This window comes from Spermophilus citellus (assembly GCF_964194105.1).
Source record: "Spermophilus citellus genome assembly, chromosome: X".
Classification (NCBI taxonomy): Eukaryota; Metazoa; Chordata; class Mammalia; order Rodentia; family Sciuridae; genus Spermophilus; species Spermophilus citellus.
The window spans coordinates 47377664-47449752 of record NC_138190.1 but is presented as its reverse complement, the minus strand read 5'-3'; the positions used below and the strand labels follow the sequence as shown (position 1 = coordinate 47449752).

Here is a 72089-nt window from a genome sequence, read left to right as displayed (position 1 = left end):
CTGCAGAATTTGTTGTTGCCATTTTGTTGTAGGGACAGATGAGGCAAGGCACTGAAGATAGCAGGAAACAGCCAGGTTCAGAGGGCACAGCTTTTGCTATAATCAATCAAACCCCTGAACCCCAAGTTTAGGCAGTTTCAGAATTTTATTCCCAGCATGTAAGGAGAAGGGCTCAGAAGTTCACAGAAATTCAGAAATTCATATAAAGCAGCTTTTTTCTTTCACTGTTCTGGGCAAGCTAACCCTTCAAAGACAACTCCTGAGAAGGGGAGATTCTTCTCCCTTTTCTTTCCTCCCCCTGCCAGTTACCATGGAGCCCAATTGGTAACTTTTCTTAGAAATGTAGACATCTCTGTGAAGCCCCAGCTCAAGGCCAGAGGCCTTGTTTACACATTTCTACAAACTACTATACTGGAAAAACTAGTAAGGGGGTGTCCAGCACCTGGAGTGTGGTATCTTCCCGGCCAGTGGCCAAATTATATAGGGAAACACGAAAATTGGAAGTTTATCTATATTGAACTCTTTTCCAAAGACTCTTTTGTTGACAGTACTAAAATCAGCCATGGTAAAGATTTCTGGAGAAACCCAGTTAAGATTTTCTGTGGAGAAAGGGTGGTGCCTCTACAATTTGTTGTTTACTTAGTAATTTTACTGAATTAATTCTATAAAGCCAATATTTTATATCATGTGTTCCCCCTAAATTCTCTGTCCTATTAATTTAATTGTCAGCAAATATTTAGACATGGATTTCCTTAAATTATATAAACAACAATCTTCCATTTTTTTTCAAGTTGTTCCCAGTGTATATTGGTGCATGTTTTAAACTAAGGCAGTTTAAGTCTTGACATCCTGATTTAACTGATCTTCAAGGTGAGTGGGAGATGAGAATTTAGGGTCATCTCAGGTCTTTTCTAAGCATGTGCACAACTATAAGTGTGCATGTGGATTCCCAGAATATGTAAGAGATTTTCAAAGCCAACCATGGGCACCTCAGTCCCTAGATTTTCTTTTTAAAGTTTTTTTAATTAGCTTATTATTTATCCCAACTGTCATCCAATGTTTCAGGCAGCTTAGTATTCAACAACTGCCTGTGACTTTTTTTGGATGCATACCCAATAGGAAAAAGTATTCATAGTACTCCCACTTACCATCCCCGCCTTCCTCTCTCTGTTCCCCTTTCTCTAATCTACTGGTATTTTATTTATTTATTTATTTAAATTGGTGCTTTAAGATATAAATGAAGGTGGAATTCTATAATATATTCATATATGTGTGTAGCAAATATGGTCAATTTCATCCTGCAATTGCTCCTCTTTTCCATTCCTCCTCCCTCCCTCCTCCTTGAACCTCTTCCTCTATTCCATTGATATTTCTTCTATTTTCATGGAATTCCCCCTTTTTAAAAATTACATTATTTCTCTGTAGCTTCCACATATAAGAAAACATTTGACACTTGACTTTCTGAGTCTGTCTTGTTTCACTTAGCATATTTTCCAGTTCCATCCATTTACCAGCAAAAGGCCATACTTTTATTCTTATTTATGGCTGAGCAAACCTCCACTGTGTATATATGCCATATTTTCTTTATCCATTCATCTTTTGATAGGCAAATGGGCTGGTTCCTTAACTTGGCTATTGTGAATTGTGCTGCTATAAACATTGATATGTCTGTATTATTCTAGTATGCTGATTTAAGTTCTTGGGTATATAACAAGGACTGGGTCATATGGTGAATCCACTGCTAGTCCTTTTTTAAAAAAAAATATGTTCTAATTAGTTACACATGACAGCAGAATGCATTTTGACACATCATACATAAATGGAGTATAACTTCTTATTCTTCTAGTTGTATGTGATGCAGAGTTACAATGTTTGTGTAGCCATATATGCACATAGGGCAAAATGTCTGATTCATTCTTCTATGCTTCCTACTCCCATACCCGCTCACCTCCTTTCACTCCACTCTGTCTAATCCAAAGTAAATATCTATTCTTCCCTAGCTGTCCCTTATTATGAATTAGCATCCACATATCAGAGAACACATTTGATCTTTGGTTCTTTGGGATTGGCTTATTTTGCTTAGCATAATTTTCTCCAGCTTCATCCATTCACTGGCAAATGCTATAATTTCATTCTACTTTAAAGTAATATTCTACTGAGTAATATTCCATTGTGTATATATACCACATTTTCTTTATCTGTTCATCTGTTGTAGGGCACCTAGGTTGGTCCCATAGTTTAGCTATTGTGAATTGAGTTGCTATAAACATTGATGTGGCTGCATCATTGTAGTATGCTGATTTTAAGTCCCTTGGTTATACACTCAGGAGTGGGATATCCAAGTCAAATGGTGGTTCCATTCCATATTTTCTGAGGAATCTCTATACTACTTTCTGTAGTGGTTGCACCAATTTGCAGCCCCACTAGTAATATATGAGTGTACCTTTTTCCATCCTCACCAACATTCATTGCTGCTTGTATTCTTTTTTTAAAAGAGGGGAGAGAGAGAGAGAGAGAATTTTAATATTTATTTATTTATTTTTTTAGTTTTCAGCGGACACAACATCTTTTGTTTGTGTGTGGTGCTGAGGAGCGAACCCGGGCCGCACGCATGCCAGGTGAGCGCGCCACTGCTTGAGCTACATCCCCAGCCCCTGCTTGTATTCTTGATAATTGCCATTCTAATGAGAGTAAGATGAAATCTCAGTATAGTTTTAATTTGCATTTCTCTACTTGCTTGAGATGTTGAACATTTTTTTTCAGATGTTTGTTTATTGAATGTATTTCTTCTTCTGTGAAGTGTCTGTTCAGTTCCTTAGCCCATATATTGATTGAGTCATTTGGTGTTTTGGTGTTAAGGTTTTTGAGTTCTTTCTATATCCTGGATATTAATACTCTGTCTGAGGTGCATGTAGTAAAGATTTTCTCCCATTCTGTAGCCTCTCTCTTCATGTTATTGTTTCCTTTGCTGTGAAGTTTTTTTAGTTTGATTCCATTCCATGTCTTGATTCTTGATTTTACTTCTTGTGCTTTAGGGGTCTTATTAAAGAAGTCAGTTCCTAAACCAACATGGTGAAGATTTAGACCTACTTTTTCCTCTAGGTGCAGGATCTCTGTGCTAGTGCCTAAGTCCTTAATCCATTTTGAGTTGATTTTTATGCAGGGTGAGAGGCAGGGGTTCAATTTCATTTTGCTACATATGGATTTCCAGTTTTCCCAACACCATTTGTTGAATAGGCTATCTTTTCTCCAATGTATGTTTTTGACGCCTTTGTCTCATATGAGACACCTGTATTTATGTGGATTTGTCTCTGTATCTTCTATTCTGTACCATTTATCTATGTGTCTGTTTGTGTGCCAATGCCATGTTCTTTTTATTACTATGACTCTGTAGTATAGTTTATGATCTGGTATTGTGATGCCTCCTGCTTTACTCTTCTTGCTAAGGATTGCTTTGTCTATTCTGGGTCTCTTATTTTTCCAAATGAATTTCATGATTGCTTTTTCTCTATGAAGAATGTCATTGGGATTTTAATAGGGATTGAATTAAATCCATATGACACTTTTGGTAGTATGACCATTTTGACAATATTAATTCTGCTTATCTGAGAGCATGGGAGATCTTTCCATCATCTAAGGTCTTCTTCTATTTCTTTCTTTAGTGTTCTGTAGTTTTCATTGTAGAGGTCTTTTATAGATTGATTCCCAAATATTTTCTTGAGGCTATTGTGAATGGGATAGTTTTCCTACTGCATTCTGAAGTGGTTGTACTACTTTTCAGTCAGTCCCACCAACAATGTATGAGTGTAACTTTTTCCCGTCATATCCTCTCCAGCATTTATTATTATTTGCATCACTCTATTCTAACTGGAATGAGATAAAATCTCAATGTAGCTTCATTTGTATTTTCCTTATTGCTTGAGATGTTGAACATTTTAAAATATATTCTATGTGTTCTCTTAACAGCTACAGCAACTCATCCTTATCACCAAACAGTGGTGTTTACACAGATTGTGGCCCCATATGAAAAACAGGATGACCAACTGACCATGCCTTTCTCAGAGTTTAAGTGCTCTCATAGGAAAAGGAAAGCAAAACTTTGAAACGTACCTAAAGAAAATTAAAATTCCAAAACCTTGTCCCCCCTTCCTTGCAAACATTCCTTCCACATGAATGAAACCATCTCCCTTTGTTTGGAGAGGCAGCCTGATAGCAAGGTCAGTGCTACATCTTTCTTATCTTAGGAGAAGTTCTAATAAAAGACTTGCTTGTATATTCAATTGGCTAACATGTTTTCCTTTATACCATTACCAAGCCAAAGTTCCCAGGTCCAGAGAGTGTGGTGACACACATCTGTAATCCCAGAGACTCAGGAGGCAGAGGCAGGAGGAATGGATGTTTGAGGCCAAACTCAGTGATTTAGTGAGACCCTCAGTAACTTAGCGAGACCCTGTCTCAAAAGAATAAAAAAATAACTGGGGATGTAGCTCAGTGGTAAAACATAAAACACCCCTGGATTTAATCATCAGAAGAAAACAACAAAAAATCCCATATCCAGCATTAAAATAATAATTGTCTAGGAATGGAGTTTTCAAGGTATAGCATCACAATTTTCTTTCCTTCTGATATTGCCAAATTATGGTTTTTACTGTGATTGTTGGATTTTAAGTCTACATTAGAGCTGAGACTGGGAACATAGAAACAGGGTAGGCTAAAATGCCATGAAGTTTCTATCCACACTAACTGAATCATTTGAACAAATGCTTTCAGATTGCTTCAAGCTTTTGGTTAATTTCCACAGTTCTGAAAAAGTTGATTCAGACAATTGTTTGCTACTGTCTTCCTCTTTTCAGCACTCTTTGTTGACATCACTCTTGACATAGCTCCTATCCTATTAAAAGAACAACAAAAAACTCAAAAACCTGAATTTTGCATCTGGAAATTCTTCTACAGATATTCTAGTAAGATCTTTGTTGCGAGAATGTTTGTTGTTAGTGACAGGGGACAAAGAGATGTGAATGATGGGAACATGAGGTTAAGGGATTGAGACCTCTATAACCATGAGTCCCCCAAATAAACTTTTCCTCTCAAAAAAAATTCTATAAAAGCCCCATGTAACTTCAGCTCAGGGCCCAGAATTTAAGAGCATCTGGGTCTTCTAGGGTAGATAAATGGGAGATCTACAACCCTCCAAGTTGTGCTTGGTCTTTTGCTAAACATGATTTCCACAACATTTCTGGAGACCCCAGAGAGATTCCAACCATAGGGCTGGGGTTGTGGCTCAGAGGTAGAGTGCTCACCTAGAATGCATGAGGCACTGGGTTCAATCCTCAGCACCACATAATAATAAAATAAAGATATTGTGTCCACCTATAACTTAAAAAACAAATGTTTTTTTTTTTTTAAAGAGATTCCAACCATACTGGCCCTTTGAGCCAGTAAATACATAGCTTGGCTGGACCAGAGGAGCGGTGTGCCAAGGCAGACTAGAGAGTGTGCTATTGATGGTTTTCTGAGTTCCCTTCAGGTTGGTGCTCCTGTTCTCTGGAAAGGCTGAGCCCCAACTGGACTCAAAGGAGGGAAGGACTAATTCACCAGAAACCAGCTAATGGCTGCAGAATAAGGTCAGGTCCACGAGTCAGGCTTATCCTTGTGGATAGAAGGAGAGCTTGATAACCTCTCAGAGCAGCATAGTACACTCTATGGTAGTTTGGAGTGGAAACCACAGCTTTACAGGAAAAGTGGGGAGAAAAAGAGCTTAAGCACAGGCTGAGCTCCCAGGAAAGGGGGAGAGAAGTGGTTCGAGTGCACTCTAGGGCTGAGCTCCCAGAAAAGGGGTTAGACAAGGGAGGCAATGCTTAAATTCTTGAATGCATGTGTGACAGTGAAACTATTAGTGGTTCCATGGCTTTAGGTCTTTGGTTATTAAATCTGAGTGAGTCCTAACCTGTGGTTCTGTGGTGACTTAATATGGTATAATGGTGATTCACATCCTATAACAGGACCTCTTGCCAGACCCAGGGTTTACAGTAATGTGTCTTCAGCCAAGAAGTGCCTAAGCTCCCTTTGGGGATGTGGCCAGGTGGGTGTTCTGTTTGAACCCCTCCCCGCTTTTGTCTGTCTTGTGACACCAATACTGGGCAGAACATGAAGAAAAAAGCTGTTCTTGACTCTGGAATTCTGCTAAATTTCTTCCTAATGCTACAGAAGAGGAGAGAGAGAAGGGCCAACTAGACCAGGTCCTTGACCTTTTAAGGATGTTTCAGGTCTGTATTCTGCCTTGGGACAATACAGGCATTGCCCCAAACTGCAGGGATTAACTCTGTAAACTTCTGCAAATGCCTGATAAGAGATCCAGACAGACCCAGGCATACCAGGGGATGGCCTACTTCTGTAGTCAAGATCACACTCAGGAAAGCAGGATGAAAAGTACAAGAAAGCACCTGCTGCGGGTTAAGACTGTAGATTTAAAAATAAAAATTAGTCAAGAGAAAGACGATTCTGACAGGGGAAAATACACCAAAATTACCCAGATGGCCCTCTGGGCTTTATGTTAACGTACCAGAAAGAGGCCTAGGATAAAACAAACAAACAAACAAACAAAAAACTCAAAAGATGATAAAACACTGTTGTTTGAATAATTTAGACTCTAGAAGCATTCAGTATTCTGACTCAAACTTTAGACCTCCTCAAGACCAACACTTCCTGATTTCTGATTCCAGAAATGATGCCAACAATGAGTGGGGAGGAGAATCTGAGTTGGCCACAGTGACTTCCACTCTTCCACCTACCCTATATCCCTCACTACCTAAGCTAAGCAAAAAATGTGTGTGTGCAAGTTTGTCTGTTTTAAAGGTTCCCATCTGTCAGAACTGGTTTTGGTTGTCCTCCCTTATTTGTCTATTTTTCAGTAGGCTCTTGGAAAGATAGATCTTGGTTGAATGGGCCATCTATAGGTATAAGCCCGTCTATGAAAAAGATGTTTTGCTGTAACATAATCTGGCCTTTAAATGGTTTTCTGGATTATTATGCAATCTTGGTCTGTCAGAGATAAAGTATACGGAAGATATTCTGTATGTACAGACATTTAAGCAAAATAAGGAATCTGAACAGGCAGAAACTAAGTTGAAAGTGCCAAAAGGCACTGCTTATGGTAAGCAAGGATAGTAGAGCACCAGAAAAGGGGAGTTACAAAAGAGTTAAATCTTTTCAACTCAGTGCTGGCAGTCCCAGCACTGTTTCTCAGCCTGCCCCCGGGCAGCTGCAGATGATCTTGATGGGGCCTCCTCAAGGCCCAAAAGGAGACTCTGGGCACAATTGACAGTGGTAAACTCACTTAATGTTAATGACATTATGATAATGATAAGGGAGACAGGTCAGGCTCAAAATTGTTCTGTGCTGTAACCCCTTGAGTGAAACCTGGAAAAAGATTAAGGCACAGACAATATGCTATATTGTCTGATCCCTCTCCTGGGATGAAATTTATTATGTAAATTAAATACATAGATAATAACATTCATTAGTATTGTTTCAGAATATAAATTTAAGAAAGTGTCCAAAACTAAAAAAGATAAAGGAAAGGTAATAGTTCTTTTAAAAGTTTTTTTTTTTTTTTGTCAGCCCCACCAAAAGTAAGTAAAGGTAGAGGCTATAAAGCAAGGGTTCATAGAGAGGAGTGTCTAATAATTAACAAAAGAGACTGTCAGAGTCACAAGCTTTTGACTTAATTTGAGACCTGCTAATCTTCCTAACCTCCTACATGGGCAGAGTTGATCTGTGTTTGCTAGTATAATTTTCTAGCCCTAAGTGACAGAAATAAAGGGATCTCTACTAAACACAGAGGCAATACAAATAGAAAAGCATTTTACAAAAATCAGATGGCATTAGATATCTTAACTACAGCTCATGAGGACATCTGAGACATTACAAAAACTAAATGTTGTGTATGTATTTCTAACAACTCTGCTTATGTTTCTAAAAGCCCTGACTGGCCTCCACTCACAGATCAGTAACATGTGGATCCCACCTAAAGCTTTAATAAATTACCATCTTCATAGTTTTCAGAGACTATCTGATAATACTGATTGCTTTCATACTAATTGTTCACAAAAAAAATGCTTTGCTGTCTATTTATTGTTGTCTTAGTGTTATGGGTCAGGCTATATGGACAATGACCAAACAGACTCCATTTTACTCTGAGACTCCATATCATGTAAGAAATGCTTCTTCCATGAGAAAGCCCTGACTCTGTACCCGTTAATAGTTACCTAGCATAACATACTTGACAACAAAAAATGGCAATTCTTATACAATGTAAAATTGTTCTCTTTGGTTTCCATTTTTCTTGGGCAATGTACCTTGTCAGAGATTGATTTTCTAGACTTTAGTAACCATTCTCTAATGTGTATTGAACTAGGGTCATTTTGACCCCCTTCCCTTCTGCATGCTTGCTGCTATGCCAACCTGGAAAGTCCCATGGGAAATGCCAATGTACTAACTGCATTGTCTCACTAACTGTCCAATTCAGCTTCTGTACCTGCTTGCTTGCATCTATGTCAACCCAGGTGTGGTTTTTGCCTTTAAATATCCTAAAATGCTCAGGCTCTGGGCTGTTCCTCGCAGAAACAGTTATGAGTTCTGCGGGGAGCAGTCACTGGCAGGCCAGCTAAATAAAAACTCTTTTTTTTTTTATTGGATGTTCACAACATTACAAAGCTCATGACAAATCATATTTCATAGATTAGAATCAATTGGGTTATGAACTCCCATTTTTATCCCAAATACAGATTGCAGAATCACATCGGTTACACATCACATTTTTACATACTGCCATATTAGTGATTGTTGTATTCTGCTACCTTTCCTATCCTCTACTATCCCCCCTCCCCTCCCCTCCCATCTTCTCTCTACCCCATCTACTGTAATTCATTTCCCTCCATGTTTGTTATCCCCTTCCCCTGGTAAATTCTTATATGTTATTTTGTATAACTATGAGGGTCTCCCTCCATTTCCATGTGATTTCCCTTTTTTTTTCTCCCTTTCCCTCCCGCCTCATGTCTCTGTTTAATGCTAATCTTTTCTTCCTGCTCATCCTCCCTGTTTTGTTCTTAGTTGCTCTCATTATATCAAAGAAGACATTTGGTATTTGTTTTTTAGGGATTGGCTAGCTTCACTAAGCATAATCTGCTCTAGTGCCATCCATTTCCCTGCAAATTCCGTGATTTTGTCATTTTTTAGTGCTGCGTAATACTCCATGGTGTATAAATGCCACATTTTTTATCCATTCATCTATTGAAGGGCCTCTGGGTTGATTCCACAGTCTAGCAATTGTGAATTGTGCTGCTATGAACATCGATGTGGCAGTATCCCTGTAGTGTGCTCTTTTAAGGTCTTCAGGAAATAGTCCGAGTAGGGCAATAGCTGGGTCAAATGGTGGTTCCATTCCCAGCTTTCCCAGGAATCTGCATACTGCTTTCCAAATTGGCCACACCCGTTTGCAGTCCCACCAGCAGTGTACAAGAGTACCCTTTTCCCCACATCCTCGCCAGCACTTGTTGTTGTTTGACTTCATCATAGCTGCCAATCTTACTGGGGTGAGGTGGTATCTTAGAATGGTTTTGATTTGCATTTCCTTGACTGCTAGAGATGGTGAGCATTTTTTCATGTACTTGTTGATTGATTGTATGTCTTCCTCTGTGAAGTGTTTGTTCATGTCCTTGGCCCATTTGTTGATTGGATTGTTTGTTTTCTTATTGTCTAATTTTTTGATTTCTTTGTATACTCTGGATATTAGGGCTCTATCTGAAGTGTGAAGAGTAAAAATTTGTTCCCATGATGTAGGCTCCCTATTTACCTCTCTTATTGTTTCTCTTGCTGAGAAAAAACTTTTCAGTTTAAGAAAGTCCCATTTGTTGATTCGTGTTATTAACTCTTGTGCTATGGGTGTCCTATTAAGGAATTTTGAGCCTGTCCCCACAATCTGTTGATCGGAGCCAACTTTTTCTTCTATCAGACGGAGAGTCTGTGATTTGATATCTAGCTCCTTTATCTACTTTGAGTTGACTTTTGTGCGTGGCGAGAGGAGGGGATTCAGTTTCATTTTGTTGCATATGGATTTCCAGTTTTCCCAACACCATTTGTTGAAGATGCTATCCTTTCTCCATTGCATGTTTTTAGCTCCTTTATCAAATATAAGATAGTTGTAGCTTTGTGGATTAGTCTCTGTGTCCTCTATTCTGTACCATTGGTCCACCTGCCTGTTCTGGTACCAGTACCATGCTGTTTTTATTACTATTGCTCTGTAATATAGTTTGAAATCTGGTATCGCTATACCACCTGATTCACACTTCCTGCTTAGAATTGTTTTTGCTATTCTGGGTCTTTTATTTTTCCATATGAATTTCATGATTGCTTTATCTATTTCTACAAGAAATGCCATTGGGATTTTGATTGGCATTGCATTGAACCTATAGAGAACTTTTGGTAATATCGCCATTTTGATGATGTTAGTTCTGCCTATCCATGAACAGGGTATATTTTTCCATCTTCTAAGATCCTCTTCTATTTCTTTCTTTAGGGTTCTGTAGTTTTCATTGTATAGGTCTTTCACCTCTTTTGTTAGGTTGATTCCCAAGTATTTTATTTTTTTTGAGGATATTGTGAATGGAGTGTTTTTCCTCATTTCCATTTCAGAAGTTTTGTCGCTGATATACAGAAATGCCTTTGATTTATTTGTGTTGATTTTATATCCTGCCATTTTGCTGAATTCATTTATTAGTTCTAGTAGTTTTTTTGTAGACCCTTTTGGGTCTTCTAGGTATAGAATCATGTCATCCGCAAATAGTGATAATTTAAGTACTTCTTTTCCTTTTTTTATGCCTTTAATTTCTTTCATCTGTCTAATTGCTCTGGCCAGTGGTTCGAGAACTATATTGAATAGAAGTGGTGATAGGGGGCATCCCTGTCTTGTTCCAGATTTTAGAGGGAATGCCTTCAATTTTTCTCCATTCAGAATGATGCTAGCCTGAGGCTTGGCATAGATTGCTTTTACAATGTTGAGGTATGTTCCTGTTATCCCTAGTTTTTCGAGAGTTTTGAACATAAAGGGATGCTGTACTTTGTCGAATGCTTTTTCCGCATCTATCGAGATGATCATATGGTTCTTATTTTTAAGCCTATTGATGTGGTGAATAACATTTATTGATTTCCGTATATTGAACCATCCTTGCATCCCAGGGATGAATCCTACTTGATCATGGTGCACAATTTTTTTGATATGCCTTTGTATCCGATTCGCCAGAATTTTATTGAGGATTTTTGCATCTAGGTTCATTAGAGATATTGGTCTGTAGTTTTCTTTCTTTGAAGTGCCTTTGTCTGGTTTAGGAATCAGGGTGATGTTGGCCTCATAGAATGAATTTGGAAGAGCTCCCTCTTTTTCTATTTCGTGAAATACCTTGAAAAGTATTGGTATTAATTCTTCTTTAAAGGTTTTGTAGAACTCCGCTGTATACCCATCCGGTCCTGGGCTTTTCTTGGTTGGACGTTTTTTAATTGCTTCTTCTATTTCATCTATTGATATTGGTCTGTTTAAGTTGTGAGTTTCCTCCTGACTCAGTCTGGGCAAATCATATGACTTAAGGAATTTATCGATGTCTTCACTTTCTTCTATTTTATTGGAATATAGGTTTTCAAAATAATTTCTAATTGTTTTCTGTATTTCTGAAGCGTCTGTTGTAATATTGCCTTTTTCATCCCGTATGTTAGTGATTTGAGTTCTCTCTCTTCTTCTCTTCGTTAGTATGGCTAGGGGTCTGTCAATCTTATTTATTTTTTCAAAGAACCAAATTTTTGTTTTGTTGATTTTTTCAATAGTTTCTTTTGTTTCAATTTCATTGATTTCTGCTCTGATTTTAATTAGTTCTTGCCTTCTGCTACATTTGCTATTGTTTTGCTCTTCCTTTTCTAGGGCTTTGAGATGAAGTGTGAGCTCATTTATTTGTTGGTTTTTCCTTTTTTTGAGGAATGACCTCCAGGCGATGAATTTCCCTCTTAAAACTGCTTTCATTGTGTCCCATAGATTCCGATATGTTGTGTCTGTATTTTCATTTATCTCTAAGAATTTTTTGATTTCCTCCTTTATGTCTTCTGTAACCCATTGATCATTCAGTAACGTATTGTTCATTGTCCATGTGATGTAGGATTTTTCCTTCCTTCTTTTATCATTGATTTCCAGTTTCATTCCATTATGATCTGATAAAGTGCATGGTATTATCTCCACCCCTTTATATTTACTGAGGGTTGCCCTATGGCATAATATATGATCTATTTTTGAGGTTTCATGTGCTGCTGAGAAAAAAGTATATCCACTTGATGATGATTGATATATTCTATATATGTCAGTTAAGTCTAGGTTATTGATTGTGATATTGAGGTCAATAGTTTCTTTATTCAACTTTTGTTTGGAGGATCTGTCCAATGGTGAGAGAGGTGTGTTGAAGTCACCCATGATTATTGTGTTGTGGTCTATTGGATTCTTGAACTTGAGGAGAGTTTGTTTTATGAACGTCGCAGCGCCATTATTTGGTGCATAAATATTGATAATTGTTATGTCTTGTTGGTGAATGGTTCCTTTTAACAGTATATAATGTCCTTCCTTATCCCTTTTGATTAACTTAGTCTTGAAGTCGATTTTATTCGATATGAGGATGGCCACGCCTGCTTGCTTACGAGGACCGTGTGCTTGGTATATTTTTTCCCAACCTTTTACCTTGAGCCTGTGTATGTCTTTTCCAGTCAGATGTGTCTCCTGGAGGCAGCATATTGTTGGATTTGTTTTTTTAATCCATGTTACCAGCCTATGTCGCTTTATTGGAGAGTTTAAGCCATTAACGTTTAGAGTTACTATTGATATATGGTTTGTACTTCCTGCCATGTTTGATTATTTATCTCTTTTTTTCCCCCTTATTTATTTTGTTTCTCCATGATTAGCTTTCCCCCCGTCCTCTGTCTTTACCGAGGCACTTCCCGTTGATGGTTTTGGTTATTGTTTTCCATTTCTTCCTCATGTAGAGTTTTGCTCAAGACGCTTTGCAATGCTGGTTTTCTGGCTACAAATTCTTTTAGCTTTTGTTTATCATGAGAGATTTTTATTTCGTTGTCGTATCTGAAGCTTAATTTTGCTGGATACAGAATTCTTGGTTGGCATCCATTGTCTTTCAGTGTTTGAAATACGTTGTTCCAGGATCTTCTTGCTTTCAGCATCTGTGATGAAAAATCCGTTGTCAACCTTATTGGCTTACCCCTAAATGTAATCTGCCTCTTTTCTCTTGTAGCTTTTAATATTTTCTCTTTGTTCTGTATATTGGATAGCTTCATAACAATGTGTCTTGGCGTTGGTCTACTGTGATTTTGTGTGCTCGGTGTCCTGTATGCATCAACAATTTGTATATCTGTTTCCTTTTTTATTTCTGGAAAGTTTTCTGTAATTATTTCCTTCAGCAAGTTACTCATTCCCTTGGTATGAATCTCTATGTCTTCCTCTATCCCGATGACTCATAAGTTTGGTTTTTTTAAGTTATCCCAAATCTCTTGGATGTTTTTCTCGTGATTTTTTACCAGCCTATCTGAGTTGGCTAGACTCTTTTCAAGATGATATATTTTGTCTTCATTATCTGACGTTCTGGCTTCTACTTGCTCCACTCTGTTAGTGATACTCTCGATTGAGTTTTTAATTTGGTTTATCGTTTCCTTCATTTCTAGAATTATTGTTTGATTTTTTTTATAATCTCTAGCTCCTGATAAAGATGCTTAACTTCTTCTTTTATCTGTTTTTGTAATTCGTTTTCAATGTGATCTTTAAGGTTCCTTTCCATCTGTCTAAGGTGTTCCTTGAGTTCTTTATATGGCCATTTTTCTGTTGACTCCAGGTCCTCCTGTATACTTAGGCTGTCTTTCATTGTTTGTACTCCTTTTCTTCCTTGCTTTTTTATGCTCATGATACTTCTTGTTCTGTTTGACTGTTGAGTTACTGTTTACTCTTATAAGTTTATTTGATGCTTGGGAGGAGAGGTATTAGAAGGGATGGGAAGAAGTCACTAAAGAGAGTGAGTGTAGGCAGGTGGAGTTCAAGAGAGGGGGAATAAGAAAGTTGAAAAGAAATGAAAAGACAAAAGAAAAAAAGTGAGAAGAAAGAGAGAAATAACGAAAAAATAAAAATTTAAAACAAACGAAAAAAATTATACTGGTAATAAAAAATGGAAATTGAAGTTTAAAAATAATAGTAATGATAATAGAATAAAAAGAATTTAAAAAATGAAACCATTAATAAGAAAGTTAAAGAACAACAACAACGTCAACTACAAAACGTGAGAATAAAAAAAAATACTAATAATAATCATTAAAAGTAATAATAATAATAATAAATGCAGTCATAGAGCTCGATTAACTTCTCTTCCAGTAGGTGGAGCTATGCCCACTGGGCCAGGCTTCTCCTCTTGATAGGTGGGAGCCAATCACTGTGCCTCAGCTCTTCTTCCCAGACTGTGCGGGTCTCCAGTCCTGAATGCCTAGGTCCTTCTCTTGTGGTTCCTCAATCCAGGCCCCACTTGCCTGTGACGCTTACCACATTACTGGCTACACACCGGGTCTGCTGCTCCTGGGAGCCCTGTTTTCATGGATGCCTAGGCACACCCTTTCTGTTTGCCTCCCTTGGACCCTAAGTTTGTAGGGCTTGGGGCTGAGGACCCCCAGCGAATTTGTTTGCCCTCAGGTAGCAACTCCCCTGGTAGCTGGTGCGAGGGACCTCTGTTGTCAGCCCTGGTGGGAGCGATAGCCGGGAGTTCTGTGTCGCTAGTCTCACGTCACTCCTGATCCCCTGGGTCTGGCTATGGTGCTCTGTTTTTTTTTTTTTTTTTTTTTTAACCTCTGTGAGATCAGGTGGGCCGACTAGTTATTTCAGCGGGGTCGTTAGTGCTGAGTCACGAGAGGCAGGCGATCCGGGGCTTAAATGCAGCAGATACGTGCTCAGTGTGTGTTTTCTGAGGGGCCCAAAGTGTACGCCCTAGCTCCACGTCAGCTCAGCATTGCCTAGTGATCCTGAGCAAATAGGCTTTAGATAATTTACAGCTCCCTATGCCCGCGCTGTTGAAGAGGTCAGAGACTTGATCTCTCCATGCCTGCTGCCGTATTAGACCTCCTCAATGATATTCATGTTACCCTTACAGTTTCCTGGCATAAGCAAGATCTTGGGCTTATACAAACTGCTGCTTCTGTTTCTACTCCAGTTTTCTATAAATGAAACCCTGCTGCCTTCGCCTCCACCTCTGGGCTGCGCTCTTGGGCGCCGCGTTTGTCCGCGACCTTAGCAGCGCCGCCGCGGCCTCCGCTGCTCCTCGGCCCGGTGCCTAGCTCCCGGGGCCCAAGCGGCTGCTGCCGCGGCTCTCCAACCCCCTCCTCTGGAGCACGGGTCCCCTCGCAGGGGGATGCCGAACGACCCCAGAGCAGGCTCTGCCCCAAGGTGCAGCAGGGACCAGGCGACCGAGGCGCTTGAGGCCGTGGTCCAGCCTTCGGAGGACAGGGCTCGGCACGCAGCCCAGTTTCAACCTCTAGATGCGGCTGCTGGACAATGTAGACAGGGCCATCAAGACAGCATGCCGAAAGCAAATGGCGGCTCCCGCGGAGTGGATTTTCGGCCCTGAAACCCCAGCTCAGCCAACAATTTCAGTCCACTAACTCTCCCTATATAGACAATATTAAAAAAAAAAAAAAAAAAAGGCAGGGTGTACTGAGCTTTCTTTGCCTCAGGTACTTAGGATCCACTGCTGATTACCCATTCAGCTTCTCTGCGGGGAGCGAAGTGAAAGGGGAAGCAGATGGGTGCAGAGCGCCCGCGGCTCTGGCTCTGAGCAGGAAAGCGTCCGGGAGCCAAGCGTCTCTTTTTCAATCTCTTTGTTTTTTCTGCTGCTTGGCCGGGTGGTCCACTACAGACTAATGGTGTAAGGAGCTCTAACAAGCTGCGCAAAGTCTCGATTAAAGCCTCTGCTCTGAGCACCAGGCTCAGCACTTCAGCAACCCCCGTACGCAGCCCAGTTCGCTATTTCATAAAGGCTTGGTTAGATTCCCTTCACGTCGCCTCCTGAGCTGGGCGGGCGGGGGGCTGTTTGACGTGCGGGCGGGGACCCTTCTCACCGCACCGGGTCCGGTCGCCGGGGGCCGTTTGCAGAACCGGGCAGGCGGCGCCGGCAGCCGTTTGGCGGCGGCTGACTGCGGGACTGTACCTCTGCACCGCGTGGCCAAGATTCACTCGTCTGGGACAAACTGGGATAAACTTACTAATTCCCTGCAGGTCTCCTTTCAGCGGAATTTTGTAGAAGTTCCTCAGTTGGTGGAATCTGGGTGTATTAATGGGTCTTTCTGATCCCGTTAATGTAGAGATACTGAAAGTGCTGCTTCCTCGCCGGCCGCCATGTTGGGTCCCCTAAAAACTCTTCAATTTGGACAAAACTGGGATTTAATGCATTTTCTGAGCAACCTGTCCCACAACATTAGCATGATACCTGCCCTGTGTATTCTTCAACCATTCAACCACTAACTGCCTCCATGGGCCTCTGGACTGTCCTGATGCTGAATACCCTTAACTCTCCATGTCACACCTGAGGGGGAACAAGGACTTCAGGTCACTTTTCCCCAACTTCACTCTTTCTCAGCAGGACCCAGCAGAATGAGTTGGCACCCAAATATCCTAAAAGAACTTAGGGCCCTAAGTCCTGAGGGGAAAATATTAAGAGACAGATGGATAAAGATAGTGGGAACATAAGGTTAAGAAAATTCTATAAAATGGGCCCACAGTGCTGACTCCCCCCATATGCTTTCTTACCCAAGTAGCAATTTACCTGCAGCCCTGCCTTTCCTAAGTGGACAGAATATGTCACATTCCTCATCAAACTATCTGCTAATTACAGGAGACTAGATTCTGAAACTCTGGGAGACAAAAATATTTGTAAGGCTGAATTGGGAGGAAGACCTGGTTTTGTTGTTGTTGTTGTTTTTAAATATAAATGTATTCCTTTAAATATTAAGCTGTTTTATGTTCAAAATATCCAGTTAATATTTTACTCTAAGTGGCAGTGACCCCCAGCATTAAAAGTTCCTTCTCTCTCTCAAAAAAAAAAAAAAAAAAAAAAAAAAAAAAGCTGAACTGAGTAACATTAAAAGCCAATTGGATGATCTCATTTGTTCAATAAAAGCTTACGTTTCATGGCAGGCCACTAGGAAACTGCCTTCTTTTAGAGTAGCTGATCCTTGCCAAACAGGCCCCAGGTGATATATGGGAGGATGAAAGCCAGAAGTATGAGAACTTTGTGCCACCAGTATACCCTGAGGGCTTAGGCTCCAAAGCACTGTAAGATAACACTAAATAGCTAATGTTTTTGCTCTAGGCACAGGAGGTACCTTTCTTGTGTTAAATCTTTTAATCATTTTATTTCTTATTCTTTTTTATTTGTAACTCAATCTTCAACTACTGTAGGAGGTAGGTACTGTTATTGTTCCAGTTTTAAGATAATGAGGCTGAGATAAATAAGATTGACTTGCCAAGATCCTACATCTATTTCATCCTTAGGCAATCAGTTCCAGAGATCCTTTCTTAACATGTACCAGTATACTATTCATTCCAAATAGTATAGCAGAAATAACACAGGTATCGGATTTAGAAAGATATGGTTTAGAATTTCATTTTCTGGCAGTGTGTTCTTGGGCAAGCTCCTTTGCCTCTCAGGGCCTGTATTTCTTCATCTGTAAAATGGGAAATATTTAATACCTCCTACCTTATAGGATTCTTGTGGAAATAAAATGAGATCACATATTTGCTTATGAAATGTATCTCCTTATCTTCTTTCCTATTATATCACTGCTTCTGTTCAAATCACCCAGCAGAATACATTCAAGGAACTGTAACAGTGGTCCACTTTATGCTTTATGTGGTAGAATGCTTGCCTAGCATGTGTGAGGTATTGGGTTCAATCCCCAGAATCTCCTAAGCAAACAAAATAAATGTATTTGTGTCCATCTACAACAAAAAACATTTTTTATTTTATTTAATTAATTAATTTATTTATTTTTTGGTACTGGGGATTGAACTCAGGGGCACTTGACCACTGAGCCACATCCCCAGCCTTATTTTATATTTTATTTAGAGACAGGGTCTCACTGAGTTCCTTAGCATCTTACTTTTGCTGAGGCTGGCTTTGAATTTGTGATCCTCCTGTCTCAGCCTCCCGGGTCACTGGGATTACAGGTGTGTGCCACTGCACCCTACTTAAAACATTTTTTAAAAACCCTGCATTCTTGTATGTAGGTAGCAGAAACTATGGTCTATTAATGTATAGCTTAAGATGGGCATCAATACTAACATGAAACTGAATTACAGAAACCTCAGGAGGTCCAATAGCATCAACTGTATGCATCCAACCCTTATGACACCTGTGGTCTGAAACTCAAGGATAACTTCTTGATTTTATTTGCATTTCTTTGTTCCCACTTCCAGTCACTGGCCCAAGGAACAACATGGACTTTGGATGACTGTCCTCCATTTTCTCATTCAACCAGCTTTTCAAATAAAGTTACTTTCGTTTGCCTCAATAACTGGTCTCTCATCTTAATTGTTCTCTCCTACAGGGAGCAGCCAGACCCATTATTTGGCAACTACACTGTCTTTTGATTAATCACCACTCTTCTCTCAGTCTACAACCTAGTCACTTTTCTGACTCTTCTTGTTTGGAAGTGAGAAGTTTGTCCCTGGTTCCATAACAGGAGGAATGGGATAGAGGATATTGTTTTCTTAGTGAATCAGATGAGAGTCTTCTAATACACATGGCTCTGTGATATTACTTAAAATACTATAGAACTCTATTATTACTATACAATTATCATAAATGTTGTATGTATGTGTGTGCATTTGTTAAGGGGTTTATAAACCCTCACATGCAGATACACATATACACACCAAATACTGACACCTGTCTAACTTGTCAGATACATTGAAAAGTATCTAAGAGTAGAAAATGGGTATTAGAGACCCAGAAAAAAAATATTAATATATTATAGAAAAATGTTTCACTAAACTGCAGAGAAAGATAAAGAATTAGGCAGAATCCCATAGTATATCAGTAGTAGAGTTGGAATTTGAATGCATGATTCTATGGACCTTCATGTAGCACAAATGAGTTTGAGCAATGACAGAGAAACATATAATATACAAAGATATGAAAAAATGTGCTTTATGTGTATAATAAGAATTGTAATGCATTCCACTGTTGAGTATTAAAAAAATAAATTTAAAAAAAAGAGAAATGACAGAGAAATGCTTCGTTTCCTTAGAATTTCCAGTGGTGTTTACCTGTCCACTGCATGACTGACCATGAGGTTTTTCCATTCTTAAAAAAAAAAAAAATATATATATATATATATATATATATATATATATATATAATTTATTTATTTATTTTTTGGTGGACACAACATCTTTGTTTGTATGTGGTGCTGAGGATCGAACCCAGGCCACACGCATGCCAGGCGAGCGTGCTACCGCTTGAGCAACACCCCCAGCCCCAGGTTTTTCCATTCTTGCTGCTTGGAAAGGGCTGAAAGGATAATCCTTGGTGGAAGTACAAGATACTTGGGCAGAACATCCAGGAGTGTACTACTTCCAAGATCTGGGACAATTAGCATTTCTTCCTGTCAGGGCAAGCCCAACAGGACAGCACAGAACCAAAAGAAGAAGGCCTCAAACCAGAATGATAGGTAAGTGCTAGGCAATTAATCACAGAAAAATGCTGGTGCTTCTGTTTAGAGTAAGTCATGACTTACTTAAGGAGACTCAGAGTCAGTCCATCACACCCCCAATCCCAGTTCCTTTCTGACTGCTGCCTGGTAGGATAAAGCTTTCAACAGATACTCATTCTTTAGTCTGCCTGCTGACTACACTTCATAAGGAATTGCAGTACTAGTTGTGTTGCTGAGTTATCTGTGAAAACACTGTGGTAGTCAGCTTTTCATCACTTTGACACAATACCTGAGAAAAACAACTTGAAAGTGGAAACATTTATTTTGGCCCCCAGTTTCAGAGGTTTCAGTCCATGGTCATTGGCTGCACTGCTTCTGGGCTTGTGTAAGACAGTACATCATGGTGGAAGAGTGTGGAGGAGCAAAACTGCATACCTCATGGGAGCCAGGAAGTTGGGTGGGGGGTAGGGGTGGGAGAATGAATCCATGGACAAAATATATCTTTCAAAGATATGTTCCCAGTGACCTACATCCTTCAACTAGGCCTCACCTCCTAAAGTTTCCAACACTTCCCAAAGGTGCCAGCAACTGGGGATGAAGCCTTCAACACATGAGACAGACTATGGAGGATATTCCAGATCCAAACCAAAACACACACCCTTGCTTTTTGTAATCCTCCAAACATTACACATTCAAATGTTAATTTACTTCTAGGACCTTGCCTTGATAGCTCTCACTATTGTGTTTTTGGTTCTGATTTTAAAGACATAATTTTTTGAAACTATCTGATAAGAGCACAAGGATCAGGAACAAATTGAGATTGACAAAAAACTTAAGAAGGAAGAGATGAAGCAAGAGGTTACTCTTTTGAAAGAGCAGGCCCAGTTTCTACCTGTATCTGTCATGCCTAATAAAATAGTATGAGAACATGCCTAGTATTACTCATTCTTGAACCAAGTGTACCTAATAGAAACTTTTCTTGTCATAGAGGCACATGTTTGGATAAAGATTAAGGGTGAGGGCTGTGGTTGTGGCTCAGTGGTAGAGTGCTTACCTAGCACATGTGAGGCACTGGGTTCAATCCTTAGCACCACATAAAAATAAACAAATCAAATAAAGGTATTGTGTCCATCTACAACTAAAACAAAATATTTCAAAAAAGGAATAAGGGTAAAACAGACTAGTATTTAGTGCATACTATTACATACAATAGGAGGTACAGAACACTCATCCATTCATGAAACAAATATGAATTAAGAACCTACTACTCGCCAGGCACTACACTAGCCTGAAGATACAATAACAAGCAAACAGGCATAATTTCTGCACTCATGCAGCATACAGATAAGTGCAAGAAATCCATTTTAATCAAATAATCATACTAATGAATATGTAATTATATGGCAAGCATGAATCCCATTCTACAAATCCTATTCTACAAAATCATATTAGATATGTAAGAAATTTCATGTTTCTTGATTTTCCTTAAATTAAAAATAAGCCACATATTTTGTGTCAGAAATGTTAGGGGTAAAAACAATAGAAATAGGGGGATCTATAAAGTGATTAAGTTTCTCCATTCAACTTAAAGTGGTAAAATATGAGTCTAAGTAGACTATGAAAAGTTTATAATGTATAGTGTGATTCTAAGCATTCCCACCCATGCCCCATCCTGTCCGACTATAGGAAAATCAATAGAACACATTAGTGATTTTTTTGTTCGTGTGGTGCTGGGGATTGAACTCAGGGCCTTGTGTATGCAAGGCAAGCACTCTACCAACTGAGCTATATCCCCAGCCCAATATAACACATTAGTAAGGCACCTCAACCACATTTCACCCCCGACTTGCTAACCCAACACTGCACAGAATTGTAAAACATTTATTAAGCATTCCCATCCCCCACCCCAAACTCTGGTTCATAATGGTAAACCTGTATGATCAAATGTGCAAACCTGTGTGATTCTCTGATATCAAGAATTAGGGATATGATTGTTTCTTTTTAGACCTGGTAAATATAAAATGCCTTGAAAATGATCCTAATACAGACGTGTTTTGAGCATTTGAATCCATTACATAGGCAGTTGAAAGGCTTGGCATATATATGATGGAATTTAAAGCCTTTAAATTTGTCTAGATATTATAAAATGAAAAGAAAATAAGCCTCTTCTTTTTTGAAAAGGATATTGAGAAGAGCAGCCAAAGAGTTGGGGACATTTGTGCTATCAGGAAAGATAAAGGAGGAAAGAAAGTGTTCCAAATAAAAGTGAGTGGTTAATGGTGCTGGATATTGTTTTAATAGTCAAGTAAGATGAACAATGAAATGTGTTTATTGGATTTCATAACATGGATGTCTGAGTGGCACTGATGATCTTAACAAGAGCTGTTTTGTTGTAACAGAGAAGACAGAAGCAGATTGGAGTGTGTTGAGAAGTAAATGAGGGTGGAGAAAACAGAATAAAAAAATTTGGCTATTCAAAGAAGATAGATAGGATGTTACTTGAGGGAGTATGAGTAATCTAGAAGAGGAGGTTTTCTCTTTTTTTCCCCAAATAGGAAAGAGTTAGGTAGGCATTCCAGGGATGAAAAGAGCTTGTTTTACACCGAGGATTAAGCCTCTTTTTGTCTAGGCCCACAATGTAGAAACTTTATTCTATCATATGATCCCAACTATATAGCACTCTGTAAAAGGCAAAACTATGAAGACAGTAAAAAGAACAGTGACTGTCAAGGAATTGGATTGGAGGGAGAGAAGGAGGGATAAATAAATGGAACATGGGTGATTTTTAGAGCAGTCAAACTATTCTATATGATGCTAGTAGAAACATATCATTATTTGTCAAAGCTTATAGAATGTACAACATAAAATAAATTCTAATGTAAACTATGAACTTTAGTTAATAATAATGTATCAATGTGGATGTGTAACCGACATGATTCTGCAATCTGCATTTGGGGTAAAATTGGGAGTTCATAACCCACTTCAATCTAATGTATGAAATATGATATGTCAAGAGCTTTGTAATGTTGTGAACAACCAATAAAAAATAATAATAATGTATCAATATTGGCTCATTAATTATAACAAATGTACCATACTAATTCAAGATGTTATAATAGGGGAGAGGGGGTACAGGAATATATAGGCATATTGTACCTTCTGCTCATTTTTCTATAAACCTCAAACTGCTGAAAATAAAAAAAGTTTTTAAAAGTTTAAAATATCAGGTACAGTGGCAGACACCTGTAATCCCAGATATGCGGGAGGCTGAGGCATAAGGATCACAAGTTCAAAGCCAGCCTAAGCAACTTAGCAAGGCCTTGAGAAACTTAGTGAGACCCTGTCTCAAAAATAAAAACTATGTGATGGCTCAGTGATTAAGCACCCCTGGGTTCAATACCAGTTACGGAAAAAAAAATTGTTAAAAATTTTTATCAAAGGCCTTATGTATGGGTAGTCTCCTTCCTAAAATGTTTCTTTTTATTTGATTTATTCTGTCTCATCTGTAGCTCAAAATATTTGAAGATGACTTTCAGAAAGAGTGGCTTAACAAACAGGTAGTTCGACACTTTCTGAAAATTAATTCCATTATAATAACACATAAGAGTGGAATTCATTGTAATGTATTCATACATGCACATAATTTGATTGATTTCATTTCCCAGTACCTCCTTTTCCCTTCCCTCTTCCCTACCCTGATCTTCTTCCTCTACTTTACTGATTTCCCTGAGATATCATTTTTTATTCCATTTGATTCCACGTATGAGAGAAAACACATGACCCTTGACTTTCTGAGTCTGGACTATTTCACTTAGTATAATGTCATATTCCAGTTTCAATCCATTTACCTGCAAATGGCAATTTAATTTTTCTTTATGGCTGAGTAAAATGCCATTGTATATGTGTTTGTGCATCTCATTTTTATTATCCATTGACCTGATGATGGGTGCCTGATAATAAGATCTATTCACGAAAGACTTAGAACCACAACCTTGCACAAAAACCACTGAGACCTTACACAGAATATGCTTCTATCAGGATATCTGTCCAAAGGCTCGCTGTCTGTTCAACCTTGGACTGATGCCACCATTGTCATCGATCCTTGTAGTCAAGATTACAGTTTCAAGTATCCTGCTTAATTTGCTGTAAGAATTTTCCCTTATCTTATCCTCCTTGACTATACTTATATCTTCCTTTGACACATGCATTCCCATTGCAATGTTGTTATTCCTAAATAAACTTAATGAATTTTTAGGTGCAAGGACACTGATCCCATTCCAGTATATCGCTGCAATGGCTACAAAAAGGCATTATTCCCTTTCTGTAGTATCTATCCAATCAGTTACTCTACATTATAGTGAGGCAGCTTCAGTAAGCAATGGAATTGGAAAGAGATTAATTTGTGCCAGGAGACAAAGCATAGTAAGTGACTTGACAGAAATGTTTCCAGAAAAAGAGATCCATTAAAATTAACATTTTTATTTTTATAGATTTAAGATATTTATAATCTCTGAAGATATCCCACTCATAAATTCTAGCATCAACTATGCCTCTCTCCATTTATCAACTCAGTACATAGACTTAATAAGTATGAGCTTGTGACAAAATCTATGAATTTCCTACTCTAACATCCATTCTTCCCGTGCTCCTTAATGACAAAATATTATTTTATTTCGGGAAGCCATGCACCTAAATAAAAGTTGACATTTTTCAACATCCCCTAGCCACATGACTAGATTCTAACCAGTGAGATATGAATGGGAGTGTCATACATGAATTTCAGGAAGTCTTCTAAAACATGCTGGTTGAACTATAAATGTAATGGCTACAGGTTAAGTAGTTATCTTGGACCATGAGATGACATTTTTAGGATGACAAAACAAGATAGGTGACTGAGTCTCTGGCTACTATGGAAAAAAAGTCATATTTAAGTTATTCTCTTTTTGTGTTTTTCTGTTATCTGTAGTCAAACCTAATCCTAGACAATATGATATTGTACTGTTATCACATTAGGTTGCAGCATCAGATGAACATTGTTAATCAACTGTTAATTATTTGAAATGTTCCCATTGTTTAGTATTATTTGTTGTGCAGCATTAGTCATTGAAAAAAATCATCCCTCCACCTATAAACATGACTTGGGTATCTTAAAGGATATTTCCCCCCAAAAGTAATTATCATCATATTGAAGGGTTGGAAAAATGGTGTAAAGAACAAATTTGGGGCTTTTATTAATATGTATATATACAACAGCTTTGTCACTTTTTTCTTTGAATTTCAAAAGGTGCATAATGACACGTGAAATGCATTTTTTTTTCCATGCTAAGGATTGAATGGAAATCAATCTACCAATGGGCTACATCTTCAACCCCTTTCTATTTTATTTTAAGAGAGGGTCTTACTAAGTTGCCCAGACTAGCCTGGAACATGTGATCCTCTTGCCTCAGCCTCCCAAATTGCTGGGATTACAGGTATGCTCCACTGCACCTGGCTTTAAATTTTTGATGGTTAGATATGCAGTGCATTTTTTTTCTGCAAAATAATCTACTTTGTATATTGCCTCATGAATTATATCCCAGTAGAAAAGAAGCTCCCTAATGGTGCAGAGCTAAACCTAATACACCTTTGATTTCCTCAGTATATTCATTATTTATGGAAATAGAAGAAGCCATCAAAAGACTACCAACCAAGAAAATCCCAGGACTGGAAGGATAAACATCCAAATTTTACAAGACTTTTAAAGAAGAACTAATATCAATACTCTTCAATTTATTTTAGGAAATAGAAAAAGAGGGAGTACTTCCAAACTCATTCTATGAGGCCAATATCACCCTGATTCCAAAATCAGACAAAGACACTTCAAAGAAAGAAAACTTCAGACAAATATCTCTAATGAACATAGATGCAAAAATCCTCAATAAAATTCTGGCAAATCAAATATAAAAACATATCCAAAAAATTGTGCACCATGATCAAGTGGGATTCATCCCAGGGATGAAAGGTTGGTTCAACATCCGGAAATCAATAAATATAATTCATCACATCAATAGACTTAAAGATAAGAATCATATGATGATCAATAGACGCAGAAAAAGCATTTGACAAAATACAGCACCCATTCATGTTCAAAACACTAGAAAAACTAGGGACAACAGGAACATATTTCAACATCATAAAGGCTATCTATGCTAAGTCCCAGGCCAACATCATTCTAAATGGAGAAAAATTGAGGGCATTCCCTCTAAAATCTGGAACAAGAGAGGAATGCCCTAGCTCACCACTTCTATTCAACAAAGTTCTTGAAACACTGGCCAGAGCAATTAGACAATGAAAGAAATTAAAGGAATAAGTATAGGAAAAGAAGAACTTAAACTAGTACTATTTGCTGACGATATATGATTCTATACATAGAAGACTCAAAAAACTCCACCAGAAAACTTCTAGAACTAGGAAATGAATTCAGCAAAGAGGCAGGATATAAAATCAACACCCATAAATCAAAGGCATTTCTGTATATCAGTGACAAATCCTCTGAAGGTGAAATGAGGAAATGTACCTCATTTACAATATCCTCAAAAAAAAAAAAAGATACTTGGGAATCAACTTAACAAAAGAGGTGAAGGATCTATACAATGAAAACTACAGAATCCTAAAGAGAGAAATCAAAGAAGACCTTAGAAGATATAAAGATCTACCTTGCTCTTGGATAGGCAGAATTAATATTATCAAAATGACCATATTACCAAAAGGACTATTCAGATTTAATGCAATTCTGATCAAAATCCCAATGACATTCCTCATAGAAATAGAGAAAGCAATCATGAAATTCATCTAGAAAAATAAGAGACCCAGAATCGCTAAAGCAATTCTAAGCAGGAAGAGTAAAACAGGTGGTATCACTATACCAGACCTTAAACTAAACTACAGAGCAATAGTAACAAAAACAGCATGGTATTGGCACCAAAACAGACTGATAGACCAATGGTACAGAACAGAGGACACAGAGATTAACCCACAAAATTACAATTATCTCATATTAGACAAAGGTGCCAAAAACATGCACTGGAGAAAAGGTAGCATCTTCAACAAATGGTGCTGGGAAAACTGGAAATCCATATGCAACAAAATGAAATTGAACTCCTATCTCTCACCATGTACAAAAGTTAACTCAAAATGGATCAAGGAACTAGGAATTAAACCAGAGACCCTGCGTCTAATAGAAGAAAAAGTAGGCCCTAATCTTCATCATGTGGGATTAGGCCCCAACTTCCTTGATAAGACTCCTATAGCACAAGAATTAAAAGCAAGAATCAACAAATGGGATGGATTCAAACTAAATTTTTTTTCTCAGCAAATGGAATAATCTGTGAGGTGAACAGGGAGCCTACATCCTGGGAGCAAATTTTTACCCCTTACATATCAGATATAGCACTAATCTCTAGGATATATAAAGAACTCAACAAGCTAAGCACCAAAAAACAAAAAAAAAACAAAAAAACCCAAAAACCCTAATAATCTAATCAATAAATGGGCCAAGGACCTGAATAAACACTTCTCAGAAGAGGATATATAATCAATCAACAAATATATGAAAAAATGCTCATAATCTCTAGCAATCAGAGAAATGCAAATCGAAACTATTCTAAGATATCATCTCACTTCAGTCAGAATGGCAGCTATTATGAAGACAAGCAACAACAAGTGTTGGCGAGGATGCGGGGGAAAAGGTACACTCATACATTGCTGGTGGGACTGCAAATTGGTGCAGCCAATTTGGAAAGTAGTATGGAGGTTCCTTTGAAATCTGAGAATGGAACCACCATTTGACCCAGCTATTCCTCTTCTTGGACTATACCCAAAGGACTTAGAAACAGCATACTACAGGGACATAGCCACATCAATGTTTATAGCAGCACAATTCACAATAGTTAAACTGTGGAGTCAACCTAGATGTCCTTCAATGGATGAATGGATAAAAAAAAAATGTGGCAGTTATACACATTGGAATATTACTCAGCACTAAAAAAGAACAAAATCATGGCATTTGCAGGTATATGGATGGCGTTGGAGAAGATAATGCTAAGTGAAGTTAGCCAATCCCAAATAAACAAATGCTGAATGTTTTCTCTGATATAAGGGGGTGACTCATAGTGGAGTCGGGAGGGAGAGCATGGGAGGATTAGATTAATTCTAGATAGGGAAGAGGAGTGGGAGGGAAAGGGAGGGAGAAGGGGATTAGCATGGATGGTAGGAATGTGATAGTCATCATTATACAAAATACATGTACAAATATTTGAATTTGGAGCCAACATACCTTATATACAAACAGAGATATGAAAAATTGTGGTATATATGTGTATTAAAAATTGTAATGCAAAAGAGTACACATATAATGGCATAAGTTGGCGTGAACATATTTTATATACAGAGATATGAAAAATTGTGGTCTATATGTGTAATAAGGATTGTAATGCATTCCACTGTTATCGTGCATTTAATAAATAAATAAATAAATAAATACGTATTCATTATTTATTGCTGAATAAAAGTTACACTAAAACTTAAGGGCTTAAAACAATAAGTATTTATTATCTCACACTTTCTGTAGGTAAAGAAACTAATTATGGCTCAGCTGAATGTCTCTGCCTTCAGGTGTCTTATAAGCTGGAAATCATGATGTTGGCTGGGGCTGTAGTTTCATTTGAAAGCTATGCTAAGAAAGGATCTGCTTCCAAGCTCACTCATGTGGTTGTTGGAAGGACTCGACAACTTTGTGAGGTCCCAGTTTCTTCCTAGCTGTTGACCAGAAGTTACCCTCAGTTCTTCAGTATAAACATGTGAGAAAGAGAACAAGGCAGAAGTCAGTTTTTGTATCTTAATCTCAGAAGTAACATCCTGTCATTTTTGCCAAATTGTATTTGTTAAAAGAAAGTTGCTAGAACCATTCTAAACTTGAGGGGAGGAGGCCATGCAAATGCTTAATAGGGCTAGAGTAAACATTGGTGGTTTACATAAATTCTGTGTGTATCATATACTGTACTTTTAGTTTTCAATTTTTTTTCTATATACCAAAGATTATTTTGTGTATTCAAATAACCATTCTGTTGTAACAATTTCAAGCTGATAATTTTATTTGATGATTGTGTTGAATCCTTTTAATATGTGGTTTGCCAAATATTCATAAATTATGATCAGCCTGAAAATTTTAATTTGTTATGAAGTTATTTTGGGGTTTCAGGATAAAGACTTTATTTTATCTCATCAAACTGGAGAGTATATCATCTTTTTCTATATTTTGAAATAATATAAGATTAACCATCTTTGATACAGATGGAAAAAGTCATCAGGGTCCATCTTTGATGTAGTGATAAAGGGATACCCTAGTAATATTTCCTATAATCTTACTTTGTTAATGATTTATAAATATTTTTAAGCTGTACGGTCCAATATATTATTTACTTGTCACAATGGCTATATATACATTCAAATTTAATGACAAACAATTAGTTGCTTGGTTTCACTAGCCACATTTCAAGTGTTCCATAGCCACGTGTTGAGTGACTACCATATTGAAGAGAACAGATATAGAACATTTCTATCATCACAGGAAATTCTATTGGACAGTGCAAATTAAACAAAGTTGGCTTGAAATCAGTAGAATTGGGTGTGAGTTCCAGCTACACTCTTCACTAGCTTTGTGACTTTGGATATATCACAACCTCATTGTCACTCATTGATCTTAACTATAAAATTGTACTACTACCCTCCCTATCCATCTCACAAGACTGTTGAGAACAAAAAATATACATTTGAAAATTATAAAATACATTTACAATGTTTGTAGGGAAGTTTGATTATTGTGCAAATTATTCCATTTTTTTCATGCAAAATGGTGATAACATTACATACTTCATAGGGCTGCTATGACATTTAAGTAAATTAGTATATGTAAGTAATATTTAGGTCCTGTGCCTGATATATATTAACAGATCTGTAAATATTAGCTGTGATTATTGTTGTAGGCATTCAGCATTACAGACATATATGGGGCTGAAAGTAGACTTAAGGAAACACTGCCCTTCACACTTTTACAGAAATGAGAATACATTTTTCCTTACAGGGGTCTAAAATTCTACAACTACAGCCATTTATTATAATACTTTGGCAAATCATTTCCTCCCTGCAATAGCTGGCTTTCAAATACTTTTTAAAATAACAGCCTAATTATTTTGTCTACCTGTACTCACTCTTAAGTTGTTCTCATCCAATGTTAAACTAAACTTGAATATCTAGGCTCAATCAATCCTTCCTGAATTCAAGATTAATACTGAGTATGCAGACACAATTGTATTCATAGGCATCTCAAGCTTACTTCGAGATACCAAAACTCCCAACTCTTTCTCAAGCTACGTTCTCCCTCAGCATTCTCAAGTCTCTGGCACCTCTATTAACCCAGTTGCTTAAGCCCAAAACCTTGGTGTTATCTGATTCCTTATACTCTTCAAAAAGAAAATATGATGGATCTTAGAAACTTAGCCCAGAAACCTACCCCTTCTCATAATCTCCACTGCTTCCAAACCACCATCATTTCCCACTTATTACCATAATAACCTCCTCACTGGTCACCCAACATTTACTCTTATCTACAAATACTCTATTCTTTGGCTTTGATCTTTTTCAAAAAGTAAGTCTGATCACATCATTCCACTGCTTAAAACTCTGTAGTGGTTTTCCCATCTTACTGGAAACTACATCAACATCTTTACAATTGGCTAAAGGGCCCCAGTCTTTCCCTTCCACTACTTCTTTATCTCATCACTCCACCTTACCTCTTATTTCTCTCACTACTTTTGGTTACAGTCTAGTTATGCTGACTTTGCTGTTGCTCCTCTAATATTTCAAAACTCTCCCAGCTTGGAGCCTTGTAGTTGCTCTCTCTTCTACCTAGAAAATTTTCCCTGGATATATACATGGCTCCTTCTCTCATTTATTCCAGTATTTGTTCAAATTTGATCCTATCATGGAAGCTACCTCTGATCTCCTTAATAAAAGTTTCTGTGATGATTAATTTTATGTTTCAATGTGGTTGGGTCACAAGGTGCTCAGATATTTGTTCAAACATCATTTTAGGTGTGTCTGTGAGGGTGTTTATGGATGAGAATAATGTTTTAATTGGTAGACTGAGAAAAGCAGATTGCCTTCCCTAATGTGGGTGGGCCTCATCCAAACAGCTGAAGACACGCATAGAACAGAAAGGATGACCTTGTTCATAAGAGGGAACTCCTCCTGCCTGACTGCTGTAAGCTGAAACGCCAGCATTTCCCTGCCTTCGGATGTGAAAAAAAAAAAAAAATTACTGGCTCTTCTTGGGTCTTGAAGCTACCAACGTTTGGACTGGAACTTAGACCATCAGTTTTCCTGCTTCTCGGGTCTTTAGACTCATATTGGAACACTACTAGGTCCTGTGGGTTCCCAGCTTCTCAACTGCAGACCTTGGGAATTCTTAGCCTCCAATCATGTGAGCCAAGTCCTTATAATGAATCTTTACACATACATATCCTATTGACTTTCTTTCTCTGCAGAATCCTAGTACAGTTTCCTATTGATGCTCTAATAAATTACCAGAAATTTAATGGTTTAAAACAATCTTAATTTATTATCTTATAGTTCTGGAGGTTAAAGTCTGATGTGGATTTCACTAGATTAAAATGCAGGCGTCAGCAGGCCTGTTTCCTTCCTGAGGCTGGAGAAGAGAATGGATATTTCCTTGCCTTTTCCACTTTCTAGTGACTATTCACATTTCTTGGCTTATGGCTTTCTGCCTCTATCTTCAAAGCCATGAACAAGGAGTTGAACTTTTCTCACAGTTACTTTGACATTGACTCTCCAGTTCCCTGTCTATATTTAAAGGGCCCTTGTTTTATGCTGGGCTACTTGGATAATCCAGGATTATTTTCTTATTTTAGGAACAGCTTATTAGTAGCCTTAATTCCATTTGCAACCATAATTTCTCCTTGCTTCACAACATAACATGTTCATAGGTTCCAGGGATCAGAATGTGGATATATATGGGTGGCTAGCCTACCCCAACACCTTCTTCTATTGCTGTTTTAATTTTCTTTATATTACTTACCTCTTCTAATATATAGTATGTTTACTTACTTGGCTTTTGTCTGTCTCCTCTTACTAGAATACAGGCTCCATGAGCTGTTTCATTCACTCCTATATCCTGGACTCTGAAAATAGTATCAGAAACACAACAGGAGTGGACAAAATATTTTTTTTACTACATTAACGAGGCAAACAATTTCATTAGTGAGGCCTAAAGACTGGGAGGTCCTGATTACCTTCCTGCTTTTTAAGGAAGGTTAGGAATCTAAGTGGAAAATCATAAACTTGACTTTGTAATGCATTGTAATAGGATACCTGAAAAAGTAACACTTTCTCTCTGCTCTTTTTAAAGGGCTCTAGAGAAATAGCATCTATAATTCCTCACAGTAGCCCAATTCAGGTGGAAAATCTGTGAATACTGAAAAACTGATTAAATTTGACCTAAATTCTTCAAGCTAAGATTTTTGTTTTTTTTTTTTTTATTTTGTTTTTCCTGATGACTTTGCTTTGCAATGCCTATTGTAGCAAAGTTCCTAATGCATGTGGCAGACTCCCAGTGAAAACAGGAGTTAAAATTTATTTGCAAGTTTGTTTCACTATTCATATAGTAGTTAACACTGAGATAGTCTCACAGTCAACTACCACACCTGAGTGCACCTCATACTCTCCACTGCATCCTAAGTAGGCTATGAAGTTCAGGAAGAGCATATAACTTCAGGTTAAGTGCACAAGCTCTAGAGTTAGATTACCTGAGTTCAAATCCCAGCTTCACCAGTATTGCATAACTATAGGGAAATTTCTTATCCTTTCTGGAGCCCAGTCTGCTCATTTGCAAAATGGGGTTCTTGTGTTGATTAAATGATATAATCCTCATAATGTACTTACAACCTGAGATTGAGTAAGAACTCTACTAAAGGAAACACTATTTTCATTTGGCAACCTGCCCAACTTTCTTGTTACTGTACTGAGTCATCAGATAAAGCTGGGTGACATTGGAAAAAGCTAAGTCGCTATACAAATCAGTATCCATATCCTCCTTATACTAGCAACAATTTTCATTTGCAACATATTACTTGTGAAATCAAACTTTCAAGTTATTGCTTTTGTTTAAAACAATGTTCCTCAATCTCAAATTTTTAGATCATTTTGAGAACCAATAATATAAAACAAAATTTTCTTGATATAATTATATACCTTCAACTTATCTGGTGAACATGTTTTCTCACACCTGCTCCCACATCTACATTTTCTTCTTTTCCCCTTAAAACAGTGATTTCCGAAGTATAGTCTTTGGATCAGTAGGATCAGCATCAGCATCACTTAGGAACCTGACCTAATAGAAATGCCTGCCTCAGAACTACTAAGATTTAAGCCTCTTAGGGTAAGGGTATGGCACCTGTTTAAATAAAGCCCTCTCCAAGTGATTCTCATTACAGTTTTGAGAACCACCGCCCTGTACTACTCACGTGGTTAACATGGTCTATTAAAAAGAATCACTTCATTATATCACTAATCATAATTTTGGTTTCTTGGCTCCATGTTTCTGTGCACATGCCTTTACTACCTACCTACATTTACTTCAGTCTCTATGTGGCGTTGAACAAATTTATATCTTGAAATGTTTTGTCTTCAATGACAAAGAAAGTCAGCTGGCAATCGCAAAAATAAGTATTAAGTCAAACCATGATCTTATTTTCTAGCCTTTCATCCTAGCAATACACCCGCCAGTCGAAGTTATAAGTAGAATCTGAGCAAGGAGTGGTAAATATGGAAATGATATGTTTATGATTTTTCTATTCATCTAACTTTAAAAAAAAGACATAAGTGGCTCCTTCTAAATCTCACCCTGGATACTAAAGATAATATGAACATGCCAAATCATGAATCATATTAGTCACAGAACAGAGCACTATTCATTTGCTGTTTTCATATTCCTAAATGCTAAGAGGTTAAAGAATCTAGAAAATCTACTTAAAACTCTCCTGCAGAATTTATGAACATAGCTATTGATAAAATTAGTCCCATGAGTTCTTTTAAGACTTGAGATTCTTAGACTATATAATGTAGGCTACCTGAAAAACATGTTCCTTGCTGCTCAGTGAAAACTCTAATTATCCTTCTATTGGAAATAATAAACTAAAAAATGTATGGAGTATGATATGTCAAGTGCTTTGTAACGTTGTGAACAACCAATAAAAAAAAAAAAGAAAACAAAACAAAAAAAAGAGACTCAATAAACACACACACACACAAAAAAAAAAAAAAGACAGGGAAAGGTGAGAGATTGGTAGTCATGAAGAAGTTTTCTTATGACATAACAGGAGAAATGAGTCTACTGTGCTATAGATTCCCTGTGTATGTGTGTACGTGTGTGTGTGTGTGTGTGTGTGTGTGTGAGAGAGAGAGAGAGAGAGAGAGAGAGAGAGAGAGAGAGAAAGAGATAGTTTTGTTATCTCATTAATGGAAACTGAATTGGTTAGGGCTTTAAGTAAATGTAGTCAGTGTTCTCACACTCCATTTCTTGCAGTCCACAGTACTTCATTTTTTCTTTAGGGGACTAAAGTTAAATGAAACTCTGTATTAGCTTTTCACTATTGTAACTAAAAGATCCAATCAGTAAAATTATAGAGGAGGAAAAGTTTATTTGGGCGGGGCTCACAGTTTCAGAGGTCTCAGGCCATAGACAGCAGGCTCTATTCCTCAGGGCTCAAGGTGAGGCAGACATCATGGTGGAAGACTGTGGCAGAAGGAAGCAGCTCACATGATTTTCATAAAGCAGAGACTCCACTCACCAGATACAAATATATACCCCAGAGCCACGCCCCTAATGCCCCACCTCCTCCAGCCATACCCTAGCTTCCAATTCCCACTCAATTAATCCCATCAGGTGATCAATTCACTGATTGGATTAAGTCTTTTGTGGCCCTGTCATTTATTCTCTGAATCTTCTTGCAAGGTCTCACATATAAGCTTTTGGGTGATACATCACATCCAAACTATAACATTCTATCTCTGGCCCCCAAAGGTTCACACTTACCTGACAATGTAAAATATATTTAATCCATTCCCAAGAGCCCCCTTAGTCAACAGTTCCGAGATTGCTCAAAATTCAAGTCCAAAGTCTTCTCTGAGGCTCAAGGCAATCTCACATTGTAAGCTCCTGTAAAATTCAAAGCAATTTACAAATATCCAATATATAATGATACAGAGTAAACATTCCCATTCAGCAAAATAGGGGCATTAGAAAGAAGGGATAAGACCAAAGTGAGACTGAAATTCAGCTGGGCAAATAAATTCTAGTGTTCTGTGTCTGGCATCCAGAGTACATCTTAATGTCCTCTCTAAAGCACTTGGGTATCTCTGCCCCTGTGGGCCTTATTAGTTGCAGCCCAAGTAGCCTTTCTGTTGGCTTAACTTCACTCAATTCCTGCAGCCTTCCTTAGAGGGAATTCCATAGCACTGGCATTTCTTAAACTTTGGGGTCTCCACTGCAGTTTTGGTTTTCTCCTCACATCTCCATGTATCACCCTCTCAGGGGTTGCCTGCACGAACTCTGACCCTCCTATACTTTGCCTGGCCTCCCAGGCCTTCTTTGAAATCTTGGTGGAAGCCTCCATGAACCCCTAACTCCAGCTTCCTGCATTCCTGCAGAACCAGCACCATGTGTTTTTGATGCCAAAGTCTGCTGCCATCTCAAGCCACAGCCAAGCCTTCTGGGACCCTGGGCCAGAAGCCTCTGAGGGCCTGAGTAGTTGAGAATGATTAAGAAACTTCCTAGGTCCCCTTGCTCAAGAAGGTTACTTCTTTGGGCTCATGAGAATTTTCACTTTTACTCCCTTGAGCCTGAGGTGGGTGTGATCTTGCCAGTTCCTGAGGTGCCCTCAAGCCATCTTTCTTCTAGTCTCTGGAAAAAGTCTTTAGCATTTCTTTAGAGGTAGTAATGCCTTTAACAACTGCAAATTCCTTAGCCACAGTTTTACTCTTGCCTTTCCAGTCCAAGTTTTAAAATATTTCTGCTCCGCTTTCTTCTCCTGAATATCACAATTAATTTGACTAAAAGGTGTCAGCAATATCCATGCCATGGCCTGAATGCTAAGCTATCTAGAAATTTCTTCTGCCAGATTAAGAAATCCATCACTTTTAAGTCAGCCTCAAAAAAAAAAAAAAAAAAAAAGTCTCAGGACACAGGCAAAATACAGACAACTTCTCAGCCAGAACATAACATGAATGGCCTCTAGTCCAATTAACTTTTCCTATAGATCCTCTTGAGCACTGTTTTCACTGTCCACAGTACTACTGGCATTTTGATGTTCTGAGCTCCCACCAGAATTTGCCATTAAGCTCTGCTTACGACAACCTAAAGCATTTTCAGCTAGCACTGCTAAAAATCTCAAAATTTCTCTCAACAATTCCAAAAGCTCAAAAATCTTTGAACCACAGTCAGGTTAGTCACAGCAACAACACCACTTCTTGGTACCAATTTCTGTATTAGTCAGCTTTTTTGCCACTCTGACTAAAAGACCCAACCAGCACAATTATAGAGCAGGATAAGTTCATTTGGGAGCTAACAGTTTCATAGGTTTCAGTCCATAGAGAGCAGGCTCCATTCCTTGGGGCTCAAGGTGAGGCAGGACATCATGGTGGAAGAGTATAGTGGAAAGAAGCAGCTCACATGATAATCAAAAAGCAGAAAGAAAGAGAGACTCCACTCTACAGATACAAAATATATACACCAAAGCCATGCCCCTAATGCCCAATCTCCTCCAGCCATACCCCAGCCTTCAGTTACCACTCAATCCCATCAGGTGATTAATTCACTGATTGGGTTAAGACTCTCATAACCCAATCATTTCTTCTCTGAATCTTGCATTGTCTCACACATGAGCTTTTGGGGGACACCTCACATCCAAACCATAACAAACTCCCAGCTTATAAAAGGTTTTATAAAGTTTGACTATAGAATAATGAAGTTAAATCCCAAGAGGGGCTATGGAATATATAAAATTAACCACTGCTGGACCTTGAAGAAAGATTTCATCTCCTAAATCCTCATCTATTTCCCCTCCACTTATTATTTATTCCTTCTTGAGTTGTATTCCGCAACAGACTTTCAATCCAGATACTATGGACTCAGATTACTAACAGCTTCCCCAACTGTTGTTAGTCCACATAATCTTGACAAATTTTCTTTCAAAATTGCTTTCACATAATTCTCCTGCTCAATTGTCCACAATGGTTTCCTAGTTCCGAATGCATTTAGATATTGTATATCTAAACTTTTCTGTCTAGCTTTAAGGCTAAAATTTGGCTCCATTCTTCCATCCATCATTGTCACCTTCACTAGGATAAGTATGAAATTCCTTTGCTCTTAGGATAGAGGTAAAGAAACAAGGGAAAAAAAACCAGACACTGAAATCCCTAACAGCAAAAGTTTATTTACAGTTGAAGTTAAGGAATATTTTAATGCATGCTGAGGAAAACAGTAATATTTCAAACTTATAGGTTACTATCTAATACGGAATACAAGAGGATGCTGGGAAAGGCTTTGGCATACACAACTATTGGAACCAGGTTATAGGACACTTAAACACTATTAGAACCAGGTTATAGGACACTTAAACACTATTAGAACCAGGTTATCAGAACACTTACATATATACTACTTTTATGTCACACCAACTTCATAGACAATTCACCTAACTCCTCACTGGCTATTTGAGTAAATAGCATTCAAGGTTAAACATTAAGACTGGGGAATAGAGAAGGAATACAGAAGTGGTACACATTACAACATTTCGGGGCCTACACATATTAATACAACACTAAGATTAATTAATAAACAGTGTTTTAATTTTTGTGTGAAATAGTATTCAGCAATGTTTAGCGCATGAGAAGACACTGCTTTGGTCCGTCCACTCTTTCCAGCTTTTCAAAATGTTTCCTGGCATTGCGGATGTTGATCAGAGTAGCTGCAGAAGCTGAGGGTAGGAGTGGGGAGATACACAACAGAATAAATATGGGGAGCCAAAGGAGTGTTTAACTAGTAAACACTAGTAAAAACAAAACAGACAAAAGAGAGCCAAATCCTTCAATGTATGTCACAGAGAACATATAGGAAAAGGAACTTCCAAGTTATCAAGGTTTAATTTTTCTGAAGATTGGCTCATATTCTAAACACAAAATTTCTAAAATTTTGGTTTGGGACTAAAGAATAAAACCCATTATTTTATGTTTTAATATTAGCCTAATGTAGGAAAAGCCAGTAGGTAATAGATAATTTAAATTTCTAGAAATATTGCAGAAAGCTTTATCTCAATGTTTGAAATAGATAAGGCTATTACACTTCCCTTCATGCCCATAACAGAAAGATGGGAATGTAGCACATAGTAATATACAATGACATAAAATTGTCCAGCATTTGAAAGTTTAGAGGTTATGTGGACCATCCTTTGAAAAATTTATAACATAACTCTAAAGTCTCTAAAGAAAGAAATTTAAGAAGACCTTAGAATGTGGAAGGACTTCCCATGTTCTTGGATAGGCAGAATATTGTCAAAATGGCCATACTCCTGAAAGAACTATACAGATTCAATTCCCATCAAAATTTCAATGACATTCTTCATGGAAATAGAAAAAGCAGTCATGAAATTCTTTTGGAAAAATAAGAAGCCCAGAATAGCCAAAGCAACTCTTAGCGAGAAAAGCAAATTAGGAGGCATCATAATACCCGACCTAAAATTATTCTATAGAGATATAGTAACAAAAACAATATGGTATTCGTACCAAAACAGACATGAAGACCATAATGGAACAGAATAGAAGATGCAGAAACAAATCCCCCAAAATTCAATTACCTCATACCAGACAAAGGCACCAAAAACATACATTGGAGAAACAATAGCCTATTCAACAAATGGTGCTGGGAAAACTGGAAATTCATACATAGTAGAATAAAATTTAACCCCTATCTTTCACCCTGTACAAAACTCACCTCAAAGTGGATCAAGAACCTAGACCAGAGACCCTGCACATAATAGAAAAAATATAGGCCCAACACTCCAACTTATCAACTCAGGAACTGACTTCTTTAACAAGACTCGTACACAGAAGTAAAATCAATAATCTAAACGGGATGGCATCAAACAAAAAAGCTTCTTTATAACAAAGGAAACAAATGAGAGCCTACAGAATGGGAGAAACTCTTTGCCCCTGTACCCCAGTTAGAACATTAATTTCCTGGATATATAAACAACTCAAAAAACTTAACATAAAAAACCCCAATCAGTAAATGGGCAAAGGAACCAAACAGACACTTTACAGAAGAAATACGAATGGTCAACAAATATATGAAAAATGTGCAACATCACTAGTAATTAGAGAAATGCAAATTAAAACTACACTGAGATTTCATCTCATTCCAGTCAGAATGGCAACTATCAAGAATACAAGTAAAAATAAATGTTGCTGAGGATATGGATGAACATTGATGGTAAGACTGAAAATTTGTGCAACCACTCTGGAAGGCAATATGGAGATTCCTCGGAAAACTTGGAATGAAACCACCATTTGACCCATTCTTCATTACATATTCAAAGAATTTAAAATCAGCATACTACACTGATACAGCCACATCACTATTTATAGCAGCTCAATTCACAATAGCTAAGCTACAGAGCCAGCCTTGTTGTCCTATAACAGATGAATGAATAAAGAAGATGTAGTATATATACACAATGGAATATTACTCGGCCATAAAGAAGAATTACTTTATGACATTTGCCAAAAACTGGATGGATCTGGAGACTCTCATGCTAAATTCAATTAGCCAGTCCCACAAAGCTAAAGGTCGAATGTTTTCTCTGGTATGTGGAAGCTAACCCACAATAATGGGGGGAAGTGAGGGGAAGAAAAGAATTTCAGTAGATTAGACAATGAAGAATGGAGGGAAGGGAGGAGGGATAGAAAAAGGAAAGGAATGAATCTGACATAATTTTCCCATGTACATATATGAAAATAACACAGTGAATATCACCATCATGTACATCAGTAAGAATGGGATCCTAACTAGAATAAGATATATTCCATGCTTATATAATTATGTCAAAATGGATTCTGCTATCATGTATAACTAAAAAGAACCAATAAATAAATAAAATCTATACATATGAAGCATAAATCATGGATTTCAGTTCTCTTTAAAATTCCTTGATTTAGTCACTTGTTTTCTGAAGTTCCCATGAAGAAAAACACAATATCCTAGAGGCAAAATTGTTTTCAGCTTCAAAATGTGTCTACCACTGTTACTTGGTTTTTTTCAGTGTGTTAAAATATACATGACATGAAATTTACAATGTTAACCTTTTTTTTTTTGGCGGGGGTACCAGGGACTGAATTTAGGGGCACTCAACCACTGAGCCACATCCAGCCCTCTTTTGTATTTTATTTAGATACAGGGTCTCACTGAATTACTTAGCACCTTGCTTTTGCTGAGGCTGGTTTTGAACTCAGGATCCTGCCTCAGCCTCCTGAGCCACTGGGATTTCAGGTATGTGCCAACATATCAGCCACATTAACCATTTTAAGTGTATGGTTGAATGCAATTAAGTACTTTCATATTGTTGTATGACCAACCCCACTGTAAAATAATTTTAAAATATCTTGTACAATAATACCTCTAGGGCAATTGTTTAGAGAATATGTAGATTTGAAATGATGTCATCTTAAGTTTAAACTTACGAATGGATGGATCAGACATCACAACCATCACATAAGTGTTAGATGTAAAGATGTCAATGAAAGCAGCAAAGTTAGAGTTTCTGACTTCCATACTCTGGAAAGAGGCAGCCAGCTTGCTACAGAAGAAAAGAATAAAATAATAACAATATAAGAAGTTCTTATCTTTTAGGTTAAACATTTTTATAGTATTAATATACCTTAATTTATCCCTTGAGAGTTTATAAGGAAAGTCTAAAATTGAATTTAACATGTTTCAGAGTGACTGGAATGAAAATTAGGCTAGGACTTTATATTGACTGAGAAATGAAAATAGGTTTAGACCTAGATCTATGTTGAAAAATCATGTTACAAATGACTTCTTTAATATTTAAGAAGCATCCTTATTTGGAATTTCCCTATCTTGGCAATTAATACTTATATCTGTTTGATGTTACATTTATATTCAAGAAATTACCCCATTTCTTTGAAAACAAACAAGGCAACTGTATTTGCTTGTTATTTGCTATTTCTTCTTCAAAATGTTAGTGTAAACACTCTAGAAAGTCTCAAAGTATACTAAGATGTAAAGTGGGCAAATTGATCCCCACTCTCCAAGCATCAAGTTTTTATCAGGTAAGAATTTGATTTTTAAATCTTTACTTATTTATGATATTTAGCCATTCATTTTCCCTCTATTTGTAATACCCAAGACTCAAATCTTATTCAATCAAACCAGATACATCATAATTTGACATTTCTAAACTCTCTTCTGTTATCATTTCTGAATCAGTATCTATTTTACTTACTATTGTTTTATAGTCAATTCTGTTATTTAGTACGGCAAATTCTTTCTTTCTTTTCAAAACTCTCTTGGATATTCTCAGTTTATTTCTTCCCAAATAATACTAAACACGTTGAAAGGGTATTTTGCTTGAATATTTCTCAGATGCTTCTGGATTAGTTGAGTTTGCATGAAAGGACAAGGATCTGTATTTTAGTCAACTGTAGGCTCCCTTAGAGTTCAATTTTCTTTTTGATTAAAGCAACCATTGTGAACATATAAGTTTAGTCAACAACTATAGTTATTTGTATTTCTCAAAAATGATAATTTTCCCAGAAATTAATGTATCATTCCTATAAGATCTCTTACCTGCAGCTCAGCTTGAATTGCTTAATAATGTTGCTGATTTTCTCAAATCTATGAGCATCACGCTGCTCTTTACACTGATAATGAGAAATCACCTGTGAAAATGAACATTGTTCTTTGAATCCATGCAAAATATTCATATAACCCTCTGCTGCTACTTGAAGTAGACATCTGTTAGTTTCTTGACCACCTGGTTTACCATCTTCTCCTGTCTGTATCATATCTTTGTTAAGATTGCATGTGATTTCAATATCCATCCAGATGGTCTATTCAGTATTGTTTGGTTATAACTTTATTAAATCATTTAAGTATTCTACATATAGTCTTTGACTTATCATGGTTCAACTTTTGACTTTATAATGGTGTTAAAGTGATAGGAATTCAGTAGAAACAATATCTCAAATTTTCCCATACTAAGGATATGTGATACTGACAAACTCTTGTGAGGCTGGGCAGCAGCAGAGAGCCATAACTCACAGTTAACCATGAGATACATTATAAGGGTAAACAACAGAAACTTTTCAGTGTTACTTGTGTTGCTAGGCTATGATGTTTGGTACATTAGGTACATTAAATGCATTTTCAACTTATGGTGGGTTTATCAGGACACAAACCCATCCCAAGTCAAGGAGCATCTGTATTTTGGTTTACTGATATTCATTCTCAATTTTTAATTTAATTTTTAATTATCAACATTTAATCATTAAATATTCACCTTATTTCAATGTTTCACAGGATGATTTTTTATTTTAAAAACATACAAAACAAGGAAAATAAAATACATAACAACTCTTGAGGTTTAATTACTATATTTAAATTTAATGAAGTCTATAATCAAGTAGCTTTGGGAATTATATTTTAAAAGCTTATCTAGATAATTCTAACCATTGAGAACTATTTTTAAATGAATCTATTCAGGATAAACACCAACACCAGCTGAAAATACTTTTCCTAACACTTTGAGATTTTAGTAAATCATACAAGTATCCTACAGGCCAAATGCAAAGTTTATAATAGGAAGCAAAACTGAGTCAATTGCCAAAATAAAGTTCTCAGGGAAATACCCTGAGGTAACATGAAACTTTCAACATTTAATTTGTATATAAAGAGCAGGACAGATCCACATTGCTTGACTTACTCCCCTCAGTAAAAATGGTCAATTACATTTAAACTTTTTTTTAACTGTTGATGAAGCTTTATTTGTTTATATGTGGTGATGAGAACCGAACCCAGTGCCTCATACATGCTAAGCAAGTGCTCTAGCACTGAGCCACATCCCCAGCCCAAACACATTTAAACTTGGTCATCAAGAGAAACAAAAGCTACCTATTACTGTCAGTGAATAATAGAGAGCTTACTAACATTATCTTCTAAGACCTTGTGTAGTAGATATAGCATGGTAATACTGCTGAAGCAGAGTCCTGTTGTGCCATGCACACTGAGACAGATGGAATAGTTTACTTGTTTGCTGCCATTCACACTAGCAGGAAAAAAAAAACTGGTTCGGAGAAGTAATTTCAGGCACATAACACATGCCACTGGACTGAGGCAGAAAGTCACTCTAGTTACGACTCCTTGCCTCAGCTATATCAGCTAGCAGGAAGAATGGCTCCACAGTGCTGCTATGGCTATAAGTAATATTTCTACAAAGGAAAAGAGAAATTGTACTTTATATTTTCTGCCCTCAGTTGACACAGCAGCAAAGGGAACCAACATTTAATAGTTCACCTATGTCAAAGCTTGTGATAGATGCTTAATGTTACTATGCCCCATTTTAATGAACATGATAAACCTATGATACAGATAGTATTATCTCCATTTTAAAAAAGGGGAAACAAGCTCAGAGAGATTAAGAAATGTCTAAAATTACCAAGCAGTGGTAGAACTCAGAAACAAATTATTTACTGGGAGCTGCTCTTAAGAGTTACATTTCCTAAGCTAGTTAACAATTACTTTTTTATGCAGTGTGTTGGGACATCATTTTCTATCACTGGTATTTAAACATTTTATTTATAAAGATAATACTAGCTTTTGTATCCTCTATTCAGGGCTATACAAAAAAAAACAGTAGGGTCTAATATAGTTGCTAAGTTCAATTTATACAAAAAGTAACAGTACCAACAAGGATCTTTTCCCCTTTAATTCTCCATCTGCTCTTAGCTATATCACTGAGTTGACCCTTACTTCTCTTCCAGTTTTCACCTTAGCCTTTTGGAGAAAAGGGAGGGAAGAGAGTTATCTCAAAAGGACAATACAATAAATTTCATAATAAAATTCAAGAGAAAATAGGCATACTTCATCACAAATAAATAGTTATTAGCAGAAATAATCTAAACCCCCTAATAGGGTATACCTGCAAAAACCTATGGTTTACTAGTTACAAAGGAGCTAAACACCAAAGGACTTCTTTCAGATCACTTGTCAACAATATTACTTTATAAATAGGGCTGAGTATGCTGAAGTAATGAGACAAGAGAAAAAGGTTCTTCCTAAAAGGGAAACATGCTATTCTCTGTTCCTGAATAGAAGGTACTGTGTGAAATATATCTTCAGAACAAAAAGTTCTTACCAGAAAAGTAGCTCTCTCAAACAGAAGTACTTCATCAGCCTCAATAATTTCAGCAAAATTCCTTAAGTTCATTTCCAGCTGCTGAACATTGGGAATCAGTTGATAAACAATGCTGGACCAAGCCTAACAGAACAGAAGCATAATGTAATATTACTAACAGTTAGCCAGTCCCAGACCTTTGAAAAGAGTAAATAAACTATAAACCATCACATATAAACAGCAAAACATGATGACAACTGAATCCCAAACAAATACTGACATTAAATATAACACAAATGAAATGAGAAAATGAAGCTATATTTGATTTTTACCCTTGAATTGAATAGTTTTAAGTTCAAACACTTTTTTGAAATGCTGGAGAAACTTCTTTCCATTGATAATTAAAATTAAACAGGTGAATTAATGCCATTATGTTGCCTTAGGAAAAAAAAGTAGCAAAATATGACCTACTGTGTTAAAAAGCTTCTAATCTAGACCTTTGACAAATATTTAAATCCAACAGTGCAAATTTCTTTAAAGATAAGAACCTAATAATGCTATATAAAACATATATCCAAGAATCAATTTTGTGAAAATATCAGAGCCACATGGACAAATGGCTCCTCCCCTCAGTGGTATAATATATCATTACAAGAGAACCAGTGGTATTATCATTCCCAAAGGTTGTTGTCATGTGTAAAATTATTGATCCAACAGAATTTCAAAAGGTCCGTTGTGTTTGCCTAAAACTGACTTTATCCAGAGGAGTATGACTAATGTAAGCAGTTGAAATTATCCACACCCTCCCTCTAGTCTCTTAAGGCCCTTTTATTTGTATTTCCATTATAATACTTCCTTTACTTTCACTCCAATTTGTCTGGTTAGGTGTATTTTCTTCTTCTCTCCCCTACTAGACGGCAGGAATCTGATCTTAGTCATCTGGGTATGCAACAGCATCAAGTAGATAGGCAATGAGCGCTTGTTGAATAAAACTTAATATAAAAATTTAAGTCAGTTCTATGCAACATTGATGTAAGAGATAGTAGTGCCATGTCTCTGATCCATTTAGTTTTATTACTTAGGCATAGGGGTTCAGGTTCCAAATTCCCAGGTCGGTGTTAATGTCACTGCTGAATTTACCTTGGAGAAGGCACCAAAGCTAACCACAGCAGAGACATTGTCACTCACAGCAGTGTTGTGATTAGCCAATTGTCTTTGGTCGTGTTATGTATTGCCATCCTTCACACCGCAGTTGGTTCTTATCAGTGCGTCATGTCCATCCTTATTCACGGTTACCTGTTCTATGGGAATAAGGCTTTGAGAGAAATTCGGCCCATATTAATCTAGAACAGTACTTCCTAGACAGGTATCTCAAAATGATGTTATTAGAGTGAGGCTGGGTAAACATAATATTGGGGAAAAAAGTGAATTAGTTTTAAAAAATGGCTATTTTTAAAGTCCAATGGCTTTTCTCCTTGGCAAGTCAGGTTTCTGTGCTTCTGGTTGTAGACACTTGTCAGATGCAGTTGATACTGAGGCTCTAGCTATCAATGACAGGGAAGGATCCTTTGCCACTCAGAGTCAGACTTGTCAATGGATACCAGAAGCAGTCTGAAGGAAAGGTCTGACCACAGGAGGATCCAAAAGGAGACAGTCCTTAAATCACTCAGTAGAAAAAAGGGAGGAAGCAGGAGCCTATGTGCCAATAGGTAATTTCAGCTTCATCCGTACAGAATTATTGTTATAATCTCTATAATTACTTCAAGCAGTGTGGTATCCATTCCAGCAAGGGGAACAATCCTGGTTCAAAGAATGTTGGTCTCCAATCTGGCATGAAAGTTGAAGCTACTATACTCTAGGAATAATATGTCTCATCCTAAGATTCCCTTCTCCAGTCTCTCCACTAAGTATTTTTCTTCTACTACTACCCAAACTTAGGTAGACTAGTTTATATCATATAGAGGTACCTGTATACAAGATACAACTCCAGTTAGAATTGAGACCATGACAGTTCAAAATATATGATGGCCAGTGAGTAAAGTTTCTGCTTTCACAAAGTCAGTATCAAATTAATCATACCCAAACTGGCTAATTCAATATGATTTGGTAACAATGTCGACCAATGTAGGATTAAAACCAAAATCTGTTAAGTTTGGTATTCTTCAATTTGTTGCAGATTATTTCATTTTTTAGTACAACAAATCAAGATGGCTATGAAATTGTTTAAAATATTTCAATTTTGTTAATATTCTTCTAGCTCTTTTTCATGCTCTTAAAATGAGAGAACCCAGGAAACATACACACCTTATAGAGAGTTTCATCCCAGATAGATGTTCGGAAACAAGAACATTCCAATGGGCGAGACAAACGCCTCAGATCTTCTTCTCGCTCTTTAAAAATCTGAATTAAACAGTCCAACATACTGATCAGCATATAACAGTTCTCCTCTTTGATTGTAAAATCTAAGATGTAATTATTTCAACATGTTTTAATCAAAAGCTTTTGCTCCTTAAGAGGAATTTGGAATATGTACCTTATTTCACAAACTAGAATGGCAGAAATTACCTCAGGACAAGTGTAAAAGTGCTACTGGTTACTAGAATTATTTAGACTTATACTGTGTGTGCTCTATACACGTTGAGAGCACTGTATTAGAAAATAAAATTTATTATATAGAGGAATCTTAAAAAATATCTAACACTCCAAATCATTAAATCTGGGCATTTCAAGAGTTATACCCATATCAAGATTTTGTAAATCAAAATATTTAACCTTTTGATATACATTTCTCTCAAATGTCTATTCATATGTATTATTTACATATGTATGCACTGTATGTATTTCAACATAGATATAACCCCCCCACAAACATCTACCAATCTTGGATATATTTCTATGTATATAGGCCCATATGTACATTGGAAAAAATTGTTATACACAACCATTTTTCCATGAGTAGATGAATTGGGAGCAAGTGTATGATGGTTAATTTTTGTGTCAACGTGACTAGGATGCAGTACCCAGGTATTTGGTCAAACGTCAATCCAGATGTTGTTGTGATGATATTTTTTTAAGAGGTTAAGTTTTAAATAAGTTGACTTTGAGTAAAGCAAATTGCCCTCCATAATGTAGAAGAAAAAGTTTCACTACTGAGAAAAATGGAGCTCTACCTACAGAATGCCTTCAACAATCTTAAGTACAACAACAACTTTTCCAAGGACAGTCTCTAAAATCGAGTGAGCTAACTCCTTAAAATAAATCACTCTTCTTTCTTCCCTTTACTCAAATATCTCTACTTCCATAACCCTTCCCACCAACACACATTCTATTGGTCCTGTAATTCCGGAGAACGAAAATTCAGATTTTAGCACTGATAGGTTCTAGAAGATAATTTTAAGGATGAGTCTTCTCAATTGGTTTTTGAGGTTTCTGGAATCATTTCTTTAATATGATTAGAGTTAAAGGTGTTAATAACTCTATTTCCAGTAGTAAAGATAGCAGTGAATAGTTCACAGTGATATATAAAATACTACCACTGAATACTTCTAATCAAATATGTACAAAGGTGACCATGTATATAATTTTGAATATTTTTTGTCAAAACAATGAGTGTGTAATGAGATTGGCTGACTTATACTAATTGTGCTGGACCAAATAGAGAAAGAAAAAAAAAACGAGCTCAGAAATTTCAATCCCCAGTTTAAGCACCATATAAATAACCCCAAATTATCTATATTCACCCTAGAAGAAACCCATACCCTCTATAGATGCAGAACTGAGATTGCTGAAAACTAAACTTGGAATCTCATCCTGTGAGTGGATAAATCACAATGCAATATTTAATTCCCAATTAAACAGGGTATCTTCTGTTAGAGTGCTGACAGAAGGAATGGGATTCTAGAAATTGGAATAAGAGTCATATGGGAAGATCTCAATGAAGACTAGGACACTGAACTCCTAACTTCTCATGAGTCTTTGCAAATAGAAGCAGCCACTACATTGAGATTTAAAATTAACCCTACTTCGCCTCAGGGGAAGGTAATGATATCCCCTGAGGTAGCTGTCTTACAACAGACCTGATTTACCATCACCATCTCTCTTAGGTTTCTAATGGTTTGGTTGCTTGGCTGAAACATGAACCCCAAATGGCCTATGCTAAGTGAAGCTGAAATACCTGACCTGCATTAGTATATAAGGGAAGGTATCCAAAGGCTTAGGGAGACTGGAATGTTCAAATGGATTTGTCATTTAAGACCTACTTACCAATCTTGGGAAGTGCCAGAAGAGACCTTTCACCATGACTGTGAGAAATAAATTTGTGAGAGGAGCCCAGCTTCCTTCCCTGCTCTGATCACTCTTCTCTGTAGGCCAGACCTGACAGTGGGAACTGCTGCCACTGAATTTGGGAACCTAAATGCAATGGTGGCAGTTGGATCCTGAAGTGGTAGGAGCAAGGTGGAGACACTCACCAAATGCAAGGTAGGTCTAATCTGACAGAGTAGGTCTCTGACTGAGACCTATGGTGTTTGCTAGTTGATCATTGTGGTACTTAGAAGTGAAATAGATGGGATATCGACTAAATTCCCACTTCTTCTATATAAGTAGAAGAGTCTAAGTCAAGTGGTCCAAAATCTAACTTGAACCATAAGAACAGAGTTAGGACCCCTCAATTGACTTGTATTAGTTTACAGACCTAGAGCATCTTGAATAAAAAGAAGGGTGGGTCCAGGTAAGGAAGGACCCCACTATACTGCCCAAAGTTTATACTGTTATTTTTCCTCCCTGCCTCCTCCAAATGAACCTAAGACCTTTTACAAGGGTAACTGTGCTTTGGGGAAAAGGAAAGGATCCAACCTTTGGGGGACGACTGAGCACTGGCTCTGAAATTCCAGGAGACACAAAATATTACTATAGTCCACTAGTCAAGAGTAGGAAAGTCAGTAGTTGTAGTGGTCAACTTGATAGGATTAAGAGATGATGAGGATTAAGGAGTTTATGGGTGTGTCAGAGAATGATTGACATGTGAGAGAGCCAACCAAAACGGAGACCCTCCCTAAGCATGGGCAGCACGAACCAATAAGATGATGGCTTGGATGGAATAAAAGTTGGAAGAACAAGGAAGCAGCTCAATTCTTCTGGAACGGGTTTTTGACTGCTGCTGTGATCATCTGAGGATATGGGACTCTAGCTTCTTCACTCTTCCAAAGTGTACTCTGCCAGTGATTCTCCAGAAGCCTTCAGTCTTAGACTAGGATTACACTATTGATCCCTCCTATTCTAGGCTTTGGCCTCTTGGGACTATGCAGCTACTGGTTCTTCCAGCTCTCCAGCCTGCAGATGGCCACTGTGGACTATTCAGCTTCTGGTCACATGAGCCAACCTAATAAATCCCTTTTTATAATCATACTACCTGGTTCTTCATGCCAGTAGCATATGCTTGACTCAAAGATCAAGCCATTCATGCCTAAATACATGTGGCTGGTATAGCAATTCTGTACAGCATTGCTTTAGACCAAGGAACTCACTTCACAGCCAAAGAAGTGAGGCAATGGGCTCATGCTCATGGGATTCACTGGTCTTACCATATTCCCCACCATCCTGAAGCAGCTGGTTTCAAAGAATGATGGAACGGACTCTTGAAGTTGTAGTTACAGCACCAGTTAGGTGGTAATACATTGCAGGCTAGGGCAAGGTTCTTCAGAACCTTCAGAACACTCTGAATCAGCATCCATTATGTTACTATCTCTCCTATTGCTAGAATTCACAGGTCCAGGAATCAAGGGGTGAGACAGGAATGGTACTACTCATTCATCATTACTCCTAATAACCCACAAGGAAAGCTTTTGCTTCTTCCCTGCAACCTTATGTTGTGTAGGCTTAGAAGTCTTACTTTCAGGAGAAATGCTTCTGCCTGGAGACACAACAATGATTTCATTAAACTGGAAGTTAAGACTTCACCATGGACACTTGGGCTTCTCATGCCTCTGAGTCAACAGACTATGAAAGGAGTTATGGTACTGGTGGGGATGATTGATCCAGATTATCAAGGGGACATTGGACTGTTATTCCACAATGGAGATAAGGAAGCATACTCCTGGAGTACAGGAGATCCCTTAGGGTGTCTCTTGGTATTACTCTGTCCCCTTATTAAGATCAATGGGAAACTACAACAACCCAATCCAGACAAGATGACAAATGTCTTAGACGCTTTAGGAATGAAGGTGTGGGTCACTCCTCTAGGTAAAGAACCAAGACCACTGAGGTAGTTGTTGAAGGTAGAGGAAATACAGAATGGGTAGTAGAAGAATGTAGTCATAAATACCAACTATGGCCACATGACCAGTTACAGAAATGAGGATTGTAATTGCCATTGATAATTCTTCCCTATTCCACTAAGAATATGTTTGGGCATACTTAACAAATGCATTAAGAGGAAATAATTGTTACTCTCTTGTTATTCATTCTGTAAAGTAATACTGATTGACTTAACATTAGTAGTGTTTTTGTTTATTCTTCTATTCTGGGGAAAGAACTAGTGTATTCGGTTGTAGGAAGGATAGTTATGTTAGGTGGAATTATAACCTTGTTGTGTTTATTTGGAGATTAAGTGTGATGTAAAGAGTCATATTTGGGGGCTGGGGATGTGGCTCAAGCGGTAGCGCGCTCGCCTGGCATGCGGCCCGGGTTCGATCCTCAGCACCACATACCAACAAAGATGTTGTGTCCGCCGAGAACTAAAAAAAATATTAAAAATTCTCTCTCTCTCTCTTTAAAAAAAAGAGTCATATTTGGATATCAAGTTGACAAGGGGGTGGATATTTGGATTAAGAGATGCTGAAGATTAAGGGATTTATGGGTGTGTCAGTGAGGATGTGTCTAGAAAGGATTGACATGTGGTATAGCCAACTGAAATGGAGACCGTCCCTAAATGTAGGCAGCACCAACCAATAGGTTGATGGCTTGGATGGAATAAAAGTTGGAAGAACAAGGAAGCAGCAGCAGATGCAAGCTCAATTCTTCTGAAACGGGTTCTTGACTGCTGCTATGATCATCTGAGGATATGGGACTCTATTTTCTTCACTCTTCCAAAGTGGACTCTTGTCAGTAATTGTTCTGGGGCTCAGCCTGTGGACTGTGCAGCTACTGGTTCTTCCAGCTCTCCAGCCTGCAGATGGCCATTGTGGACTATCCAGCTTCTGGTGGCATAAGATAACCTAATAAATCCTTTTTTATAATTATACTTCCTGTTGATTCTGTTCCTATAGAGAATGCTAATACAGTGGTCAATAAAGTTTTAGTTCAGGTTTGTCTCACAGTGGGCCCATGGTTCCCCAAACCATACTGTGGTTATATCCCAATTCCAGAGTACATATTTGGAACAGACATACTCAGCAACTGACTGAATCTCCACATTGGTTCCCTTATCTGTGGTGTGATGGCTAATATGGCAGGGAAAGTCAAGTGAAAACCACTAGAACTGCTTTTTCCTAGGAAAATAATAAACCAAAAGCAATATTGAATTCCTGAAGGGATTGTGGAAATTATTGCCACCATAAAAGATTTAAAAGATACAAGGTTACCAATTCCCACCACATCCCAACTCATTTTGCCTCTTCAGGCTCTACAGAAGGCTCTTGGACATGGATTTCCATAAGCTTACTCAGGAGGTGATTATAATTTCAACTGTTGTAAAAGATGTGGCCCAATTCCTTGAGCAAACTCACACATCCCCTGGTACCTATATGCAACTATTTTTCTGACAAATGCCTTTTTCTCCAGACTTGCCCATAAAATCCACCAGAAGCAATTTGCTTTTAGGTAGCAAGGCCAGCAAAACACCTTCACTGACTTACTGAGGGAGATACCAACTCTCTAGTCCTATGTTATAATTTAATTTATAGGGCTCTTGGTCACCTTTTCCTTTTACAGGATACTACACTGGTCCATCACATTAATAACATTATGCTAATCAAACCCAGCGAGCAAGAAGTAGTTACACCAGACTTATTGGAAAGACATCTGAATGTCAGAAGGCTGAAAAGCAATGTGACACAAATTCAGGAGTATGCTACCTTTTAAAAAAAATGTTTAGTTGTAGATGGACAACACTATACCTTTATTTTATTTATTTATTTTTATGTGGTACATAGGATTGAACCCAGTGCCTCACACATGCTAGGCAAGTGCTCTACCACTGAGCCACAACCCAAGTCTGTTACCTTTACTTTTTAAGGACAAAAGAGAAATGTACATCATCTAATAGGCCTATGTAGATTGTGAAAGCAAAATATTACTCTAGATGCATTACTCCAGCTTATTTACTGAGTGACCCAAATAAGCTGCTACTTTTGAATGGGGCCCAGCACCAATGAAGGCTCTGTGACAGGTCCAGGCAGCTGTGCAAGCTGCTCTTAGACCATATTGTCCAACAAATTCAACAATGCTTTAAGTGTCAGGAGCACATAGGGAAGCTGATTGGAGCCTTTTACAGGCCACTATTGGTGAACTGCAATGCGCGTATTTAGGGTACTGAAACAAAGCCCTACTATTCTCCACAGATAATTACTTTCCTTTCAAGAAACAGCTCTTGGCCAATTACTAAGCCATAGTACATACAAACTGAACATGTCCCACAGGCTACCAAGTTACCATGGGAACTGTGCTGTTCATCACAAACTGGTTGTTATTTAATCTACCAAACCATAAAGTCAGACATGTATAGCAGCTCTCCATCACCAAGTTAAAGTAATATATTTGTGAGACTGGGCCCATGAAAGTCTTGAGGGCATAAGTAAGTTACATTTTAAGAAGTGTTCCAAATACCTGCAGTCCTCCTTTGCTGCTACATTGCCTTTTCTTACAGCCCGCACCTAAGACTTCATGGAGCATTCCCAATAATCAGTTGACTGAGGAAGAGAAGACTAGGGCCTGGTCTATAGATGGTTCTGCATGATACATGGGCATCACCTAGAAGTGAACAGCTGTAGCTCTGTAGCCCATTTCTGGGACATCCCTAAAAGAAAGTTTTGAAGGTGAAATCCTCCCGTTGGAAAGAACCTTGAGCAACTGGTTGTTCACTCTGCTTGGAAGGAGAAATGGCCAGATATACAGCTATGACTCATGAGCTGTAGCCATTGGTTTGCTGGATGGTCAGGGACTTAGAAGGAACATATCTGGAAAAATGGAAGAGGTATATAGATAAATCTCTTCCAATAGACCAAAAAAAAATTGTGAAGATATCTGTGTCTCAGGTGAATGCCCACCAAAGGGTAACCTCAATAAGAGAGGATTTTAATATTCAAGTGGATAGGATGACCTGTTCTGTGGATACCAGTCAGTCTGTATCTTTATCCACCTCAATGGGTTCAGGAAACTAAATGGACATGGTGAAAGGGTTAAAAGTAATATGTGGGCTCAGCAACATAGACTTTCACTCACCAAGGCTGTCCTGGCTGTGGCCACTGATGGGTGCCCAATCTGCCATCAGCAGAGACCAACACTGAATCCAAAATACATACCAGTCCTCCAGGTGAACAGGCAATTATATGATGATGACTTGATTATAATGGTCTGCTTCCATCATGCAAGGGGCAGCATTCTACACTTATTGGAATAGACACTTAATTCTGGGTATTGATTCACCTTCCATTTATACAGTACTTCTACCAAAACTACCATCTGTAAATTTAGAATGCTTCATCCACTATCATGGTATGGCACATGATATTGCTTCTAATCAAGGAACTTCCTCCACAGCAAATAAAATAAAGCAATGGGCCCAGACTTTATTGTTCTTATCATGTTCCCAACCATCCTAATGCAGCTGGCTTGACAGAATGATAGAGTGGGCTTTTGAAAGCTCAGTTAGGTGGCAAAAATTTATAGGGCTGGGACAAGGCTGTCTGGGAGGCTATATGCTCTCATTCAGCATCCAATGTTTGCTGCTTTTTCTACCACAGTGAGGATTCATGGCTCCAGGATTCAAAGAGTGGTAATGGGAGTGGCACCACTTATTATCACCCTTAGTAATGCACTAGCCATTACTAAGGGTAAAGGACAAAGTTTTTGTTTCTTGTCTCTATGACTTTATACTCTGCTGGCCTGAAGGTCTTAGTTCCAAAGGCAGGAATGAGTATGCCAGGAAATATAACAATAATTCAACTGAACTAGAGATTAAAACTGCCATCAGCTACTTTGGGGTCCTCATGCCTCTAAATGAATTGGCAAAAAAGGGAGTTCCTGTGCTCTCTGGGGTGACTGATCCTAACTATCATGGGGAAACTGGACTATATTTCACGATGGAGTTTGGGAAAAGTATGTCAAAAATAAAAGAGATCCCTCAGGGTATCTGTTAACAATATCATACCCTGTAATTAAAGTAATAGAAAACCACAACTACCCAATTCAGGCAGGTCTACTAATGGCCTAGACCATTAGGTCTACTAATGGTTTTAGGGTCATCCTACCAGTAAAGAAATACAACCAGCTGAGGTGCAAAGGCAATCCAGAACTGAAGAAGGCAGTTATAAATACCAGCCAAGATCATGTGAGTACATGTAAATGAGAATTATAACTGTCATGAGTATTTCTTCCTTGATTTTGTTATGAATATGTATAAGTGGATATATACTAAGCATGTCTTTCACTTTTATCCATTTATCATGAACATATGATGTATAAACTTTATATCAATATTATTTTAAGTACTATTTACATTGTAATATTTAAGTTACAGGATAGGAAGTAGAAGAATAAACATTACCCAAGGACTTATCTGGAAAGAGTTAGTGTATTTCTAGTTGTATGCAGAAAAGTTGTATCAAGTTATGTGGAATTATAATTGTGTTATTATATTTATTTGGAAATTAATTATGCTTTTAGAAAATGTGTATGAGTGCCTAGTTGAAAAGGGTGGACCATAATGGTTAGTTTTTTTTGTTAACCTGACTAGGCCATAGTACTCAACACTGGGTAAAACAGCAGCTAGATGTCACTGTGAAAGTACTTTTTAGATGAGATTATCATTTAATTCAGTAGACTTTGGGTAAAACAGATTACCCTCCATAATGTGGATGGGCCTTATCTATAAGACATTTAGAGAAAAAGACTGATATTATAAAGAAGAGGGGAACCTACCCTCACATTGCCTTCTGCCTTAAACTGCAACATTGACTGTTTTTCCTGGGTCTCTAGTCTAAGGACCTGCTCTCAAGATTTCAGAACTGCCAGCCTCCACATTCAGTGGAGGCTATTACTTAAATAAATACTTCCCTCATCTCTTTCTGTCTCTTTATATACAAACATATCTCATTGCCTCTGTTTCTCTGGAAAACCACAACATTCACACACATGCAGGGAAATAAATCAACGGAACTTTGTATTTTGAGAAGCACTTAATTATTTATACTTTAAAACTTCCAACTTTAAATCTTTAATGAAATTAAAGATATTAAGCTTAAAATCCACTAAAGAATATTAATATATCTTTGGGGGATAGTCATATGAAAGAAAATCTAATTCAAAATTATAAGTGATTGAAACATTCATAAGGAGCTCATTTATTGAAATGTTCTAGATTTAATTGTAATTTTGGCTAAGGATTGAAATTATTTTTAAAGCTTCACCAACTCAGGACCCATACTTTTTTTTTGTACTGGGGATTTAAGCCAGGGGTGCTTTACCACTGTTATGGTTTGCATGTGAGGTGTCCCCCAAAAGCTCATGTATGAGACAATGCAAGAAGGTTCAGAGGAGAAATGATTGGGTTGTAATAGTCTTAACCCAATCAGTGATTTAATCCCCTGATAGGAATTCACTGAGTGGTAACTGAAATGGTAGGGTATGGCTGGAGGAGGTGGGAATTAGGGCATAGCTTTGGTGTATGTATCTGTATCTGAAAAGTGGAGTCTTCCTGTTCTCATATGAGCTGCTTCCCTATGCCACACACTCTGCCATGAATGTTCAACCTCACCTCAAGCCCCAAAGAATGGAGACGGCCTTCTATAAACTAAGATTTCTGAAACTGTGAGCCCTCAAATAAACTTTTCCTCCTCTACAATTGTTCTGGTCAGATCTTTTAGTCACAGCAGTGAAAAAGCTGACTAAAACAACCACTGAGTCGCATTCCCAGCCCTTTTCATATTTTAAATTTTGAGACAGGGTATTGCTAAGTTTTGTAGGGTCTTGCTTAGTTGTTGAGGCTAGCATCAAATTTGCAAACTTGCAATCTTTCTGCCCTAGCTTTCCGAGTTGCTGGGATTACAAGTGCGTGCCACTGTGCCTGGCAGGACCGATACTTATATACAGTTTTCTGGGAGATGGAGAAGGGGAAAGAGTTAAAAAAAAAAACAAAAAACCACTGGATATTCAAAAGTACAGTTCTGAGTCAAATGCAGAACCTTGTCAAATGGTTTTTGAAAGCCTGCAAAATAATCTAGAAACATTTGAATAGTAGAGGCAATCCTGTAAATAGTCATGGAAAAAAGTATTCCTTACCATAGCTATTACCCAAACTCCTTTAGACTTAAACTCTAACATTACAACCCAAGGAAGAATTATATTCTTCTATATGACTAGTATATTCTAAAACTGCTTTCCTTAGTTATACCCTAAGAAATAGAGGGGGATCTTCTCTTTCACTTCAGACCTTACAAATCTAATTCTCCTATATTAAGTGAACTAGAACTAGACTATGTTTTTGATCTGCCAGTCCTGGAGTCTCAAAACTATGTAGGATTTTATGCCTTCTACTTTATTTTTTTCTCTGATGGGTCTTTGATCCCTCTCTAGGCTATACTAGTTTATAGGTAGTCACCTACATTTTTTTAACATGAGGGGATGAAGGCTGATATTTCCTACTATACCATCTTGGTGACTTCACCTCCTACTGTGTCTTCTCTAGTACTAAGTCATTTGTACTAGAAAAGAAGAGAAACATACTATGTCAGTGCAATTATGAAGAACCTGGCCTAGAGCCTAACAGTATGGTTGGCACCTGAACTGGTAACTACTAGTTTCTATGTCAACCCAGTGACAGCAGCAACCTTTCTTCCTCTCATTCTTGGTGGGTCTCTAGGCTTGACAGTAAACCATGGAGCAATAAACATTTTAAAAATAAAGGCTGCTTAAGTGAAGAAATGATTTACAGTAGAGGGGGTAGAGAGAGAAAAGGGGAGGGGAGGGGAGGGGAAGGGGGATAGTAGAGAATACGATAAACAGCAGAATACATCAGTCACTAGAATGGCAATATGTAAATCAATGGAAGTGTAACTGATGTGAAACAGCAATCGGTATACGGGGTAAAAATGGGAGTTCATAACCCACTTGAATCAAATTGTGAAATATGATATATTAAGAACTTTGTAATGTTTTGAACGACCAACAATAAAAAAATAAATAAATAAATAAAAAATAAAGGCTGCTTAGTGATGTCACATGGTCAGATTCCTTACCTAATTCTAAAATTTATTTGCTAATTGAATATCACATTTCTCTTACCATGAAAAAATGTTTTTAAGAATGTTTTCTTAAAACAAATGATAAGATTTTAGTTTGAAAGCTTAATTCTGAGAACTTTTTTGCTGAAAAGAGTATGATACAAATTTGTGTAGCACCCGTTCCATTTCTTACCAGGTCCCGTTGATCCTCCTGTACCAGATCCATTTTGTGAACCAAGCAAAAAATTTTGGCATCTGGAGAGTTCTGGAGAATGGCTTCCAGGCATGACTGATAATAGTGCATGTCCTTTTCAAGTTCGCGGCTCTCCACGTCAAAGACATAAATCAGAACCTCCACATTTCGGAAGATGTTGTCCCGTTGGCTAGTGAAATAATTTTCCATGAAGGTGTCTTGTCTGGTAGGAAAAATAGATAGTAAGCAAGTCCTCAGTTCAAGCTTCATCAATGCAAAAGATAATCTTAAGGCTACAATTTATAGGGCAAACAATAGCAAATAATTCTGGTCTTACCTTACCTCTTTTTGTGTGTGTGTGGTGCTAGGGATTGAATCCAGGGCCTTGTACATGCAAGGCAAGCACTCTACCAACTGAGCTATATCCCCAGTCCCTTTACCTTACCTCTTGAGACACAACTTGCATCACCCTCTGCTCCTCTTTTGGTGCTCTATACACATAGACCCTTTCCCAGTTCAAGTGGGCCACGGTTTATCCACCATAGGGCCTTTATACATGCTGCTCACTCTGTCTCTGATACTACTCCCATGCTTTTTCATCTAATTAATTCTTGCTTGTTCCTTTAGGTTTCAATTCGATCCACATTTCCTCATACAAACTATGACTTTCCCTGACATCCCTGATTTGAGCCAATGTACTTACCATAGGCTCATTTACCAATACATTACTCTCATTGCCAACACCTACTACAAGTATGACATTACACATACTTATATGGGTCTTTAATTAATGACATTCATTTCCCTAGACAGCAAGACAAGAACCATGTTTGGTACTATTCCTCAGTTTCTCAGATTTAAAGGAGTGTCAGATGCTCAATGAAATTTTTCTGAATGAAGAACTCAATAGTCAAATATTCTAAACCATATGAAAATAACTGTAATGATAATTTTTTTAGAATAATGTTGGTCTTTGCTTCTTACTCTGTATGCCACTTCCCAAGAAGTCCTCAGTCAATAGCTAGACAGCAGAAAATAGTACCATTGTGTAGCAGGGGATGGGGGAGTGGGATATGAATCTAGGTTCTAGTTCTGTATCTTGCTATTAATAAGCTACTTGACCTTGGAAGATAGATTATATCTTAAAGCAAGGGACTTGGACTAATATCTTTACACAGACTAGAGAACTGGAAATAATGACAATGAGTAAGGATTATATGGAGAGAGCTGCTAGGATGTTAAGTGATCCATCTGCTAACAGGAATGAATCATTTTCTTAGATAGTATTTGGCTATCACATTACCCTTTCAACAAATATTCACTGAGCTCCTATTCTTTATTTGGTTTTATACTAAGGCCTGGGAAACAGAGCTGACAATAATATCTACTTATTTTGTGAGACACTGTGGTATGTATTTTTATATAAAATCTCAATTATCAAAATAACCCTGAGTTGGTACCATTACTATTAATTTTGTACCAGAAACTGTGGCTCAGAGTTTAAATGATTTACCCAAGATAAAACAGCTAACAAAGCTGAGATATAAACCCCAACCTAACTCCAGTACCTATATTCCTAACCACTGTGCACTACATACGCTGCTTCATATCAGAGATATAAATGGCCAAAGAGTAGCACTGAACATTGGCATAGAAGCACAGTGAGTGTGTGAATTTGTGATGAAATTCTTTTTTTTTTTTTTTTTTTTTTTTGGTGAGTGCGTTGGTCATGAGAAGAGCTGTCTCCTACTTTCTAACAGTGTGTAACTCAGCCAGATTGTACATGCTCAGAGTTTGATCTATAGTGCTTAGATTGCCTGGAGATAATTTTTTTAATTATTAAAAACAAATTATTATGGTGTGGTAGCTAAAAGCTTGGCACTTGTGTCAAATCATCTAACACCACAAAAGAAACCCAATTTATGCCCCTGCAAAATAGAGAATGCTTAACCTATACTACACATATCTGGGTGAAGTTTGTGTTAGAGATACTTAAACATGTCACATACAGAAGGCACATGCACAGTTAACAAAAATCAGAGATCTTTATTTAATCAAGTACCAAGTATGAAATAATTCTATCCAATGTATCTATTATAAATAACAGTTTCTGTAGGTATATTTGTCATACTGATTATACTAGAAGCCATGGTTACTGCCATTGGCTTTACAAACAAGTAAGTAGATGATGGTACTTACCCACCACAATCCCACAGGTTCAATACCAGGTTTCCCAGAAATCGAACATGAGAATGTTCTACATCAACTGGAAGACAAGTATGACAAATCTAGTAATTGCAGCATGCAAGGTGAAATTCAAAATAAGCAAAGCACTAACCCATAGAATTTAGAAGGACCAAAGTGGAGTGAAATGCTCAAAGCCACAAGAAGAAGGTGATTTTCAGCTTAGTAATGTGGTTTAGTGGCAAGGTGGGCACCTAAACTACCCTGAGCTACAGAATTGGCTCTTATGTAAGTCATTTTACTTTTTAGTAGTTTAGTACTCAGAGTAGAAACAATCTCCAATTATACTACCAATGTTAAATTTCCACATATAAGACAGCAACATATACCATTTAATAGATCTTCCTGTCCCACCTGCCCTCACCAACTTCCCCCATGAAAAAGTAAAACAACAATAACAAAAACCGAACACAAAACAAACATAAAACATAACCAAACTAACTCCTGTCTTGATTCCTTTTCAGTTAATGATTCTACGTTTCCCCCTATTGTGTCTCCTAGGTTCTCATTCAATTCATTGCTAGTTCTTTGTAATCTCTCAATTCCATTATCATCTCATGCAAACACTGCTACAAGAGATCCATAACTGAACTCCCTACCAGAAAAACCTTACCCATTTTACATCGTCCTATAGGCTACTGTCAGGCTCATCTTCTTAACACTACTTTGAACATGTCACTCCCCATTCAAATACTTTCAATGGCTCCTCCGTCCCTAAAGGGGGACAGTCAAGGTCCTTCACAATTTGGCTTCCAATCTACCTATATATTCCCCAACAATTCACATTAATAAAACCTTTCATTCCAGCCCAATTTGGCTTATTCACAGTCCTCCCAAACCCCACTACCTCCCCAACCCCAACATACCTTACATCAGGGGTCGCAAACTTGCTAATAGGGGCCAGGCCAGTAAACATACAATCAAAGTTGGCCACATATAGAGGATAAACATCCATCCAGTAGAATGGGCAGCAGTTACTGAGCTCTTGCAAGAATGTTGGCTCAGGTTTGCCAGATCTTTCAATTTTTCAATAGCAGTGGGAAATTCAGATTTTTATGAAAATTTTGACATGTGATAACTAATTCCAATTTTTCTAAAACAATGGACAAGCCAAACAAAATTTGTCTATAGGCCTTATCTAGCACACAGGCTGCCTGTTTGCGACCTCTGCCTTACACTTCTCTCCCCGCTATCCTTCACCTACTCTGTCCTTCTGCCTGGAAAGCCCACCCCATCTTTCTTTCAAAGTTATATTCATCTTTCAAGACCCAAACTAAATCCCACTCCTCTAAAAGCCCTGCCTAGCTCACCCCACTTACCGTCATTTCTCCCGCTAAATTCATTCAAACATTTATTAAGCATCTACTCTCTGCCAGGCACTAAAAATCCCAAGGAGGAATAATGAAAATATTTATACTGAAAAGTACTCTAAGACTAGAAATTATTATCTATATAATTTATATGATAGTCAAATGTTATTATGGCATTTCTTCTTTGACTATCTCAAAGCTATTGCTTAAATTGAGTATTATGTAACTTTTAGGCAATTTTACCTTCTCATAAACTAGATCATAGATAGCAAAGCATTAAAAAGTAAAGCATATAAGCTTTGGAGCCAAACAGATCTGAGTTCAAGTACCAGCTCTACAACTCTGTGACTTTGGGCAAGCCACTTAAGTTCTGAGTATTCGCTTCCATTTCTATTTAAAAAGAAAGAAGGGGCATAGTACTGACCTCACAGAATAGCTGTGAGGATTCAACGGGTTATCATATATGAAGTGCCTGGCACATAGTAAGTGCTCAAACTACTTCCCTTCTCCCCTTTACTTCCCCCTCCTTGGAAAAGGAATCATATCTTACATGTCTTTGTATTTCCAACAGAGTCTACGAGAGAGTAGGTGCTCAAACTGCTATTAATTTGAAGACTATGTATACGGTCTAGTACTAAAAAAAAATGGAAAGAAGTGCTACTGAGAAAGGGAAAGACAATAACAAAAGAAGTGACAGGATTCAGTGACTTTTAAGATATGGGGCAAATGGGAAAGAAATCTAGATTCTACTCCCATATGATAGAATTTGTTCTCATCAAGTGACCAATGGCCCCATTACCAAATCCAGTGGACTTTTTAGTCCTTGTCTTACTTTCTGCAGCATGACACTGTTGACTACTCTTCTTCTCAAAAAAAATCTCTTTTCTTGGTCTCTGATATACCTACAAACTCTCTGAAAGATCCTCCCTCATAGGCTCCTATTCTTCTTTCTGTCCCTTAAATGTTGGATTTCTTCAGGTCTCCATTCTTGGTCACCTTTCTCATCTATGTATTCTTCCCCAAAGTAAGATAATATATTCATATTATTTTGTATACAATTTGGATATTGATAATTCATAAAAAAGAAGCTTCAGTACAGATTTCTCTCCTACCTTTCTGACTCACACAATGCATTTCCATTTGAATAAACCACAAGTATCCCAAACTCAACATATCCAGATTAAGTCATGTCCCCTGTCTTCCCCCCAATCAATTCTTTTTTCAGTCTTTTATCTCTCAGTAAATTCAACCAGTTGCCTATCACAAAACCTTAGTTTCATCTTTCAGTTCACTCATTCCCTCACCATTCTTCCCAGATCTACCAGCAAGTCCTCTTGACTCCACCTCTTTAATATACCCCAAATCCATTAGCTTCTCAACGTATCCACTACCAACACCCAAATCAAGCAGTCATCTCTTTCCTAGTTTACTAAAATAGTTTCCTAACTAGTCAATTTGTTTCTATCCTTGCCTCCCTCTGATCTACATTCCATATTATAGATAGAGCAATCTCTCCAAAATGTATATTTTATTTCATTCTTTTAAAAGAAAAAAAAAAAAACATGTCATCCGGAGTATGCATGATTGCATACACCCGGAAAAAAGGGGCCAGAGGATAACCTCAGGATGATCTAACCCCCATTTTCTGCTTCCCTCTTACGTTCTTGGCCCTTTGGCTCTGCTAATCTTCCTGTCCTGATGTTATGAGAAACCAAAAAGAAGCAAAAACAGAGCTTTGGGGAATTGCATACACTTATGGGGCAGAAAGAAGAAAATATTATGATAAAGATTATCTTTTTTAAAAGCAGGGAGGAATGGTTAAAGATAAAAGAAGAAAACCAGGGTAATAAAGCATTAAATAAAAGCCCAGAGAAAAGAGAATTTTGAGAAGGTAGGAAATCTTGGAGCTGTCAACAGTGTTTGAGACTAAAATACTTCATAATCATATTTTTATTGACAAATTTACTATTCCAACAAACACATTTTAACATCCCCCCTAATAAATTAATAACATCATCATTCTGTATCCTTACTTCAAATTTCCAAACACAGTAGGCTCTAAATTTAACAAAATAAAACTGGACTTTTTCAAGAAATGACAAACTAGGAAAACACTAAAACATTAAAGTCAATGTAAATTTTAAAAGAAGTACTCTTTTGCTACTTTTAAAGAAATTAGCAACTGCATAAAAGGAATATCAAGTAAAAAGCAATGCACTATAGGAATTTTGAACTAGTCTATATATTTAGCAATAAAACAGACCTTTCTTCAATAATAACAAACTAGCTAATGATGATATGCTAAAGCATTAAAGCCAACATATTTTTAAGTATACTTTTACTACCTTTAAGGAGATAGAGTAATTGCTAACAAAGTATATTAATAAAGCTCCCACTTGAGATATCCTTAAGGACAAGAGCCCATCCACAGTGCCTAACACACAGGGAAGTTTCAGAAAATTACCCATTTAATAAATGGCCTACTTTAGTGAATAGGATCCACATAATTTGCAACATTCTGTTCATAATGATGCTGTTAGATTATGTTGAAATTACTTTAAGCAGTTTGAGTAGTTCCAAAATTTTGGTTGTGAGTCTGTTCATTGGATTCAATAATAAATCAACTCTGCTGATCAGTTAAAATCAGAAACATCACTGGGACTAGAAAGGGGTTCTTCAACAAATTGTGCAGAATTTTAAACACAAAGAAAAAGGAGTCTGCCAGGAATTGTTCAGAGTAGTGTTCATAGATTGTGATATAATAAACAGAAGTTGAGCAGAGATTGGTATTCCAGCTCTAATGTTTACTAGCTAAGTGAAATTAATTTTTAAGTTGTACTTTTGTTATCTATTAGAATAAAGTTAATATGAGGACTAACATAAATAAAACAGAATACAAAAGCCTGGCAAATGACAGTTGTTCAATAAACATTTGCTTCCTTTAATCTACTGAAATCATATAGGTTCTAGGCCTAGATATAACTTGGAAGAAAAGAAAAATTTCAAAATCTATCAAATCAAGATAGAAAGAAATGTGGATGGATAGACAGATTTTCCAGAAGCCAGATATAGGTACAACAGGCCATTGAACAATATCTTGTCCAAAATGTTTGACCGAAACCAAATGACATACTCATCAAATGTACAAACTGAATAAGGCTGGAAGGATTGATAATATACGAGAGAGTAACAATGAACATAGGATCCAAACCCTTTACTATAGATAAGGAAATGAAGAAACACAGATCAGAGAGACAGTGACTTGTTTTGAATTTTACAGTTAACATATACAGGGTGCAGAAACATATCATGGGATAAAGCAAAATTTAGTAATAAGCATTCATACTTAGGTTCAAAATATTAACTGCACAAGACCCAGAACAATATGTTTTAATAACAATATATCTGAAGAGGAACTGGGGCTTTTTAGTATGACTCAGTGTAATGAAGGTCATTCCATAAAAGAAGATGGGGGTTACTCTGTTACTAATAGCAATGTAATATCCAGAATAAGAGATGTAATAGGCCTACTCTGCCCTGATCAGACCACAACTGCATAAGAAAAATGTAAATAAGTTTGAAGAAATCCTTAAAAATACTTCCAAATTATGTCAAATGAAGAATAGATGGAGGAACTAGAGATGTTTAACTTAAGAAAGACAAGATTTGGGAGGCAGGGGATGACTAGGATAAACTGAGACACTGAACATCTTCAAACATTTGTAAAGCTTACAAGAACAGAAAGAAAACCAGCTAATGGAAATGAGGGAAAATAGATTTGGATCTCTGCTTAAGAGACAGCTTTGTAGTCATAAAACCTGCCCTAATTATGAAAGTGAATACTATACTCCAAGCCCTATAAGAACAGAAATAAGGTTTTCTTCTCCTTTGTATCTCAGAATCTGGACAATAATGTGTTTAAAAGATGTTTACTATTCTTGAAACCAGAGTGAGACACTATTCTTATGGATGACTTATCCCTAAAAACATTCAAGATGCTAGAAACACAGATCAGGAATATTTAAAGGTCAGGTATGTAATGCCTCCTTCACTTGGAAGTCAAAGACCAAGGAAGGAAGAATCCAGAAATGCTTGGATGCCACAGAATGAAATGACATTGCAGCTCACAGACAGAAGGGCTCTCCTAGGATCCTAGATACACTGGCCAGGTAGCCATGGCAACCCAGCAAGTCTATACAAACATTTCAACCATAAAGAGCAATACGATATTTCCCATGTCAGAATAGAAAACTCCAGTGAGACCATCTATGTGTATCTAGGAAGAGAATATCAGGTTAATTTCCATTCTTCCCACCCCTGTAGTTTACCTTTGAATGAGGACAAGGACTAACTACAGCTTCAAAAAAATTTTGGATTTTATTTATGCTTCTTAATACCTAAGAATTTCCCTTTGTACAATAACAATTAAAAACAAACACTCTTCCCCCAAAACAAACAAACACAAAGGACCCTATGCTGGTTAAGAAATAGCAGGATAAGCAAGAAGTTGGAAGAGGGCATCCCACTTTGTAAGCAAACTAGAAAGCAAAAAAGCCTTCCAAGAGAGTGAGCAATAAGAATCAGAATTAGGCCACATTTCTCTGAGGAGAAATGCAAAAAGGGGAACATGCTCCAAAAATCCTTCAACCTCTGCATTCCCAAGCTATGCAACCAAGTGTGTTATGCAGATTAATAGTTAAGATCACCTCACTTTACAATAAGATAAAACATCTTACTTGTTGCACCAAGCCGACGTGTGTCTCTGGCAATATAATTTGCAAAGATAATAGACCTCATGCTGGTCTTACCAGACCCACTTTTACCCATCAACAGCACCTAAAAAAGAAAGAAAAATGTTAACGATCTGGAATAAATCTAGTGTAACAGGACCTATTTCTCTCCTGTATTTGGCATTTTAGTGAAATAACAGTATCAACAATCTGGTGTAGATACTTGTAACTAACTAAACTGTTTCCCAACCAATGGTGAATGCAGATATATCTAGCATTCCAGAAGCCAAGTGCTTACCTGTCACAGGTCACACATCCTTTTGGCTACAGAACTACAGTGATTTTATGTTTTTTGTTTGTTCTGTGGTAATGGGGATCAAACCCAAAGGGTTCTTTACCACTTTACATTCTGTCCCTTTTTTATACCTTTATTTATTTATTTTTATGTGGTGCTGAGGATCAAACTCAGTGCCTCACACATGCTAGGCGAGTGCTCTACCACTGAGTCACAGCCCCAGCCCCCATTCTGTCCCTTTTTAAAAATTATTTTTTGAGACAGGGTCCCATTAAGTTGCCCAGGCTGACTTCAATCATGTGATCCTTTTGCCTCAGCTTCCCAAGTCACTAATCACAGGTGTAGGCCAAAGCACCCAGCTGAATTTATGTTATTAATATGTAATATTCTTAGAACTAGATTAGAAAAATACCATTTCGAGAGGAAATTAAACCCAATTCTCCTATAATCTAATGTTTTATGCACTGAACTACTTAGCAGGGGATTTAGATTTAGCATCATTAAAATTTCCTTCCTCCTCCGGCTCAAGATCAATTCTTCTACCTCTCTGGAGCACTTGAACTTTTCCCTTCTACTTCCCTCTATGATTTTGTTTCACTAATTACTCTGTCTCTCTTTTTTTAATATTTATTTTTAGTTATAGGTGGACACAATATCTTTATTTTATTTTTATGTGATGCTGAGGATTCAATCCAGTGCCTCACACATGCTAGGCAAGTGCTCTACCCCAGCCCTCTGTCTCTTCTTTTTATAAGTTTCCCATGACCTACAGGATTAAGGCTTTAAACTATATATAAGCTCTAGCCTATGTACTACACTATCTTCATCTCCTGTCCATCTGAGCTAGAACTTTTAGCAACCAGCCACACTGAACTGAGAACAGCTTACAGTCTCTGTTACCAGCCCTCCATGGAGTCTTGCTTCTATGTCTCTGTTTTATACTGTACTCTCTCCCAGCAATGTTCCATTCTTTGTTCTTCTTTCTACTAAATGTCAGTTGGTTTAGTAATCATCTGCTCAAGAAGATTCTCTGACCCTAAAGCCCTAGGCTGACTTAGGTGTCTTATCTCAGTCTCCTAATTAAACTGTTTTATCATTGCAAAGGACATAATGTATTGCAGTTACTCACTCCTCAGCCCGATTCTCACAAGACTCTAAGTTCCCAAAGGGCAGGGAGAGTCCCATTTATATCTCCAGTGCCTAACATATGATAAATGCTCAAATGATGTTCTTCAAAGAATAAACAAGCTTCAAAAACAAAGATAAAAAGGAGAGCTTCTAACAATGAAGAAGTTTCCAGTGGAAATTGTGGCCTTATGAAGGTAAATAACTTTGTTATCAATGTTAGTATTAACAGAGAGAGAAAAATACTTGTCAAGAATGTCATATATTCTTGTATTTGAAGGGAATTGGATAAAATGACTTTTTAGAGTCCTTTCAAATCTAAAATTTATAAAATACTGTTCCAATTACCTTGCTTTTCAAATGTAATGGATACACATTTTACTTTCAATCACAGATATTTTATAAAAATTTCTGATTACAAATGTAAGGAGTATTAATGAAAATGTACTGCACTCAGGTTTGTACTACACTCAATCTAACACATTCTCTGTGTAACTTTATCTAATTAAGAAAATTTCACTACTGAGCCAACCAAAAATCTGTACAAAAAAGGGCTTTTCTGTTATTTAAAAAAAATATTTTAACTGAGAAACAGTTAACTGTATATATTTCTGGGGTACAACATGATATTTTGCTACATTTATATACCATGGAGTGATTAAATTAAGCTAAATTTTGTTTTTAATCATGTAAAAAATTCTGGTATTTTTAGGCATCCTTGTTGATAAGGCTAAACCATGTTAGACCCTAAGTGCTCTACAGGCATTTTATTCATTTAAATTTCACAACTACCTATGAGATGGGTGATTTGTAAAATCACCATTTCACAAACGATACTGAAGCCTCGAACTTTAATAAATATGCTCTAGAATTGCACTCTTAAGAATTCTGCCTAAACCCCAATGTGAGGCATAGAGCCATAACAACATAAAAGGAAGAGTGGACAATTCCAGTTGGAGAACTGATGTAAGATCTTATAGTGTAACATTTTGATTTGGGTTGAAAATAAATGTGCAGGCAGACTCCTATATAGTGGGTGTATATGTGGATTCACCCATTCAGATTTATATATTTTAGAAAAATAAAAAATCTAATGGCACAGTGAGTAAGAATCAGGAAGGTTCCTGCAATAGTCCAGGAAAGATGGTATATATCCACTCTATGGTTCCTGAATGACTATTTCTTACCTTTACCATCATGTTTCTGATGTACCTAACACATCTTACCTTTTTCTTCATGGCTGTATTTGGTAGCACCCACCTGTAGACATAAACCAAAAGACAAGAGTTCCCATGATCCAATTGCCTTAGAAACTGAAATTAAAGAAATATAAATAAATGTGCAGGAGCAAAAGAACATGTTTAATACAACAGGTGAATGCAGCTGTGTAGGGAACCTCAGTAGAGTAACAGCCCTCATAAACTACAAAACTGGGTTCATGCTCTTGTCCCCTAACTACAAGCTCTGGCGACAGCTCCTAGGAGAATATATTTAGGAATATAAATGAGTTATTAAAATTTGACTTTTCCTCATCTTAAAAAATTGATCAACAACATACACAGGTGGCGTAATAAGAACATTTTCATATTTAAATATTATATATCAAATCTTATATTTTTTAAAATTCGACTTTCTATTTTTAAAATCTGGAAGCATCCTTGGACCTTGGCAGTCTTCCAAGATGTATGTCACTCATTAATGGCACAAAATACATATAATACAAGTCTCAAATTCAGGTACAAATTGGCACAGAAAACACTCTAAGCCACTGGTCTCTAAGAAATGCTAGTCCTTTTATCTCTTACATGGTGAGATCTAATCGCCTTTTATTGATAATTCAAAGCAACGTGTAACCGTCTCAATTAGAACACCCACATGCCCCATCCCAAGGGCTGACTGCCCAATTAGCACCAGTCCCTTTTTCAGTTTATTATGTTGTCAAAAGTATATCAATCAACCCTACTGATAAACCGAAGCAATTTATCATGCAATTTATCATGGGGGTGGGGTGTTCTAATTCACAATACTCTTCAGTTCAAACACCCTCCCTTCCAGGTTTGACACAATACCCTTCACCCACCCAAGCGAGCCTTCCGGTTCCCCTAGTGGAGGATCCATTCGCGGCCCCAGATTCTCTTTCTCCATCTTTTTCTCAGAGTCAGATTCTTCCATCGTGCAACAAGTCCTTTCCAGTCCCTTCTATATCCGCAGTACTCTTTTTTTCTCGTTCACCCCCTCAACTGCCTATTCTCATTGACTGCGGCCCTCAGGCCTGCTCTATTCTTGCCTCTGCCTTTGTCCACTGGGGGGCCGCTTTCCCCACCGTTACCTTTACCGCCCCGAACTTGGCCTCAAGGCACGGCCAAGCAGGCCAGCCAAAAACCAAGTGATTCAGTGGTGCAAAGGAAGAGATGGAGGAATAGAGGAAAAGACAGGTAAATTGGGGAGTCTCCCCGATTTGGGGCCTCACGCCGCAAGGTCTCGAAACCCAAAAGTGATTTCGCCCTCAAAAAGGTGGGGACCGCGAAGGCGGAGGTCGCAGAAAGAGATGACCCGGTGCCGTAGGCACTATGCGGTGAATGCCTCAGCCGCCAGGTTGCTCGCTCCAGGCCGCCCGGTTTAGTCCGCCAGCGGCGGCGGCGGTAACGACCTAACCGCCCGCCCTTCAGGATCCCAGGTACCTCACCGCAGCCACCCGACTGCAGGCCAGGATCACGTGAGCACCTGTCGTAAACCCGGAGTCTGACACGTGACTGCCGCTGCCCAAGGGGCGGGTGGGCTGGGAAGAATACCATAGAGACTACTCCGGGAAAGCCAGAGTGTCGCTTGTCGCCATCACGTGGTATTAGCTCTTAACTTCCGCCACCAGCCCCACAGGGCTCTGTGAGCCTGCAGGCTCTTTAAGAGTGTGCCGACCTGCTCCCCTGTCCCCAACCGCTGAGGAGAATTAAAGGAGATGACTGCATTTCCATGTCTCCAGGCTAGCCATTTTTACTGCTAGTTACCCTTAAGGGATCTTGGCAGGGAAGGCCAAGCGTTTTTTTAACTTCCTGTCTTTTGTTGTTAGTCCCAGTAACCGACCTTGCAATTAGGTGCATTAAATATCTAAAGCTCTTAAAACTGAGACTTTCCCAATAAATTATTATTGCTGGGAGCAGGGATTCATGTGGGGTTTTAGTATTCACATTCATCTCCCCACTTTTAAAAAAAAATATTTTGGCAATTTAAAATTTTTTGATTAATAGGTAATATTTGTACATATTTATGGGGTACAGTGTAGGAAATAAGTTCTCATATTACTATAGTAAGAAGTAATAAATATAATATACATTTATATATTATATATTACCGTGTGCATATATTACTTTGATAAGAAAATGAAGGAAGAGAAACAGCACACAAAAAGGGTACTCTCTGCTCCCATATTTTCCCATTTGAGTTCCTATATGATTTTTTGTCCCCATAATTGGCATGCCACTGATACTGCCGGTTATCGGTGATGAGTCCTGCTTCCCCACATGTTTAAGTTTGAACATTAGAGAAGCAGGCTGAGGCAAGTATATAAAGCAGAGTTTATTCAAAAAGGGCTAACAGACTTCTGGGAGGGAGAAGGGGGCCATAGCTGGTATCCCAAGAAGCGAGGTGTTCTGCCCTTTTTATATGTCCTAGGCTTCCTTTGTTCTTCTGACTTTTCCCCCCTCATCTTTCTCCTTCCAGCCTACCTGACTAGACCCAGGAATGCTTGGTGGGATGGCCCCAAGGTGGGAAACGGGAGAGTGGAGGGGGAAGGGCAACACTGATTAACAAAGGGCACTTTAACAACCTTTTAGCTCCCTGTAGAGAGGGACAATTCCTGCTACAGGTTACCTTGGCAACAGGTTGCAGCAGGCACAGGTTCTTGATAAGGGTGGAGGAAGGTCTCGGTAGGAATTAACATTTCAATCCCTCAGGGTACAAGTCTCCAACTTCCCAGACTCACTCAAAATTGACCTCCCTGGTCCGACCTGACTCAATTTACCATCTATACTGACTGCCTGTCTAATTCTGGTTTAACAACAACAACAAAAATATTTTTTTTCTGAAATCCCATTTCTTAGCCTTATCACTTGCTAATCTGTCTCCTTCCATCAGCTATCCCACACACATTCCTATTCTAGCTTTTCCTGTCTGGTGAAAGACCTTAAATACAAAACCAGGATTTCACTTTAGATTTGCTGCCCGCCATGCAAGTCATTGAGACCAAATCATTTCTACAATGTGTGTACACCTCCCTGGTCTGAATCATTGAAATAGCCTCCAAAGTGGTTTTCCTACAGTGGCAACTCTAAATGGGTTGGAGGTGGGAGGAATACTTTTTTTATCAACTCATCTCATATACCCCAACATGAAATACATGCTTGTTTTGTAAAATCAGCTTTCAAACATCTTTCAACCCCCAACACATTCCCCCACA

General features: G+C 37.6%; 1 protein-coding gene across 7 annotated transcripts; it reads right to left on the bottom strand.

Moving 5' to 3' along the window:
- Positions 1 to 28293: 28293 nt before the first annotated feature.
- RRAGB (Ras related GTP binding B) lies at positions 28294 to 70372 on the bottom strand. 7 transcript variants are annotated; one of them, XR_014020105.1, is made up of 14 exons: positions 69717 to 70369; positions 68863 to 68896; positions 66223 to 66322; positions 60132 to 60198; positions 57933 to 58155; positions 46608 to 46703; positions 44325 to 44447; positions 41759 to 41850; positions 40630 to 40745; positions 34931 to 35053; positions 34553 to 34630; positions 33462 to 33542; positions 31945 to 32018; positions 28294 to 28604 (listed from the first exon to the last, which is right to left on the bottom strand). XR_014020105.1 is itself a non-coding variant. In XM_081278019.1 (11 exons), the coding sequence occupies exons 1-11, from the start codon at positions 69806 to 69808 to the stop codon at positions 37774 to 37776; spliced, it is 1125 nt and encodes a 374-aa protein (XP_081134145.1). In that variant the 5' UTR covers positions 69809 to 70372; the 3' UTR covers positions 37504 to 37773. The 7 variants fall into 7 exon arrangements, 2 of the variants coding, with proteins under 2 accessions (XP_081134145.1, XP_081134144.1); XR_014020106.1 differs by lacking the exon at positions 33462 to 33542 and having other exon boundaries at positions 28296 to 28604; XR_014020107.1 differs by lacking the exon at positions 28294 to 28604 and having other exon boundaries at positions 29558 to 32018.
- Positions 70373 to 72089: the final 1717 nt, after the last annotated feature.

What these genes read in the sequence shown, in the direction of transcription:
- RRAGB (XM_081278019.1), bottom strand. Translation starts at nt 69,808, where the DNA reads ATGGAAGAATCTGACTCTGAGAAAAAGATGGAGAAAGAGAATCTGGGG. An exon ending in TTGAGAGAGCTACTTTTCTG is followed by an intron (nt 41,851 to 44,324) that starts GTAAGAACTTTT and finishes TCATTTTCACAG; the next exon opens with GTGATTTCTCATTATCAGTG. An exon ending in CAATTCAAGCTGAGCTGCAG is followed by an intron (nt 40,746 to 41,758) that starts GTAAGAGATCTT and finishes TTTCTTCTGTAG; the next exon opens with CAAGCTGGCTGCCTCTTTCC.